The 72,089-nt window shown below is 43.6% G+C and overlaps 1 protein-coding gene across 1 annotated transcript; it reads left to right on the top strand.

Annotated features, from left to right (window-relative positions):
* Positions 1–16,440: 16,440 nt before the first annotated feature.
* Positions 16,441–62,682, top strand: LOC309550481 (zonadhesin-like; the record flags this gene model as incomplete). Its single annotated transcript, XM_082250851.1, has 10 exons — positions 16,441–16,499; positions 17,710–17,987; positions 22,091–22,689; positions 22,791–23,352; positions 35,150–35,349; positions 37,357–37,737; positions 37,862–38,148; positions 38,838–39,109; positions 39,221–39,259; positions 62,672–62,682. 10 exons carry the CDS (start codon positions 16,441–16,443, stop codon positions 62,680–62,682), a joined length of 2,688 nt encoding a protein of 895 aa, XP_082106977.1.
* Positions 62,683–72,089: the final 9,407 nt, after the last annotated feature.

Here is a 72,089-nt window from a genome sequence, read left to right as displayed (position 1 = left end):
GAGCCTGCAGGTTATCTTCCCTAGGGAGAAGCCCCCATTGGCGCAGGAGATCAAGCCCTTTTGCCATAGAATGGATCACATGTGATGAGTTGTTCATAGTAACCATTAATTTAGCCGGAAATCCCCATTTATAGAGGATTTTATGGTTCCTCAAAATTTTGGTGATAGGGACCAAGTTGTGGCGGGCCGCCAACATGGCTTGGGAAAGATCAGCATAGAGCGCAATCCCTCCATATGGGTCAGGAAGAGAAGCATTTTGCCTGGAGTACCTCATCAATTGATCTTTTACATGAAAGAAGTGAATCCTTGCTATCACATCTCTTGGCACCGATTCAGGAATGTGTGCTGGTTTGGGCAGTCTATGAGCCCTATCGATAATCACATCTGCCTTAGAGAGATCCGGGATAGTTTTAAGCATCAACTGCTGCAAATATGGGGTGAGATCCGCTGGTTTCACAGACTCAGAGACCCCCCTGAATTTTATATTGTTTCTACGGGACCTGTCTTCAATATCTGCCACCTTCAGTCTCAGCTGCCTCAGCTCTTCTTCCAGCTCAAAGTGCTCATCCACCAGCTCATTGTGGGCCCCAGTAAATTCATCCATCTTTGTTTCAACATAGTCCACCCTCTCCTCCATATCAGATAGTTTCCTGTTAGTAACTTTCATATATGATTCCATATCCTTTTGCAGGGCTCCCCTCAGTGTTTGTATTAGGTCTTTCATAGCACTGTCAGTAATGGGCTGCCCTGTGGTGCGGAATGCATCCAGCTTCAGGCCGCATTCATTTACATCCTCCTTCTCCCCCCCGGCTGCAGTGTCCATATCCTCCGCTGTATGTGTCCCTGTATATCTCATTTTCTGCTTAGCAGGGCTAGCAGTAGGGGAGGGGGTTCATAGAGGCCGAAAATCAGCCGACTCACCCTGGTCCTGGTCGTGTGGGGATGGATGAGCGCTTTCCTTTTGCCTCGTGGAGACCTGCTGCGGTGTCTCATGGCGGCGCCATCTTGCCTAGAGCGGCTCGGCGCTGGGGTGAAGAAGTCGGATAGTTTCCGTGGCTTCTCCCTCTCCTTTCTCTTCCCCGCCGATGCCATCTTATGCTCCGGGCGTTCGGGGTGCTGTGGGGTGATTTGTGGCCGAAAATCCATGCTGTGGATGCCGCTGTGGATAGCTCTGTGGGGGTCCCGAGGATCAGAGCAGAAGGCTCACACGTCCATCAGCTCCGGCTGCCGGCTCCGCCCCCCCAAAATAAGGTTTTAATAATGAAAAGATCAAAGTTGGTTCAAATAAAATATTTACAGAAAAAAGGTGATTCAACGAAATAGAGACACAATTCAGCAATTAGAAAAATAAGGTAGAATTGAGGAGGAAGAATACTTGCTCTCAATGTCCTGGGTGTTATCAGAGTTCATTTGATGAGCCAGGTGTGATTGGTTCTCAGACTTGATAGATGTTCCTTCTTTGATGTTACCATGAGAACTCTGGTTAGGGGTCTCCCTTTTTCTCTGGGATCAAAGGGTTGTTGACAGATGCCCCTGACCAATTAAAACGGAGTGGCAATGGGCTGTCCTGGGTTTAAGACTGTCATGGCTGACCTATAATGACTGAACAGCATGGCTGCTTGCTACAGCTTTTTGTATGTCCAGTGTGGAATATCATTACATCTCCACCCTCAGGTGGTTTCATGGGAGGGAACCACCATTTCCGTTTGACGCAACCGACTCCTGCGGGCTCAGCTTGTTGCGACAAACCATCAGCATTGCCATGGGTGCTGCCTTTCTTATGCTGGAAGGTGAAATCGTATTGCTGAAGAATTAAGCTCCACGGAAGTAGTTTGATATTCTTCCCAGCAACATGATTTAGCCAGCTCAAGGGATTGGGATCGGTGATCACAGTTAGGTGCCATCCATACAGGTACATTTGCAACTTTTGGAGAGCCCACATGAACGCAAGACACTCCTTTTCGATCATGGCATATGCTACTTCCCTGGGGAGCAGCTTCTGGCTCAGATAGAGGATGGGATGTTCCTCTCCGGCATCATCCACCTGGCTCAGGACTGCACCCAATCCCTAAGCAGAGGCATCAGTCTGCACTAGGAAATGGCGGGTGAATTCTGGAGCCTGTAGCACAGGGGTGCTGGCCAGTGCCTCTTTCAAGGCCTGAAATGCCCTCTCACACTCTGGTGTCCATGACACTACCTTGGGCAGTTTTGGTAATTCAGTCAGAGGTTTTGCCAGGCTACTGTAGTTACAGACAAATTTCCTATGGTAGCCAGCGGTCCCCAGGATGGCCTCAACCTTCCTACCTTCCTGGTCTCAGGTCTCATGGTGTCTCCTCCTACCTGGTGTTCCAAGTACTGGACATCAGTCATGCCTATCTGACACTTGCTGGGTTTCACAGTCAGATTAGCAGCTGTCAGTCGGTCAAGGACCTGTGACAAGTGCCCCAGGTGTTCTTCACAGGCAGGGCTGAACATGCCAATGTATTCCAGGTAGGCAACTGCAAAGAATTCAAGCCCCTCCAGTAAATCATTCATGACTCTCTGGAAGGTAGCTGGGGCATTCTTCATCCCAAACAGCATGACCGAAAATTCGAACAAGCCGAATGGGGTGATGAAGGCTGACTTTTCCCGAGCCTCGTGGGCTAGAGGAATTTGCCAGTATCCTCTGCTCAGATCCATGATTGTGATATAGCAGGCAGCCGCCAGCCTATCCAACAACTCGCCAATCCATGGCATGGGGTAGGCGTCTGCAGTGGTGATAGCATTCAGCTTCTGGTAGTCCACACAGAACCTGGTTGTCTGATCCTTTTTGGGGACCAGGACTACTGAGGATGCCCAGGCACTGTGGAACTTCTGAATCACCCCAGCTGCAGCATTTCCTCCACCTCCCTTTTTCATGTCGGCTAGTATCTTCAGAGAGACACAATAGGCCGACTGTTTAATGGGAGGATGTGCCCCTGTATCCACCTGGTGGACAGCGAGGTGTGTCTTCCCAGGTTTTCCCGTGAACCCGCTACCATATACTGCCAGCACTCTCTTCAGCCAAGGTACCTGAGTGGGGGTAAGGTTTGAGTTTATCAGGAGGCCCGAGTCTACCTCCCTGGTGTCAGCAAGCAGTCTAGAAGTGAATCAGCCTTCTCAGGCTCTGGCCTGCTACAGACCAGCAGGACATAGGCCATGTGCTCATGGAGAGCTTTAATCATGTTTACATGAAAGGCCTTCTGCCGTCTACTCCCTTCTCCCAACCTGACCAAGTAGGTGTCATCATTCAGACGCTGGGTGATGGTGTACGGGACTTCCCATGATGCTTGGAGTATGTTCTGCCGCAGGGGAAGCAGAACATACACCTGCTGACCAACGTTATATGTCCGCTCCCTAGCATTACGGTGATACCAACATGTCTGCCTGGTCTGGGCCTGTGTCACGTTTTCTCATACAATTCCCACCAGCGTCTCCATTTTGTCTCTGAATTTTAGGACGGGGTCAGCAATTTTGCCCTCCCAGGTCTCACAGATAAGGTCCAGGGGCCCTCTTACCCTCCGTCCATACGCAAAAAGCCTGTGAACTCCTGGGGCACCTCTCTGTAAGCAAACAGCAGATGAGGCAGATATGCCATGATATGTAGTGATGGACGAACATTGGCCGGGGCGGTTCGCGAACGTCAGCCGCAAATTTTCTCAAATGTCCGCAAACTGCAAGTTCGCGGTGGGTCCCATTGACTTTACTGGGAGGCGAACTTTAAAAACCTTTAGGTCATATTTGCAGCCACAAAAGACTTACTAGCTGTGCACAAATAGTCCCCCCACATGGACAATGTCATAGCAGAAGTATTGCAATTGGAAAAGTTGCCCTAAATTTTTTTATTTTTTTTTACAGCAAAAACATTTTTTTTTTTTTTTCATAAATCAGCCTGAACTGACAGCCGGTAAATACATGTCAAATACATAAAGAGTCCATTCACACATCTGTAAAATGGGTCCGCATCCATTCCACAATTAGGCGGAACGTTTACATACCCATTGATTTTCAATTCCAGTCTGAAAAATTAGGCATTCACAGGATAAAGAGGTAAGTGTCGGCCATTCCAGGCCCCAAAAATTAGCCCACATGCGTTTACCTGACAGCTAAGAACATTTCATTCTGTGGCTGAAGGTACATTAGGCATTCACAGGATACAGAAGTAAGTGTCGGCCATAAAAGGCCCCAAAAATTAGCCCACATGGGTTACATGACAGCTAAGAACGTTGTATTCTGTGGCTGAAGGTACACTAGGCATTCCTAGGATACAGAAGTAAGTGTCAGCCATAAAAGGCCCCAAAAATTAGCCCACATGGGTTTACCTGACAGCTAAGAACGTTGTATTCTGTGGCTGAAGGTACATTAGGCATTCAAAGGATAAATAAATAAGTGTCGGCCATAAAAGGCCCCAAAAATTGCCCACATGGGTTTACCTGTCAGCTAAGAACGTTGTTTTCTGTGGCTGAAGGTATTTTAGGCATTCCTATGATACAGAAGTAAGTGTCAGCCATAAAAGGCCCCAAAAATTAGCCCCAGCATGGGTTTACCTGACAGCTAAGAATGTTGTATTCTGTGGCTGAAGGTACATTTGGCATTCAGAGGATACAGAAGTAAGTGTCGGCCATAAAAGGCCCCAAAAATTAGCCCACATGGGTTTACCTCACAGCTAAGAACGTTGTATTCTGTGGCTGAAGGTACATTAGGCATTCACAGAATAAATAAATAAGTGTCGGCCATAAAAGGCCCCAAAAATTCGCCCACATGGGTTTACCTGACAGCTAAGAATGTTGTATACTGTGGCTGAAGGTACATTAGGCATTCACAGGACACAGAAGTAAGTGTCGGCCAGTATAAGCCCCAAAAATTAGCCCACATGGGTTTACCTGACAGCTAAGAACGTTGTATTCTGTGGCTGGAGGTACATTAGGCATCGACAGAAAAAATAATTGTCGGCCATGAAAGGCACCAAAAATTAGGCATTCAATGGACATAAAATGCCTTTTAATGCCGCTGTATTTACCGAAGACAAGGACCATGAATTGTTGTGGGTGGATGGCGGTCTGATATTTGTGGCCTGTCATGAGGAATTTCAATGAAACATGTTCTACTGGTCACATGTGTTGAATTCCTCAGAGATCCATGCCTCATTCATTTTTATAAATGTGAGGTAGTCAACACTGTCATGCGCTAGGCGAGTGCGCTTATCGGTCACGATCCCCCCTACTGCACTGAACAGGACACTGGACGGGGGGCAAGCCCACAGTTCCATTGCAAATAGTGCAAGCTTTGGCCAGAGGTCAAGCCTGCCCACTCAGTAGTCCAGGGGTTCATCACTCCTCAGAGCGTCCACATCGGCCGTTAACCCGATGTAGTCAGACACCTGTCCTGTCAGTCTAGGCGTTCCCTGATGCTGGATCTGGAGTACAGCTGTCGATGGTTCGACTGAAAGAAGGATCTCATATCTGAAGTGACCCAAACATCTTCAAACCACCCTCTTCTTGCAGGCGCTGTTGGATTGCTACTCGCAACTGTCTCTCTGTGACTGGAAATTCCTCTGCCAGCGCACGCAAAAGCAGAATGCAGCATTTTTCACAGCAAGGCCTGGAAGTGCTGCATTCTGACCGCCCTCTGTGATGGTGGTAACATTTCCGCCATTTTTTGTTTGTAACAGGGGTCTAAGTACGTTGCCACTCAGTACTGGTCCTTGCCCTTTATGCGTTTTATACGGGGGTCCCCCTTAAAACACTGGAGCATGAAGGCCCCCATTCACACTAAACTGGACGCGGTGTAGTGGCCTGGCTCTAGCTCATCATCCAGAATAATGTCGTTCTCGTTCTCCTCCCCTATCCACGGACAACACTAGGGATCGCAGACAGGTTTAAATCATGCTCTTCTTGCTCCTCCTCCTCCGCCCTGGCACCATCCTCTTCTGACTCCTCTTCAGACTCCTGTTGTTGACTTGTCTCAGATGGAGTAGCACCCCCTGGGAATTCATCCAACATTGCGACTTCCTCATCTTCCTGCTCCTGCTCCTCGACGGCTTGATCAATGACACAACGCAATGCATGCTCCAGAAATAAGGCTTATGGTACGATGTCACTGATGGTGCCCTGGCCGTGACTGACCAGTTTGATGATTTCATCAAATGGCCCCAGAAGTCTGCATGTGTCACGCATGAGCAGCCACTGGTGAGGTGAAAAAAACACAAGCTCCCCAGAACCTGTGTAAGAACAGAGTTCGTACAGGTAGTCATTAACTGCACGTTTCTGCTGGAGCAGCCTATCAAGCATATACAACGTTGAGTTCCATCGCATCGAGCACGGGCAGGTTGTGTCGCCACTGAATGTCAGCAAGGCGAGCTATGGCTGTGTAAGATCTTCTGAAATGGCCTGAGATTTTCCTGGCCTCCCGCAAGACGTCCTGGACCCCAGGGTATTTGGCAACAAATCGCTGCACGACCAAGTTCAGGACGCATGCCATGTGTGTTACTTTGCCCTGTTTCAGCGCGCTCAGCAGATTGGCACCATTGTCGCACACCACTTTACCAATTGTGAAATTAAGCGGTGTCAGCCACTGATCTGCTTGTGAATGCAAAGCTGAAAGGAGTGCAGGACCAGTGTGGCTCTTGGCTTCCAGGCACAACAGACGCAGCACAGTATAGCAACGTCTCACCTGGTATGTGGAATAGGTTCTGGGGATCTTGGGCGGTGCAGCGGAAGAGTTGGTAGCAGCGGAAAAGGAGGAGTCAGCCGAGGAGGAGAGGGAGGATGGAGTAGGAGGAGGAGAAGAAGAGGCAGGCCTGCATGCAATTGGTGGCGGGAAAACCAAATCTACAAGGGTGCCACAGGTTACATGCTTGACGGCCGTCAGAAGGTTCACCCAGTGGGCAGTAAAAGTTATATACCTTCCCTGCCCTTGTTTGCTAGACCATGTGTCTGTGGTCAGATGTATCTTGGCACCGACACTGTGTGCCAGAGATACATTCACTTGCCGCTGAACATGGCCATACAGCTCTGGAATGCCCTTCTGCGAGTAATATTTCCTGCCTGGGACCTTCCATTGTGGTGTTCCAATGGCCACAAATTTCCGAAAGGCCTCCAAGTCCACCAGTCGATATGGCAGTAGTTGGCGGGCCATCAGTTCCGACAAGCCAGCAGTCAAACGTTGGGCAAGAGGGTTATCTGGCGTCATCATTTTTTTACACTCCAACATTTGGGCCACGGAAGCCTGCCTTTTCCAGACCAACACGAGGACGGCATGATGGAAGGTGGAGTGGAGGACAATTGTGAGGAGAAAGGAGAAGGAGAAGAGGCTGGACGGTGAGAGCCTGTAGTGTGGCTTTGTGGGTTCTGATGGCGTTGCTCCCACTGGGCTCGGTGATGGGAGTTCAGGTGCCTTCTTAAGGCGGACGTCCCTAGGTACTGTAAGTGTTGGGCTTACCGTGACTTATGCATTGACTGCAAAGGCTGCAGATGGCAACACTGTTGTCAGCAGCGGACACATTAAAAAAAAGCCCACACTGCGGAGCCATGTGGCGGCATCCTGGGAGCGCCAGATGTGACTGTACATGGTTTATGGCTCGCTCCTGATACATTTGCAGTCTGCTTTGTCCCTCCTGTGCAATAGAGTGAAGAGGGTGCAGAAGAGGAAGGCTGAGTGAGCCACTCAACCAAGTCTGGTGCGTCCTTTGACTTAATCAAACGCACCTTCTGAAACTGTGCACTTTGGCTCAGGCCTACTGCTCCTGCCCTACCCCTACCACCCCTGCGTAAGGGCCTGCCTCTTCCCCTGCCTGTAATTTTTTAAATTACCCTGTGACAAAAGTCTCTAGAGAAGCGCAGTATATGTGGAATAAGGTATATAACACCCCGCTTCAATATGTGGTATTGGGGGCCACTGGTTTATCACACCAGTTCTACAAAAAATCGGCAAGTAACTGTTGTCACTGTGTGTAGCACAGTTACGCAGCAAAAGAGGCCAAAATTTTGCAGGACTAAAATACACTCTTAGAAAAGTATACTGTTAAATAACACCCCACTTCAATATGTGGTATTAGGGGCCACTGGTCTATCACACCAGTTGTACATAAAATTGGCCAGGGAGTTTGGCACTGTGTGTAGCAGAGTTAACGCAGCAAAAGAGGCAATATTGTTGCAGGACAGAAATACACTTATAAAAGTATATTCAAATAACACCCCACTTCAATATGTGGTATTGGGGGGCCACTGGTTTATCACATCAGTTGTACAAAAAATTAGCCAGTAAGTTTGGCACTGTGTGTAGCAGAGTTAATGCATGCAAAAGAGGCAATATTTTTGCAGGACACAAATACACTTATAAAAGTATACTCAGATAACACCCCACTTCAATATGTGGTATTGGGGGGGGGGGGGGCACTGGTCTATCACACCAGTTATAATACTTTAAAAGTGCTTTTGTCACAGTTTATAGTATTGCTGCAGAAACGCTCAACACACCAGTCACAATGATGCACAGTGCACAATACAAATCCACTATAATATGCTTTCTATATTAGAAAGTATATTATAAGTGGATTACACCCCTATACAGTGCACTGCACACCTATACCAAATAAAAAAAATAATTAAAAGGACTTTGTGGACCTTAACAGAGCGATTTGTGTCACTGACGATCTGTCCCAGGTGCACACAGCAAACCTCTCCCTACACTGACAAAGGAAACCGTACACCTATACCAAATACCAGCCCTTAAAAGGAATTTTGTGGATTTTAACAGAGTGATTTGTGCCACTGACAATCTGCCCCTGGTGCACACAGCAAACACATAACGTTTTTGGTGCAAAGCACCTGTTCCCTGCGCTCAGAGTGGTGTAGTCTCTAGTCCACCTTATTAGGGTCTTTCCACTGTTACTGGTGCTGTGGACACAACAACCCAGGAGGAATGCTAGGGCCTTGCTGCCCCTTACACAACCAGGGAAGTCTGGAAACACTGTAAACAACAACAAACACAGGGGCGCATAGGCCTAGTGCATTATCCTTTGGATGATTTATTTAAAAGTAGAAAGATTAAAAATACTCACAAACGAGTTCTTGTTTAAAAAGCATATCACATAAGGAACACGGTCCTCAGTAAAGGGATCCGAGGGTGAGTTGTCCCTTGAATTTGTGAAGGCTAACGCGTTTCGAGGCTTAGCCTCTTCCTCAGAGCCTAAAGAAGCATGTCTAGGCTCTTACTTAAATACCATACAAAGACATATGGAACAAGACACAGATTGGGGTCAGGCCCTCCTCCTGTGGGGCGTGTGCAAGAGGTGCCCGCCCACATCATTAGTGGGCAATGTTGAAGTCACATGCATTGTGGAGGGTGCCTCCCCCTAGAGATATTTTGGTCAGAGGGTACAAAACAATAAAACAATAAAATAATATGATAATGGTAGAACAGTATAGTGATGTTTAAAGTGGTAGTTCAACAAAAAATGGAAGAGGATGCAAAGGGTGCTACTAGTTTCTTTCGGAAATACAGATAGATACAATTATGAAACATGTGTAGCCATAAGGATTAATGATCTTAGGTGTTTGATGCAAATAAAAGCAGTCATGAGAATTGTGTGGCCATGGTAATTTATGATCTTAAGTTTTGTGATGCAAATAAGTGCAGTCATGAAACATATGCAGCCATGGAGATTCATGATCTCCCAATTTGGATGTAGATAATTTGGATGTCCTGGGCGGTTTGCAGGTCAGAGGGGGACCAAGTATAAGGGTGGATGAATGAGATGTCTGCATGCTGTTGATTGCTACATGGTGAAACTTACGCTAACCACCTCGGAAGCAGCTGTGCGTTCCACCTCCTCACCTGTAACGTTAAAAAACCATACCTCGTGAAAATTCCCTACCCTGGTCACTTCCGATGCACCTACGTCGCACCTATGTCATGGAACAGCTGAGCAGGTTACCATTGCGCATGCTCAGAGGTCCGGAGGATAGAGAATTCTCATGGGGTAGTGTGTTGTAACGTTACACCGCATCAGCTGTTGCCGCAGTAACATTAAAACATCTCGGCTGCAACATCAAATCATCTCCGCTCCGTGATTTATATTTTCATAGACCCGCCGCCCCTTTTTCATTTAGTAGCCGAGATCAAGGAAGTGACAGAGGTAGCAGCGGAGATGATTTCATGTTGCAGCCGAGATGTTTTAATGTTACCGCGGCAACAGCTGATGCGGTGTAACGTTACAACTCACTACCCCGTGAGAATTCCCTACCCTCCGAACCTCTGAGCATGCGCAATGGTAACCTGCTCAGCTGTTCCATGACATAGGTGTGACGTAGATGCACCAGAAATGACCAGGGAAGGGAATTTTCCTAGCTAGGCGGGGCCGAAGCTCGCTGGCTGTGTGTGAGGAACGCATCTCCTGTGTTCCAGCAGCTCATCCGTCCAGAGGAGTGCTAGGATCTGCCCGCCCAGGAGGGCGTGGCCACAGCCTGCTTGTACAAGTGAAAAATGTGAGCATACCAGAGCCTGCCTGCTGCTCACGTTTGTTTCCCTGATGGCAATTGATTAAAGTGTCATCTAGGGGGTCTCTGCCTAGCCTTATTTGAATCACCCTTCCTGATGTCAGCAGCAGATTGTGATGCCAGAGACATTCTGATGCTGGAGGCACAGTGTATAATAGAGATCGTAATGTGAAGGAGGGAGTCAGTTAATACCATTTGTTGCCTAATTTAATTAGGATAAAATTACAAAAAAATGCAATAAGATTTCAATAAGATTGCAATGCATTCGCTGGGCACCCCGTAGACTCACCACACCAGGAAGGAGGGCTGATAATACAGATATATGCACACATGTACAGTTAGCCAAGCTAGGTAAACCATACTGGACAATATTGCTGAGCTAGAATAGCTATGTATATGTACTTATACAAACGATGACGGTACAGAATGACTGTATAATGGATGGTCATGACAGGAGGATGTTTGTATGTCAGAGTGTGGGATATTAAGTGGTCCCGCAAAGAGGCAGGACAACACAGACGCACGCCAAACCACCCCCTGCACTTACACAAACGCTTAGGCATGCAGGCATAGATGTGCGCACACATATGTGTGTATTGGGAGATGGTCCTCTATATTAATGCTTTAGTACTATAGTAGAAATCACTAAGGGGTCTGTACCCAAAGGAAGTAGGGCTCAGCCTCATGCACATATGTGCAAGTGGGGAAGCCCTGAGGATTATCCTACGGGGGCTATCTGCAGGATCACACCCATCACCTCCTCTCTTATACTCCCTTACACTTCTAAATCTGGTAAGTTGCACTGAGCTCCCAATAGATGGACATCAAAAAAGGTGCTTACCCGAGCCCAGGGGCCAATGTACCTTGGTAGAAAATGGTAAAACAGATGGTGTGCCTGAATCTGAGACTCTACGAACTGGGGGTCTATGGGCTTGTTAAATGACCCCATGAACTTCCTGGTCCTCGTTCAGTCCTCCAGGTGCCAAAGACCCCAAGGTAAAGATCCAGTAGGTCTCCCTCCTGCACAGTTTTTGAAATCTGGCTCCATCATCCTGATGTTTACTTATTGCCTCGATTCCGAAAACCTTCAGTCCAGTGGGATCTCCATTCTGGCATTGTTTGAAATGTCTAGGGACTGAATAACTGGTGCGTTCCTTCTTATTGTCGTTTCTGCATAAGATGTTGTTCTTGTGTTCACCAAACCTCACTCTCAGAGGGAGTATGGTGCGACCCACATACAGCAGACCGCACGGACATAGTAGCCCATAGACTACATAGTTCGTTCCGCAGTTGATGAACTGTTTGATCGGGTGGGCACGGCCATCAAGACCCGACATTTCCCGCTTCCTGTGCCACATGAATGGACAGCAGCCACATTGTCTTACACCGCATTTGTAACATCCTGTTTGATCAAAGAGTGTACGCCAGGGATTATTGGTGAGGATATTTTTCTTTTCTTGTATCATCCGCACCCTGCTTGGTGCGATTCTTTCATAGTAGGTGAGGTTGAATAAAGACAATAGTAAATCCAGTTCAACCTGTGCAGGTGTGTGTGGCCGTAATCATCTCACATACCCCTGAATGTTCTGATCCTTGAAATGTACATCTAAGAGTCTTTTGAGAGCCACCATACTTCCCGCAGAAACCACCTCTTGTAGTAGAGAATTCCACAATCTTGTAGCCCTAACAGTAAAGAAGCCCCCACATTGCCTGAGGTCAAAACGCTTCTCCTCTAATCGCATTGTATGCCCTTGAGTCCTCATGCAATCCCTTTGACTGAATAGCTGTTTTTCTATGCCGAGATCACCATTGAGATATTTATAAATTGCTATCATGTCCCCTCTCAGGCGTCTCTTCTCCAGGGAGAATAAATCAAGCGATTGCAGACGCTCTTCATAATTAAGGTCCTCCAATCCCCTAATTAGTTTAGTTGCCCTTCTCTGGACTCTCTCCAGCTCCAACACATCCCTCCTGAGGACTGGCGACCAGAACTTGACAGAATACTCCAGATGTGGTCGGACCAGAGTTTTATAAAGTGGAAGGATTATAGTCTTATCTCTGGAATACATCCCTTTCTTTATGCATGCTAATATTCTGCTGGCTTTGGCAGCTGCCGCTTGACATTGCATTCTATTACCTAGTCTATCATCTACCAAGTCTCCCAGATCTTTCTCCATTTTTGATTCCCCCAAGGGTTCCCCCCCTAACGTGTATTGTGCTTTTATGTTTTTAGTCCCCAAGTGCAAAATCTTACACTTCTCCACATTAAACCTCATTTGCCATGTCGTTGCCCACTCTGTTATTTTGTCCAGGTCATTCTGTAGGATATCTGCTTCATGCTGTGCAGTTATTGCCCTGCCCAATTTTGTGTCATTTGCAAAAACTGATATCGAACTACTGATCCCGTCCTCAATGCTGTTTATGAATAAATTGAACAAGGTTGGTCCCAGAACTGAGCCTTGGGGGACCCCGCTTACCACCTCAGACCAGTCTGAGTATGTGCTGTTTATTACCACCCTTTGGACACGCCCTTTTAGCCAGTTCCGTATCCAAGAGCAAACCTTGCGGTCCATGCCTGCAGACCTTATTTTATAAATTAAGCGCTTGTGGGGAACTGTATCAAACAGCTTAGCGAAATCCAGGTACACCACATTCACTGGTTTGCCCCCATCTAGCTCACCTCCTCGTAGAATGTTAAGATATTGGTTTGACAAGAACGCCCATTTGTAAACCCGTGCTGATTACTGCTGATGATGTTGTTGTCTTTAGCAAACTCTACGATATAGTCACTTATCATCCCTTCCAGAATTTACATACTATTGATGTCAGACTGACAGGCCTATAATTTCCCGGGATATGCCTCTGCCCCTTTTTGAATATCGGAATCACGTTAGCTTTCCTCCAATCCCCTGGTACATTTCCTGTCATAATACTGTCAGCAAAGATCAGGAACAGTGGTCTAGATATAATCTTACTGAGTTCTTTGAGTACTCTCGGATGTACGCCATCCGGGCCTGGTGATTTATTTGTGTTAATTTTATCCAGCCTTTCCCTGATTTCACCCTCTGTTAGCCATAGCGGCAAGACCTGTGTGTTACTACTAACCATATAGTCATGGTCAGTGTACCCCTCCTTTTCCTGTGTAAAGACTGACGAGAAAAAAGCGTTCAGCACGGTTGCTTTTTCAGTGTCCTCTGTAACCATCCTCCGATCATCGTTAACTATGTGTGCAATATGCTCTGCCATAGATTTTTTGCTGTTGATATATTTAAAGAATTTCTTAGGGTTCTTTTTACTATCCTCTGCTATTTGTCTCAAAGTTGATTTTAGCCATTTTGATTTCGTATTTACTTTTCTTATTTGCCTCCTTGTATTGCTCGAAAGCCGATCCTGTGCCCTCTGATTTATATTTCTTGAAGGCCATTTTTTTCCCCTAATAAGTTTTTTAATGTTATGGTTTAGCCAGCCAGGTTTGGCTTTGTCTCTTCTAAACTTATTTCCCATAGGAATGCACTGCAAGATGCATTTGTTTAATATGTTCCTAAAGCATTCCCATTTTTCCTCCGTGGTCAGTGTTCCCAGGGTTTGGTCCCAGTTTACCCTTTCCATCAATGAGCACAATTTTGGAAAGTTTGCCCTTCTGAAGTTTAGGGTTCTTAAGTTCTCCACTTGCCTTGTTATATTGTTATTTACACTAAATGTGATCATCCAGGTTGTCCTGGACTCCTACCTCCGAGATTAGGTCTGGGTCATTAGTGATCAATAGATCCAGAACAGCATTTTCTCTAGTAGGAGAATCCACCAACTGTGACATATAGTTGTCCTGTAAGGTTTCCGTGAATAGACGGGCCTTCTGTGAGTGTGTAGTCCCCTCTTCCCAGTCAATGTCGGGATAATTGAAGTCCCCCAATATGATGAGTGATCCCAGTTTTGCCACTTTACCCAACAGTGATTTACTGTAAATTCCAGCTCTACCTCCTCCCTTTGTTAGGTTGGCCTATAGCAAACCCCCACAATTACTTTTCCCTTTTCTTCTTCCCTATGGAGTTCTACCCACACGGATTCTAACTCCATACTCATCCATTCCGTAATATCATTCCTCTCTATCACCCTTACATTGTTCTTGACATAGAGACATACCCCTCCCCCTCTTGTTCCTACCCTGTCCTTCCGGTACACCGAATACCCTTGGATATTGGCCAGCCAGTCATGTGACTTCCTAAATATCACCCCTGGCCTGTCAGGAAGGGTGTCTTTCAGTGCTGGGTCCTGTCTCAGAATCCTACAGTTTCGTTCTAGCACTCGTTGAATCTCAAACGCCTTGGTGCTATAAGTGGTGCTGAACCTCACTCCACCGTATTGCGTCTTTGTTGGACCTCCCTGTGGATCTTTCCTTCTTGAGTGGGAATTCTTGGAGTGTACATTTACATCACGAGTGCCGTCGTCCCTGTAGAAGCCAATATTTCATGAAGGCTTCTTCTATCCACTCCTCCTTATATCCCTTTTCTAGGAATTTCTTCTTGAGGAACTCTCCCTGTTCTTCGTAGTCGAATCTCTTTGTGCAGGTTCTATGCAGCCTGCAATATTGGCCATAGGGGATGTTTTTTATCCATCTTGTATGATGATTGCTACTGGCGTGCAGATAGGAGTTCCCTCCACTAGGTTTGAAGTGGGTTTTAGATGTTATACTCCCATCATCTTCGCCCCGAAGTTCTAGGTCCAGAAAGACCAGGTTGGTGTCGCTGGTGATGTGCCTGAAGGAGATCCCATAGGTATTTGTCTCACAGTGGCCCAGAAATCCCTCCAACTGCTCTGTTGATCCATCCGAGATCATGAAAATATCATCTATGTATCTAGCGTATACAATGAGGTTGGCCTTGTATGGGTTGTTGTTCCAAATCGCCTTTTCCTCCCACAGACCCATAAACAGGTTCGCATAGCTTGGGGCAAATCTTGCTCCCATTGCGGTCCCTCTTATTTGCCTGTAGAATTCGCCAGCGTAGGTGAAATAGTTGTGCGTTAAAGTAAATTCAATTGTTTGTATGAGAAAGGAAGTCTGCAAGGGATGGAGGTTGCTCCAACCAAGGTAGTAGGCTACTGCTTCCAGGCCATATTTGTGCTCGATAGATGTATAAAGTGATACCACATCCAGGGATACCCATTTGTATCCTTGGCCCCACTGTATCTCTGCCAGTATGTCTAGCATATGGCCTGAGTCTCTGACATAGGATGGTAATTCTGTCACAATATCTTGCAAGAAGTGGTCAATTTAGCAGCCTAAGTTGCTGTTAATGCTGTCAATCCCTGCAATGATGGGTCTGCCTGGAGGGTTACATGCGTCCTTGTGGATTTTTGCTATATGATAGAAGTGGGGAGTCCTCGGATGTGGTTTGAGTAGAAACTGGTACTCGTTTTTAGTAATGGTTTTGTTGTGGACTGCATCATCAAGGATCACCTTAAGGGAGTTCTTGTACTCTGGTAGTGGATCCCTGGGGATGGTCTCGTAAGTATTTGTATTGCCTAGCAGCCTTTTAGCTTCTCCAGTTAGGCCTATCTGTCTTGTATGACCAATCCTCCACCTTTATCCGCTTGCTTGATGACCACTTGATCGTTGTCTTTAATGCTTTTGATGGTCTTTGACATTTCCACATCCCTTGGGGATCTTCAGTGCCTTCCTGACCCAGCTGCCGCAGAATCCTGGGTTTGGCAGATAGTTCTAAATTCCTCTAGGACTACCTCATAGAAGGTTGGAATAAAGGTACCTTTAGCCCAATGAGGGAAAAATGTGTATTTGGGTTTAAAATCGGTATAGATCATGCTCCTGTTCCACTCCTCCAGGTTCACGAGCTCCGTTTCCAAACCATCACAACCTCCTCCCTGGAATAAATCTTCCAGTATGGCCAGAGCTTTTTCATCTTGTATCATGTCAACCCCTCGTGTTTCAGAGAAGCCCTCCGGGGTTTTGTCGGTATCACTCTTGAGGTCTTGATAATACCTATTCAATGTGAGGGCTCTGATGTATCTATTGAGATCAACAAAGATTTCTTCAATATGTGGTATTGGGGGGCCACTGGTCTATCACACCAGTTATAATACTTTAAAAGTGCTTTTGTCACAGTTTTTAGTATTGCTGCAGAAACGCTCAACACACCAGTCACAATCATGCACAGTGCACAATACAAATCCACTATAATATGCTTTCTATATTAGAAAGTATATTATAAGTGAATTACACCCCTATATAGTGCACTGCACACCTATACCAAATAAAAAAAAATAATTAAAAGGACTTTTGTGGACCTTAACAGAGCGATTTGTGTCACTGGCGATCTGTCCCTGGTGCACACAGCAAACCTCTCCCTACACTGACAAAAGAGACAGTACACCTATACCAAATACCAGCCCTTAAAATGACTTTTGTGGATCTTAACAGAGCGACTTGTGTCACTGACAATCTGTCCCTGGTGCACACAGCAGACCTCTCCCTACACTGAAAAAAAGCAGGATGTGAAATGGCCGCCAGGTCAGGACTATTTATAAGGTAGGGGGGTATGTCCATGTGCTGAAATGTTTCAATTGGCTGTCCCATTCCACCTGATGGCTGTGTCATGGATCAAAGTTCTCCCCAATGTAAACTAATATGGCCGCCGCGAAAAACGCCATATGTTCGCAAAATCGGCAGGCTGTGAACGAGCAAAGTTTGCCACAAACCGACCGCCGGGTGAACCGCAAGGCCATCCCTAATGATATGCATCATCTGTATTTTCTGACAGAGAGCTTGTACTAAGTATATAATGTTTGCCTGAACTGCTAGGGATGGCTAGGGGCCCAATAATATCCACTGCTACCCTCTTAAAAGGTTTGTCAATCACAGGCAAAGGTTGTAGGGGAGCCCTGTGTACATCTCCTACCTTGCCAACTCACTGGCAGGTAGCACAGGACCAACAGTAGTCAACTATGTCAGCAAGCATGGTAGGCCAATAACATTTATCAACCTCCCCCGGGTCTTAGTGATCCCCAAGGGCCCTGCTAGGGGAATCTTATGAGCCACTTTTAGCAACTGTCCCCTGAATTGACTGGGTACAACAAGCTGCCTCCTACCTATGTCAATCACATTCCCCTCTGCAGGCAAACCCTCTCTGTTCAGTTTTCCAGTGCGGAATATCATTACAGTAAGCTTTTTGTCTTTCAGCTGTTTGCCAGCCAGTAAAGTTGATCCTGTCTGCTCCAAAGAAGAAATTGATGTAATTCAAAGTCAAGACTCTTGTTACAAGATGATTCCCTTTGATAGTGTGTTCCAGCATTGTCAAATGATTGTGAATCCTATAGATTACTATTTTAACTGTTTCAATGACATGTGTGAGCTCGATCTAGACTCTGACATCCTTTGCAGTCATCTTCAGGCCTACACAGATGCCTGTCAAGCTGCAGGAGCAGTGGTGCTACCCTGGAGAAACTCAACCTTCTGTCGTAAGTGTGCAAAGTCTAAAGGGAATTAACGTTTTTAGAAGTTATAAGCTTGTGTGGGCTCCCTGTGTCACCAGTGAATTGCACGGACATTTGTGGGGCATTTTGTATTCAAAATAGACACTGCATGCAGGAATCTGTTTTTTTTTTCACTATCCCCCTTGTGATGGTCCTCCGGCCTACCCACTATTGACAGCTGACAAGTAGTGTTGGATGAATGGTTCAGCCTAAGCATAAATTTGGGCCGAAAATTGGCTGTTCGCTCCTTTAGTAAACACCCTAATTGTCTAGACATTTGACTGTTTATTTGGCCCACGGAGTGCCCCACAAACACTGCATGCTGCACAGTTTATTGGCAGCCCTAATTGGCTAAAGCAATGAAGGATTTGTCCAATCAGGGCACAGAACACTGTCAGAGCCATGATTGCAGAAAGTAACGATGACTGTGCCCAATCATGGCTCATTTCTCATAGACCCCCCCCCCCCCCACTATAAAAGGATCCTTCCCAGAGCAGCCATTTGCAGTGTGACATTGGAACGGAGATAGATAGAACAAGGCTCTGTTCATTGCTACTAGCAAGTTAGTGTGCTAATGTGGTTGATTTACTAAAGGCAAATCCACTGTGCACTAGAAGTGCGCTGCAAGTACAGTCACTGTATATCTGAGGGAAAAATCTGAAATGAGGGGAAGCTCTGCTAATTTCTATCATCCAATCATGTGCAAGCAAAATTGCTGTGTTTTATTTTCCTTGCATGCACTCCTAAGATCTACAGCGACTGCACTTTCAAGTGCACTTGCAGTGCACTTGAAGTGAACAGTGGATTTGCCTTTTATGAAATAAACCCCATTGTGATTCACAGTTAAGTGAAGTGTGAATATGGTGATAGTGCAGCATGAGTGTAGTGCGACCATTCATTTTTACTTTAGTGTCAGTTTATTGTGAATATAGTGATAGTGCAGTGTGAGTGTAGTTTGATCATTCATTTGTACTTTACTGTCAGTTTAGTCTTTCAGGGCACTTTTACTGCAGTATATTGAGGTGCGTTAGTGCACATTTACTTCAGAATAATGAACTGCTTTAGTGCACGTTTACTGCAGTATATTGAGGTGTGTTAGTGCACGATTACTGCAGTATATTAACATGCGTTAGTGCACTTTTACTGCAGTATATTGACGTGTATTAATGAACGTTTACTGCAGTATATTGAAGTGCATTAGTGCACGTTTACTGCTCTCCTGAATGATTTGAATGAGTCATACCAAAACCTAAATGACTTCCTCAGATTATTCCCTAGATGGAAGTTGATAAGAAATTAAGTGTAGTTTAACATCTGACAACACAGTCACAGAGCTCAACTGAATAAAGAAACTGTACACTCTATCAGAAACAATGTGACACAACAGACCATGTAAGTGAATGTTGCCATTTTTAAAAAGATTAACAGCCACTTGGATAACAGTCCATCAATTGCATTGAAGGTGCTATGTACAGTACATAACTACAGAGCAAATAGAAACCAGAGATGTTTAGAGACTGGCAGAGAAATTACACTTCTGTATAGAAGATAAATGAGACTTCAAGAATCTTCCACATTCTGAAGTTTACCTGCATCTCTGAACAGTTGCTGTCAGTGTGTCTTTTGTCTTTGGATTACTCGTTGGTCTCAAGGATTATTGCAATCCATTTTCAGGGAACAAGATTTAATTACTGTAAGTTGCATTGACTTTTCAGAAAGCAGTATTAGCATTTTTTGGAAATTCTAGGCCATGCAAGATGTTTATTTACTTTCAAACACAGAGACATCTGATCCAATAACTAAGAAACTGAGGAAATATCTTACCTACCTAATTCATTCTCTATTTGTTCTGTTTTTCCTGACCAGCGGACAAGATATTTTTTAGAGTGCTAGGCATCTTACAGGCAAGCACCAGAATTGGCCAGGCCTAGTAGGTTAAAGTGATTGTAAACTACCACCTTGTAAAACAACCCATTCATTTTAAAATAGAAATAAAAGACAAAAAAAATTTGTATAGATAAAAAAATACATTACAAATACCCTTTTTCCCTTTTTTATAAGTGATCACATCCACTCTCTTCTCAGCTGTATAAGAGCTGGGGGGAGGAGAAGCAGCAGCACACTGAGTTTCATAGTGAATGGCTGTGCAGTGGGGGCATGTCAGGACAAGTCTGATCATTGGAGGAGAGTACACTGAGTTCCCAGCATAGCTAGAAAACTGACCACTGTGGGCTCTCCTGCTTAGTGTGGTCAGTTTTTAATAGGAAAGCAGAGGGGCTGGCAGGAACACCAGGGATTTCACATATAGGAAGCAACACAAAGAGAACAGGGTACGTTCTCATACATGTACATGGTACAGAAGGCACATATGAGGAATATGTAGTGTTGGGGTTACAAATGCTTTAACACATTTCTCAAACAAATGTAAAGCTAGTTTCTCTAGTTCTGGTCAGCAAAAATAAAAAAGAACCCTTAAAACTTTATTACACTTCCTATTTTCCAATCACCTAATCCAATTGGCAAAAGTGTTAAATATCTACCTTCCAACAACTCCAGCCTTCATTAGGCTGCAGGCATAAGGGGTTACTGTGATAGCATGGGTTCTGTAAATCTCAACTTTTAACTGTGCTTATGTACCCCCACAACTCTAGATGTACTTGAGTTCTTGTATCATGGAGTTGTTAGTAGGTACTAAACAATTTGCTTAAGATAAATTACATAATATTGCAGAGAAGTTGTAAATTCCTGTAGGGTGATTTATCAATTCTATCTCACAGCAAGACAATGCTAAACTGAAGTAGAGAAACAGATTTTGTGACAGATTTACTACAATGTTAAAGCTTGATTCATACATTCTTCCACCTGCTGCTCTAAAGTTGCACTGCCACAGAATGAGATATGACCCTATCCACTTCTTATCTGATCAACTTTTAGAGTGAAATTATGTATCATCTTGTTAGTGATAAATCTGTCTCATAACTTTTCAAATCTGTTGCAGTTGGCTGCCCAGGATTATAGGAGAAGGGACTGCAAATACACAATAAACCTTTTGCATTGATTTTGCTAACCAAGAGGCAACCTAAATCGCATTCTCTGAGTGGTTAGAGTAAGGTTTACATGCAGTTACAGGCATTCACAGATTGTTGGTGGCAATTTAAGATCAAATTTTTGGATTGCAAATTATTACTGGACCCAATGACAAAATGTTTCTCTACTGCTGGGATTAATTGAACCTCTTCACACCTAAGAGTAAAATAAATCTTAATGCCTAAGCTTAATTTTGCAACTTTGACATGTGTTAGTAAAACCGTACATATCATCACATCATTACTTTGTATATCCAAGCAGATTATACCTTGTTTTTTTTCAGGACAAATTGGGCTTTTATTTGGTGGTAAATGGTAATGGATATCTCCTGATTTTTTTTAATTATCAAAGGAAGACTGGCCCAAAATAGTAAAAATAAAATCTTTTATTTTTAAATTTAGCTGTATATTTCTTGCTACTACCATAAAATAGCACCAAAAAAAAAACCCAAAACAAATTCTCTTGCTTCTGACGATTTCAGCAATACCACATTTGTGTATGTTAGTTGTAGTTTGCACCCGTAGTACAGCCCAGAAACAATAGAGCACATTTTTCTTTTTTGTTTTCATTCTACCCAAAACACACCGACACTAACTGACACTGATACTAAGTAAAAGAAAAAAATCCTGTGTAAAAATTCTTTTTTTTTTTATTTTTTATTTTTTTTTCTACACCCACTTTTTTTTTTCTATCTCTGCTAGGATAGAGAAAGATACAATGTATCTTTCTTGTCCACTCACAGAGACATAAAACACGGGGATGGGCTTCACAGTGACAGAGTGCGGCGCACAACCAGCACTGAGGGAGGTATGCAAATATGCGGCTCCACGGCAAAAAGCCCTGTGCAGTGGGACAGCATATTTGTGTTACGTTGGCACCAAGGGGTAACAAACTTTTAAAGGGGGCTTGTAACTTTGGTATCTGTTTCTATAGTGCTGATAACATACATATTTTACCCTGTGATAGTCTGATATAGCTTTTACAAATAATTTGTTTTACAGCTCTGAATTGCCCACTAAACAGTCATTATGAGCAATGTGGAACAGCTTGTCCAGCTACTTGTGTCAATCCAGCATCACCATCCAACTGCACTCTTCCCTGCACAGAAGGGTGTCTATGTGACCCAGGATATGTTCTCTATGATAAGACGTGTGTACCAAGTAGTCAGTGTGGATGTTGGGAAGATGGTAAACATTACCCGGTAGGCTCGGAGTTCTGGACGGATGATACCTGCTCCACTAAATGCAGATGTCCCTCTGCTGGTGGTAGTTTAGTGTGCAATTCTGCTTCATGTGCACCTGGCAAATACTGTGGTGTAATAAATGGAGTTATTGACTGCTATAATCTATTTGGCGATTGTGTAACTTGGGGAGATCCTCATTACTACACCTTTGATAAGGAAATTCATCACTTTATGGGAATATGCACATATACTCTTGCCAAGCTTTGCACCAATACCACATCTCTTCTATATTTTAACATTGAGGCAAAGAACGAACCTTGTAATGGGAATCCAACTGTATCAAATATTCAGAGAGTTATCGTGGATGTCTATGATCACAAAATAACCATTGTTAAAAATGAGCCCAGTCGAGTTTTGGTAAGTTTCATTGAATATTAATGTAATATCTTTCATGGTATTAAAACGGTGTTGCATTTTTATGGCTAATTCTAACATGCACATGTATTATTGTTTATCAGGTGGATGGTATTTGGACAAATCTTCCAGTTATCTTGGTCAATCAGTCTCTGACAGTGAAGCAAAGTGGTAGATATGTTAGTCTGGAGACTGAATTCTATCTTACAGTAGCTTATGACACTGACCATACAGTGGATGTAAGGATCCCAACAACATATTTTAATCAAACCTGTGGAATGTGTGGCAACTTTAATGGCATCCAACATGATGACTTTATGATGCCGGATGGACAGTTAGCTCAGAACTCAAATCAGCTGGGAGACAGCTGGAAGGTGGAATATGATGATCCATTATGTAGCACAATTGTTCCTACACCTCCACCACCATGTCCACCAGAGACAGAGGAACTCTATTCAAACAACCAATTCTGTGGTTTGTTAACAAGTAAAGATGGTCCTTTCAAGGTTTGTCACTCAGTAATCAATCCAGACTACTTCTTTGACGGCTGTGTATTTGATCTGTGCACTCTTGGTGCTGGCAGTTTATGTAAAGCACTGGAAGTTTATGGCGATACCTGTCAAAGAGCAGAAGTAACCCTTACTTGGAGAAACTCTACATTCTGCTGTAAGTAATGCTATTAATGTAAGTGCGTTAATGTATATTGAATTCTGTGGTTCCTGTATAAACATACTGATATAGTCTCACATGCTAATCTTATAGGACAGCAGCACATAACAGTAAACATTTATAAGGTATTGCTCGGCAGTCCATAACCATCATCAATCAGTTTAGATTATAATTTATTAGAGGTCAGTATTTTACCTAGAGTGTTTGTTCGCCAAAATGTTTTCTTCGTTTTGGACAGGATAGGGAAGGGTAAGAAACCTCTGTGAGATTTTAGCTGCTATAATTCGAGAGTTTTAACATTTCTGCTGACAATAGTTTACAAGACAAATAGGGGTGGGGATTCTCCAAAACCAACTCAGAAAGGAATAAAATTGCTTTTCCTTGGTAGAGTAGGGGGGTAGGCTGGAACCCCTGTCAGAGTTTTTATTTCTCAAGTGTCCCTATTGCCTATATTCACACTTTCTGTCTAGTTAATTTTTTGTCAACAGGACAGAAAGGAAGAGTAAATATAAATAACGGAGCCATGGTTAACATCCACAAAATTTAGTTCCTGAATTGTATAGATGTGTATAGCCCCACCAAAACATCTGCATAGTTGAGTCCCTTGTAGTTTTTTTGTCAGGCTTGCAAATGAGCAATATCTCCTCAGCAAGCATGCCAGATATGGGGCCAAAATGTATAGGCTCTGTGAGAGGGCCACAAGCTATACATACTGCTTTAGAATGTATGAGGGAAAAGATAGTCAAGTGGAGCCCCCTGAATGCCCAGACTACATGAGGAGCAGTGGTAAGATAGTGTGGGACTTGTTACCCTTGTTCCGTATGAAGCATGCCACTTTTTAAACATTTGTTCCCTCAAAAAATTGGCTGCTGTGGCACCATGCAACCAATCACAGGGGCTTCCCAATAGGCTCATTAACACCCCAAACCTGCTTGTGCAATGAAGAACTACTAGCAGTAAAATAGAAGGACAAATGTGATGTATCCATCCTGTCCATTATTCACCCAGAAATGAGGGTCCAAATTCACACAGCCTCTTGGTGTTGTTGAAAAGCCTCTCTGCATCCACACTTATAATTAGGGATGGGCTGAACACCCCTCTGTTTAGTTGGCAGCAGAACTCCTGAACAGGGGAAATGTTCTAACCCGAACAGGGAACCCCATTGAAGTCTATGGGAGCCGAACAGTAAAAATCAAAAGTGCCCATTTTATAGGCTTATATACAAGTAATTGGTCATTAAAGGGGTATGGGGGTCTGGATACTGCCCTGGAGGACATGTATCAATAAAAAAAAAACAAAAAAAAAACGATTGTTTATTCAGGAGCAGTGATTTTAATGATGCTAAAATTGCAACAATACAAAATGAAAAATTCCTTTAAATATAGTGCCTGGGGGGGGGGGGGGGGATGTGTCTGTAAGTTGGTGCATCTGTAGCATGCATAAAACATGCTACAGCAAAAATGACATTTCTGAAGAAAAAAAAAACTAGTTAAATCCTATTTAAAATGACTCTTGGTTACAATTGCCGACACCTGGCTATTGAAAAAATAAAGAAAAAAACAGCGTGGGGTCCCCCAGCAGTCCATATCCTGCCCTGCGGTCTGGTATGGATTTTAGAGGGAACCCCACGCCAAAATGAAAAAAAAAATGGTGTGGGGTCCCCCCCAAAAATCTATACCAGACCCTTATCCAGGCATGCAGCCTGGCAAGTCAGAAAAGGGGGGGGGGCAAGCAAGTGCTCTGCCCCCCCACCTAAAAGCCACTTGTCCCCATGTTGATGGGGGCAATGGCCTCTTCCAGACAACCTTGGGCTGTGGTTGGGATGTTAGCAAGGGGGCCCCCAGATCCCACCCCTATGTGAATGGGTATGGGGTACATGTTACTCCTACCCATTCACCAAAAGAGTGTACAAAAGTAATAACACGAGACAGTTTTTGATAAATCCTTTATTAAAAATAAAAAATAAAAAAATAGTGTCCCTCGATGTAAATCCATCGTTAATCACGTCGCCCGCTACCCAACATATAGAAAAAATAAAAAATGCTCTTGCCTCCTGGGGGCCATCTGGCTACAATATCTTGTGGCACCACCCCCTTCTGACATCACATGACCAGGAGGGGGGACCATACGACCATACGCCATTTTTTTTCTTTATTTTTTTACAGGCACTTTTTGTTTTTTTCAGCTGTCAGCGGGAAAACCTATTGACAGCTGATGACTCATGGTTGTTATGGATGCCGCAGTCGACTTCCTGGCCTCGATCCTTACCAACCAGCTTACACTGCACCCTGAGTGGGCAAAGCTTTGCCCACTCAGGGCGCAGAATGCACTGTGCAGCACTCAGTGTATAGCAGGGTATGCGTCGGATCGAACACCTAGCGAACACCCTGCAAATTCGAGTGTTTGGCGAACGGCCAGCAGGCAAATGTTTGACCCGAACTCATGCTTAGGCTGAACCGTTTGCCCATCCTTACCTATAATAAAACTATGGGAAGTGTAGACTTCAAGTACTAAATGATGAAGCCATACTTAGCCTGCCTCAGAGTTAGACAATGGTACAAACAAAAGTCGATATATTTACTTTTACTTCATATTTACAATTGGATCTATTCAATGTGTTTGCTATTTACAAAGCTACTGGAAGAACTAGATCCTACCTAAAATTTCAGTAAATTATCATCTCAGCTCTGTGGCGCAAAGCCCACATCCAGATGCAGTTAGCTTACAGCATGGCACACAATTCTGCACAAGAAGGATCTCTAAAGATGTTAGGTAGTCAGGAAACTGTCTATCACATTTTGAGAGATCCTAAGAGCCGGTTCACACTGGGGCGACTTGTCAGGCAACTTGGTCGCCTGACAAGTCGCCTGCCATAGATTAGCACAGGACCCGTTCTAATAGGAGCGACACAAGTCGCTCCGACTTAGAAAAAGGGTCCTGTACTACTTTGGGGCGACCTGGAGGGACCTGCATTGACTTCAATGATATGAAGTCCGTGCATGTCGCTCCGAGGTCTCGGTGCGCGCTGTGCACCGCGACTTCACAGGTCGCCCCGGCAAGTCGGGTCACTTGTATGTGAACCGGCTCTAAAATCAAAGAAAAGGTTATTGTTTTCAAAAATTAAGTTACAAAAAAAAGTAAACGAAAAAAGTTTATATTGAGGTAATGTTATATCATTACTGTGTGTTATTGTTAATTGTCTTTTGCTTTGCAGGAATACCAATCAGATGCAACACTGATATGTGTATTCTGACAGTAGCAAGGTGCTCTCAAAAAACATACAGGTGCATCTCAAAAATGTTTAATATCAGACAGTTAATTTATTTCAGTAATTCAATTCAAATGTGAAATGCATATGTTTTACATTGAATAATTACATACAGAGTGATATATTTCAAGTATTTCTTTCTTTTAATTTTGATGAATATGGCTTACAGATAGTGAAAACCCAAAATTCGGTATCTCGGAAAATTTGAATATTACATCAGACCAATAATAAAAAGGATTTGAAAACAGAAATGTTGGCTTAAGCCCCGTACACACGAGTCAAAATTCGGCTGGGAATTTTCGGCTTGTTAGTATGATGCTTCCGACAACCAACTCCAACTTCTCGGCCGAAAAAATCCGTTCAGAATCGTTCTCCCGCGTGCCCCCTGGGGCGCGCACACGGGAGTGTCCGTGCACGCCGGGTCCCGGGGACCCGACGCATCATGGATCGTGGTAAAGGGCCAATGAGAGCGGTCCTTTACCATGTGATCGTTCCGTCCAATGACGGAGCGATCACGTCACAACAAACCGGCGCATGTCCGGTTCATTTCTCTCCTCTCCTCGGACGCTGTACACAGCAATTGGTACAGCGTGCGAGGAGAGGAGAGAAACTGCAGCTGCACGCCTCCTCTGCCTCAACTGTGCCCCATTAGTGCCCCACCAGTGCCTCATTCGTGCCCTATCAGTGCCTCAGCCGTGCCCCATCCATACATCATCCGTGCCTCATCCATGCATTATCCGTGCCTCATCCGTGTCACATCCGTGCCCACCCATGCCACCTCAGTGCTCATCAATGCCACATCCATGCCCACCCATGCCACCTCTGTGCTCATCCATGCCTCATCCGTGCTCATCCATGCCTCACCCGTGCCTCATCTGTGCGCCATCTGTGCCTGCCCATGCGTTCTGAGTGCTCATCCATGCCATATCCATGCTCATCCATCCCACATCTGTGCCCGCTCATGCCACCTCAGTGCTCATCCATGCCACATCCATGCTCATCCATACCACATCCGTGCTCAGCCATGCCACATCCATGCTCATCCATCCCACATCTGTGCTCATCCATGCCACGTTAGTGCTCATTCATACCACATCCATGCCACCTCAGTGCTCACCCGTGCCACGTCAGTGGTCATCCGTGCCACATCAATGCCACGTCAGTGCTCATCCATGCCATGTCAGTGCTCACCCATGTCACATCAGTGCACATCCATACCACATCAGTGCACATCCGTGCCACATCAAAGCCACGTCAGTGCTCATCTGTGCCACATCCATGCCACGTCAGTGCTCATCTGTGCCACATCCATGCCACTTCAGTGCTCATCCGTGTCACGTCAGTGCTCATCCATGCCATGTCAGTGCTCATCCATGCCACATCAGTGCTCATCCGTGCCACATCAATGCCACATCAGTGCTCATCCATGCCACATCAATGCCACGTCAGTGCTCATCCATGCCACATCCATGCCACGTCAGTGCTCATCTGTGCCACACCCATGCCACTTCAGTGCTCATCCGTGCCACATCAATGCCACATCAGTGCTCATCCATGCCACGTCAGTGCTCATCCGTGCCACATCCATGCCATGTAAGTGCTCATCCGTGCCACATCAATGCCACGTCAGTGCTCATCCGTGCCACATCCATGCCACATCAGTGCTCATCCGTGCCACATCAATGCCACATCCATGCCATGTCACTGCTCATCTGTGTCACACCCATGCCATGTCAGGGTGCTCATCTGTGCCTCATCCATGCCACGTCAGTACTCATCCATGCCACATCAATGCCACGTCAGGGCTAATCCATGCCACATCGGTGCTCATCAGTGCCACATCCATCCCACGTCAGTGCTCATCCGTGCCACATCAGTGCTCATCAGTGCCACATCCATGCCACGTCAGTGCTCATCAGTGCCGCATCCATGCCACATCAGTGCTCATCAGTGCCACATCCATTCCACGTCAGTGCTCATCAGTGCCACATCCATGCCATGTCAGCTCTCATCCGGGCCACATCCATGACACATCAGTGCCACTATAATGCTTATCAGTGCCCTACAATGTCTCACAAAATTGTAATGGGAAGTCAGGAAATGACGGTGCTCCCTGCATGTTGGGCCTCTGTATGTGATCAGGCTGTGGAAAAGTGTCACATATGTGGTATTGTCATGCTCAGGAGGAGTGGCAGAATGTATTTTGGGGTGTCATTTTTGCTATGTACATGCTATGTGTTAGAAATGTCTAATAAATGGACAACTTTGTGTAAAAAAAAAATGCGTTTTGGTTTTCTTTCCACATTTTCCAAAAACTTGTGGAAAAAAATGACGTGTTCAAAAGACTCATTATGCCTCCTAGATCATGTGTTGGGGTGTTTTCTTTCCAAAATGGGGTCATTTTGTGGGTAATTCCATTGTGCTGGTGCTCCAGGACTTTCAAAAATGTGATAGGTCGTCAGAAAAGTATATGTGCAATTTTTGCTTCTAGAACACCTGACTGTGGTCCTTGGATGTTGGGCCTCTGTATGTGGTCAGGCTGTGGAAAAGTGTCACACATGTGGTATCTCCATACTCAGGAGGTGTAGCAGAATGGATTTTGGGGTGTAGTTGCAAGTATGCCTATACAGTGTGTAAGAAATAACTTCGTAATATGACCATTTTGTGAAAAATAACTAAAAAAAATAAAAAAATCTTAATTTTGCAAAGAATTGTGGGAAAAAATTACAACTTAAAAAAACTCACCATGCCTCTTTCCAAAAAGGGGTAATTTGGGGGGTATTTGTACTGTCCTGAATTGTTAGGGTCTCAAGAAATGAGATAGGCCGTCAGTACTTTAGGTGTGATCAATTTTCAATGATTGGCACCTTAGCTTGTAGACTCTGTAACCTTCACAAAGACCAAAAAATGTATACTTATTTGGGTTATTTTTACTAAAGATATGTAGCAGTATAAATTTTAGTCAAAATTTATGAAGAAAAATTACTAAATTTGCAAAATTTAAAACCAAAACGAAGAAAAATGCATTTTTTTTACAAAATTTTCGGTATTTTTCATTTATAGCACAAAAAATAAAAAACCCAATTATGATTAAATACCACCAAAAGAAAGCTCTGTTTGTGTAAAAAAAAAAAGGATGAACATTTCATATGGGGACAGTGTTGCATAACTGATTAATTGTCATTCAAAAATTGAGAGCACTGAAAGCTGAAAATTGGTCTGGTTAGGAAGGGGGTTTAATTGCCCAGTGGGTAAGTGGATAAGAAAGGGGTGGGGACACCCATCACTTAATTTATTCACTGCACCAGCACCATAATACACTGCGCTGGTGCAGTGAATAAATTACTGACATCACGTCAGAAGGGGCGGTGCCATCGCCATGTGCCCCCGCCCCTTTTTTATAAAAGAACTGTCACAGCTCTAGCACCTTAATCGCCTAGAGGCATATGAAGTGGTGGGAGCGTTTCGGAGGACACTATTTTTTTTTTTTAATAAAGGACTGGCATTTGTCTTTATTTTTATTTGTACACATTTTGGCAAATGGGTAGGGGTATGATGTACCCAATATCCATTCACATTAGAGGGGGGGGCGGGATCTGGGGGCCCCCTTATTAAAGGGGGTTTCCAGATTCCGATAAGCCTCCCCCCGCAGACCCCCACAACCACAGCCTACGGCTGTCGAGAAGAGACCCCTGTCCCCATCAACATGGGGGCAAGGTGCTTTGGGGTGGGGGGAAAAGCCCCCTGCCCCAAAGCACACACCCCTTCATGCTGAGGGCATGTAGCCTGGTATGGTTCAGGAGGGAGGGCGCTAGCTCATCCCCACCCCCATCCTGTCCAGCCAGGCTGTGTGCTCGGATAAGGGTATGGTATGGATTTTAGGGGGAACCCTACGCACATTAAGGGGACCCCCCAGACACGATATTTAAAGGAATTTTTCATTTTTCTTGTTTCACTTTAAGCATTATTAAAATCACTGATTCTGTAAAAACGATTGTTTTAAAAAAACATTTTTTGCATTGATTAATGTCGCCCAGGGTGGTACCCAGGTCACCTTACACTTTTTTGGGCCAATAACTTGCGTTTAAGTTTTTAAAATTAGTATTTTTGATTTTTCATGTTCGTGTCCCATAGACTTTAATGGATTTTGCATGTTCACTAGAACATTTTCCCTGTTCGAGATGTTCTGGTGAGAACCGATCAGGGTGGACTGTTCGGCTCATCACTAATCAGCAGGACTTGGCACCAGCCCACTCTGCCAAAAAGGCCAATACCTGGTTTAATGATTATCGTATCACTGTGCTTGATTGGCCAGAAAACTCGCCTGACCTAAACTCCATAGAGAATCTGTGGGGCATTGTCGAGCGGAAGATGAGAGACACCAGACCCAACAATGCAAACAAGCTGAAGGCTGCTATCAAAGAAACCTGGGCTTCCATAACACTTCAGCAGTGCCACAGGCTGGTCGCCTCCATGCCACGCTGCATTGATGCAGTAATTCATTGCGAAAGGAGCCCCGGCCAAGTATTGAGTGCAATCTATATTGTACATGGACATACTTTTCAGTAAGCCAACATTTCTGTATTAAAAATATATTTTTTTTTATTGGTCTTATGTAATATTCTAATTTTCTGAGATACTGAATCTTGTGTTTTCACTAGCTGTAAGCCACAATCATCAAAATAAAAAAAAAGAAATGCTTAAAATATATCATTCTGTATGTAACCCATCTATATAAAAAATTAGTTTCACTTTTTGAATTGAATTACTGAAATAAAATAACTTTTTGATAACATTCACATTTTATGAAATGCACCTGTATGTTAGTGCCTTCAGCGCTGCAGGGGGAGATTTCTCCATCTGCAGTTAAAAAAATAATTTATATGCCCAGCATTAGGAGCATGGGGTAGACGGTAGCTCCTATGCTTCGGCATATACATTTTTCACTTTTTTTCTGGCAGAGATGACTTCATCCACATTAATCAATGTGAATGGAGGAATCTGTTGGGGATTTTTAATTTTTTTTACCAGAATACATTTTGGCCAGAATACATTTAGATTTTATTGCATATGTTTTATAACATAAAGAATAAAATATTGAGTTTTTTTTCAACATTTTCAATCTTTTTTTCATTTAAATAATAAAAGATAAAAAAAACAATGGTGAACAAATACCAACAAAAGAAAGCTCTATTTGTGTGAAAATAATATAAGTTTAATTTGCGTACAGTTTTGCATGACCAAGGAATAGCTGGTTAACCACTTGTGGACTGCCCGCCATAGATATACTGGGGCAGGGAAGCAGCACTGGGCCGGATCACGTACCTAGTATGTGATCCGTACGCAACTGGCTGCAGCACCAACCAATCAGTGGGTGGCAGTAGGTAAACAAACACAGAGCTCTCTTCTGACAGCAGCGATGTGCTGTTTTTTTTTCCTGCAAAACAGGAAGTAAAAAACAGCACATTGCTTAGTAAAAACACCACAAACCCCAAAACATATGTTGGTCACACATTTACCCCCCCTTGATTGCTCTAGATATTAACCCCTCCCCTGCCAGTGTTATTAGTATAGTGAAAGTGCATATTTTTAGCACTAATCACTGTATTGGTGTCACTGGTTCCCAAAAAAGTGTCAAAAGTGTTAGGTGTCTGATTTGTCTGCCACAATATCGCAGTCCCACTAAAAGTCACTGATCGCCACCATTACTAGTAGAAAATAAAACATAAAAAAAAAAGTTCTATACATATTACCCATAGTTTGTAAATGCTATAACCTTTGCGCAATCCAATAATATACGCTTATTGCGATTTTTTTTACCAAAAATATGCAGCAGAATACATTTTGGCCTAAATTGATGTAGACATTTGATTTATTTTTGTGTTTACAGTGCAAAAAATAAACACCGCAGTTGTGATCAAATACCACCAAAAGAAAGCTCTATTCGTGTGAAAAGAAGGTCATACATTTTATTTGGGTACAGTGTCGTATGACCGTTCAATTGTCATTTAAAGTACCGTATTTGCCGGCATAGACGACCGGGTGAATAAGACGACCCCCTAATTTTAAAAATAAAACATAGGTTTTGGGCTATACTCGCCGTATATAACTACCCCCCTTCCGGGGCAGCCTAAAAATCAATGTATGTACCGTAGCGGAGTATAAAATGTGAGGACTACTTTACATGGCCCAAAACTAACATCCCTAATAATCTCTCAACCCGCTGGATGTGCGATAACAATGTATATACCGTAGCGGAGTATAAAATGTGAGGACTACTCTACATGGTCCAAAACTAACATCCCTAATAATCTCTCAACCTGCTGGATGTGCGCTAACAATGTATATACCGTAGTGGATTTTAAAATGTGAGGACTGCTTTACATGGCCCAAAACTAACATCCCTAATAATCTCTCAACCCGCTGGATGTGCGGTAACAATGTATATACCGTAGCAGAGTATAAAATGTGAGTACTACATTACATGGTCCAAAACTAATGTCTCTAATAATCTCTCAACCCGCTGGATGTGCGGTAACAATGTATATACCGTAGCAGAGTATAATATGTGAGTACTACATTACATGGTCCAAAACTAATGTCCCTAATAATCTCTCAACCCACTGGATGTGTGGTAATAATGTATGTACCGTAGCGGAGCAAAAAATGTGAGGACTATCATACTTTACACTGCCCAAAATGAACATCCCTATGAATCTCTCAATGCACTGGACGTGCAGTAATACTGTATGTACCGTAGCTTCGGCTACATACAGTATACCACGCTGAGCCAATCACGGTGAGCAATGTATTCTAATATTGAATACAAAGCCTGCTCGGATTGGTGGAGTCAGAGAGGCAGGCTGATGATGTCACTCTCTCGAAGCTGGCTTTGTATTTATTAACCACTTCTGGACTGGAAGGGTTTACCCTCCTAATGACGAGGCCATTTTTTGCGCTATAAACAAAAAAAAAAAAAAAAAGAGCGACAATTCTGGAAAAAAAAAAACAATAATTTTCACTTTCTGCTATATAACATTCCCCCCCCCCCCAAAAAAAAAAGTGTAAAAATCTAAATATTTTAACATATTAGGCCAATTTTCTGCTACATATTATTGGTTAAAAAAATCACAATAGGCGTATTTTGATTTGGTTAGTTATCGCCTCTACTAACTACGGGAAAGATTTATGTAATTTTTATTGTTTTTTTTTTTTTAATAGTAATGGCAGCGATCTGTGATTTTTTGCAGGACTGCGACATTGGGGCAGACAGATCGGATCCCTAACTAACATTTTTGACACTTTTGGGGGGACCAGTGACATTACTACAGTAATCAGTGCTAAAAATATGCACTGTTACTGTAATAATTACACTGGTAGGGAAGGGGTAATGCTGTGGGTGATCAAGGGGTTAAATGTGAGCCTTGGGGAGTGATTCTAACTGTATGGGGTGGGGCTTGTGAAATAATCACAGAGACCTGTGATCCTACATAGAAGGATCACAGGCACTCTGTGATCATTCCAGAGAGAAGAACGGTCAGCCGTGTTTACAACAGCTGACCATCCTTCTCTCTCTCAGCGGGGGGCGATCGTGGGTGGCCGGCGGCAATCAGAGCCACCTGCCCCGTGCCTCGGAGTCACCACTGACGAGTGGGGACTAGCTGCAGGCGCGCGACCGACGTAGACCTACGTTGGTACACGCATGAGGGCCAGCCTGCCGCAGTAATCGGCGGCGGGCTGGCCGGAAGTAGTTAATAGAATACATCACTCACCGTGATTGGCTCAGCGCGATATACTGTATGTAGCTGAAGCTACGGTACATACAGTATTACCGCTCATCCAGCGCATTGAGAGATTAATAGGGATGTTAATTTTGGGCTATGTAAAGTACGATAGTCCTCACATTTTTTACTCTGCTACGGTACATACATTATTACTGGACATCCAGCTGGTTGAGAGATTAATAGGGACGTTCATTTTGGGCCATGTAAAGTAGTCCTCACATTTTATACTCTGCATATAGGATGATCCCCTATTTTGGGGGAAGTTTTTAAGGTTAAAAAAGTTGTTTTATATGCTGGCGTATACGGTAATGCAGTGCCATATTGTGAAAAAATAGCCTGGTCATAAAGGAGGATAAAGTTTCTGGAGCTGAAGTGGTTAAAGTAGCGCAGTGCTGAAAAGCAAAAAATGGTGTGGTCATCACTAAGTCAGTGATCAAGTGGTTATTATTGACAACAGATTCATGCTAGTAGGCAATACAAAATAAAATATTGTTTGCAAAGAAAAATAATTTATGGGTATATATATATATATTTTTTTTTTTTTTCGAATGCAAATAGTAAATATGGTATAGATGTGGTGCTTTTCACTTTGAATGCCATGCCAATGCCCACAAATTATTTGCCAATTGCTATTGCTACTTGCAAGTACTTCTGGCCTTCAATGGCTTTAATTATTTTCCTTTGATTAGAGATAATGTTTCCTTTACCATGTTTATTAACTGTTACCTGTCCTTGTATTTAGCCATCCCATGTCCTGCCAACAGTCACTACAATCCTTGTACTAGTGCTTGCCCAGCCACATGCCAGGATCAGAGTGCTCCGAGTGACTGCAATAAGCCTTGTACTGATGCTTGTGAATGTGATAATGGCTTTGTGCTCAGTGGACACACTTGTGTTCCTGCCAGTGAATGTGGATGTTTTTATGATGGCAAATACTATCAGGTAGGATGTTTTATGATCCTTTGAAACATTTGATTGGATTTTCAAAATAGTATATAGGAAACCAGTAGAGTAGAAGTATACAATGTACAATGAAAAAAGAATAATCAGGGAAACCCTACAAGTATAGAGTAGCATCCCCTTACCCCTGAAAGGTGGATGAGGACCCCCAGATGGCTTGGTGGGCTAACATTTCAAAGCTCAGTGTGGAATATTTGACTCTTTGCTGGGTAGAAATAGGTTACTTTAGAACATCTAAAAGAGTTTATTAGCCATTTTTTTTCTGGTGCAATTCTTATTTTTAATTTTTCGCATTGATGTTAAAATCTGCATTTTTGTCTATAAAATTATTTAAAGCCCGCAGAACATTAAATGTTTTCTCAATGCAGAGTCCCATTAGAATAAAACTATTTGTGTAACTGTTTATTAATCCTATATTTTCAAGAAAGAAAACATTAAAAAAATGTTAGTGCACTCAATTTATTCTTTTTTTTTTTACACAAATTAAAATATGAGATAGTGTCAAGTAAACAGATGCCAAATATGTCAAACAGTGTGAAATTCTTATAGGTAATACCCCCACTATAGCAGTGCGATTTAACACTTTTAATGCCAAAGCCATTTTTTGCACACATGTTAAAAAGTAATTTTAGGCCTAAAGATTAGTTAACCCCCCCCCCCCCCAAATATTAAATACTGTCTGAAAGAAAAGAGCCTGAAGCATTAAATGGAGGTAGTTTAAATGTTTTATGTCACGTGATATTAATGCAAGTAAAGTCAATTTTAGCACACAGAAGAGCAATTTTTTACCCAACTTTTTTTTTGTAAAATATAAATAGTTTGAGTTGAGTATATAGATACATAACATGTCAAGCCTCAAATGCGTGTGTGCCTGTGAAAAGGTACCTAACTACGGTACCCAAGAATTGTCCATAGGAGACTCTTTAAAAGCCGCCAACATATGTGTTTACCTGCGTAAACCATACCTATATTGGTGAACGTGGGTCAGGGGGAGCACACATTTTTTTTAGTTAGTTTTTAAGTGCTTGTGTGTCATTTACATTTTTTACACTTTTTTCACAAAGCATTATTGTTATTACATAGGGGACTAATAGCCTCTTCAGTGATAGCATATTTATATGGCGCTTTTCCACTGCATGGAACCGTAACGGTTCGGCACGCTTTTGTGCTTTTCCACTGCTGGTACCGCATGGTATAGGGTCGGAACGGTTCGGTAGGGTACGGTATAGGTTTGCTTTTCCACTGCATGGAATCGAACGGTACGGCTCTGAAAAAACAGTACCTACTCGATTGTGGTTCCAACAGGTACCAAACTGGTACCCTATCCCACAATCCTTTGCATGCAGTCACTACTAGCCACTGATTGGTCAGAGAATCCCACCCACCCCGTTGTTATCCCACCCACCTACTTTAGTGGAAAAGCAAACCTATACCGTACCGTACCGAACCGTTCCGACACTATACCATGCGGTACCAGCAGTGGAAAAGCAAACCGGGCCAAGCAGAGCCGAGTAGAGCCGAGCTGGTACTAGCCGGTACTTGCAGTGGAAAAGTGCCAATAGTGATAGGTTTTTTTATTGAGGCATTGGGGGTCTATTAGACCCCAATCTCTCCCCTGTCCTCCACTGAGGCTAACAGATTACAAATTGTGCTCCATTAGCTTAATCCCCGGCCACAGCAGCTGGGTATTGTGACAGCCAAAAACAGAAGTTACACAACATACATTGCTTTTGGGTTCTTACTAGATCAGCAAATGGAAATTCACTGATCTTCCTCCTCTCTATCTAGAGACACCCTCCGTGCAGTTCCTGGGACTACAGATAGAACAGTGGTGCTCAGAATACATGGGGGGATGGGGGGGGGGGGTCCTTGCCATTTACCATTGTTCTTATTACACTATTAGTAGACAAGAAAAGCATATTTGGTGTACTATTCTATTTCTGCCAAATCTGCTTATGTATTATACATTGCTTTATTTTCATTTTACAGAAATATGATATATTCTGGAATGGGGACTGTGACCGTCACTGTACATGTCACGGTAACAATCATGTGAACTGCACAGCTCAGACCTGTGATCCTGAAGAAGTGTGCAAAGTACAAAATGGAGTTAAGGCTTGTTTCCCAGCTGATACCTCCATCTGCCATATCTATGGTGATCCACACTATATAACATTTGATGGAAAGTCATACCATTTCCAAGGAGCCTGTAATTATACAGCTGTGGAGACCTGTGGAAACACAAGTGTGTATTTCTCAATCACTACAAGAAATGAACACAGAGGAAGCTTAAACTGGACTGCTATAAATTCAGTTGTGGTCAGCTTCATTGACCTTAATATCATTCTAGGCAAAAATAAAGTGGTAGAGGTAAGATTTATAATTGAACTTCAACAAAAGCAAAGTGACCAAGTTGGCATACAAATAAATACTTGTATTTTTTTCTGGTTGTCATTTGCCACTCCTAGTTTATCACATTTTTCTCTGTGTTTAGATTAATGGCCTAATTTTTTCACTGCCTGGGACCCCAGCACCTGGCATCTCAATATACCTACTTGGTTTCTTTGTTGTTCTGCAAACTGATTTTGGTCTTGAAGCTAAGTTTAATGGTGACCATGAACTCTTTGTTAAAGTAAATGAGAACTTTAAAGGAAAACTGTGTGGACTCTGTGGCACGTATAATGGTAACCAACAAGATGACTTCCTGACACCTGAAGGTTTACTTGCACCCACATCCAATGACTTTGGAAACAGCTGGCGTGTTCCTGATGACAATTGGGTGTAAGTACAAATAAAAAAATGACCTTGGTGTTCATCCTAGATCTAGACTCATTTAGCAAAGTCTAAAGACTAGGAATATTGGAAGATATTTACATAATGTTACTACGTAGGAAAATGGAAATTCCTTTGTGTAATGCTAGCTCTGGGGTATTTTTTTTCTTCAATTCGGATCTTTTGCTGAAATCTAAGGTTGGTGTGCTCAGACATTTGTGTCACCTTGTGTTAAGTTGTAAACTCTATGTGAACTATGGTTCTATACTTCACCATTGTAAAACAGTGACAAAATGACAGACTAAATGTCTGTGTATTCCATGATTATATAAAGTCCACTAAGATGGCTTGCTCCTATACTAAGATTGAAGTGCAACAGGATCATTTGAAGACATTATAGTACTTTATAGGTATGAAGTTTAAATACAACTGCTCTTTCCAAATAACAAATTGTAATGAAGAAGACATTACTTCAAATAGATACCAAGTTATTTTTTTACAGATGGTAAATCCAGTGTCAGTAGGTGTTGTCAAGGTAAATGTGTAACTCTTAGCAGCCAACCCAGTTTATAATTTTATGAAGCATTTTATATTATAGAAAAATAAATAGTTATGAGAACCAAATGCTGGTGATATCATTTTTGTAGGAATATAATTATATGAGAAACATCAAATAATTTAATGATTTGCCTCTTTAGATGTGAAGATGACATTGTTGATCCTTCACCATGTGATCCTGCTGAAGAGAATAATTATGAAGACAAATGTAAACTAATATTATCAAACAATGGACCTTTCAAGAACTGTCACCCCCACATTGTTCCTCAGATATACTTTGAGAACTGTGTTTATGACCTGTGTGTGACTGGAGGAAATCAATTTAAGTTCTGCAATGCTTTAGAGGCCTATGCTGCCATTTGTGGAAATTTTGGTATCAGTGTCGGTGACTGGAGAGAGAACACCACCTGCGGTAGGTGAAAATGATCTGTTACGTTGTAAATGATTTTATAAAGTAAATATATTCAAAACACATGAGACTCATTTAGTGATTTTTATTTTTTTTTTAATTTTTGATGAACAGGAATTACGACAAATACACCTATCATTCCAACGGTGCCAGGTAAATTATTTGCAAATTTATTTTAAAAGATTTCTATGGCATATAGTAAAAAAAAAGCAATTTAGCATGTCCAGTTAAATACATCGAAACCTCACTGTGCGTGTAGACATTACTTAGTCATTGGTATTCACAAAGAGTGGTGTAACTACTCTTTAGAATTCTGTCACTCATCCCCCAAAACAAATGTCAATGTGGGTTAGAGATTTGTGTACCTGTCAAGTAACAAAGACACAAATTTCTGCTATTTGGACAATGATATTATCAGCATCCCGACCCCTTTGTTCACTTCCAGCAGTCAGCTGGGGAATCTCCCAGGTGGTAGTTGAATGGGGCAGCTGCCAGCTTCATAGCAACCACAGTGTGGGAAGTTGTCATATTTGTTATAACTTCCCAGCACAAAATAACCCGCAGTGGAGTCTTCCTGTATTCCAGCTCAGAATTGGTCTTGATTACTGTCAGTTTGCTTATCACTGTACTGACAGATTCTGAAAGTGACAATTAAAAAAGAACCTGAATTTGGTACACATATTAGAAAGCTTTGCTCAGATGGATTCATGGAATGATTAGACAATGGATTTAAATGGCACACTCCCATAAAATACTGGTAAGGTCTTACTAACAGTCTCAAGTCCCATATTTGAATGTGTTTGTGCCAAAAACTTTCACTGAGGTGCATGAGCTGTGTGCTCCATAATGAAATAAGCAGCAATTCTAAAGTAAATTATCACAACCATAAAGTAAAAGACAAATTGTATTGATTTATTATAAAGTACAGCAATACCACCAGACAATCCATACCAACATCATAATAAATTTTGACCATAAATATACTGTATGTTTGTTTTATGCTCATTGCAAGGTAGTCGGGTACTCCAAATATAGAGAAACCATTCACATTCTATTTCTGCCTCTAAAAATTGTCACTGCTAAAACCACAGACTACTCGAAAAAATAAGGCACTATAGCAATTGTCACGAGGTGTCCACGGTTTTTAAAAAACTTTCACTTGCTAGTAGAAGTAATATAGTCATAGCAGATAAATGTATTTGTGTATGTATACATATAATAACATTTTTCTGTACATAATGGTCACTTAAGATTAAAAAAAAAAAATTGAATTTCTGATTTATACAAGCATAAACTGTCTATTAGCTGCCATATTCCTTCGAAGTTGAGATGTAATTGGCTGCTATAGATTTTTCTGTTTTTTCTAGCAGACAGCTTTTAATACAGATGAGACATCTGATTGGCCCACAGAAAGTCACACAAAACAACAGTTAGCCTTTTCATTAAGGGCCAGTTTACACCAGATGCATGGACAGTAGGTTATATGGATTCTAATGGGATAGTTCACACCAGTGCAGGACATTTCAGGGCAGAAAAACAAAATTAGAATATGCTGCATTTATTCTGCACTGAACTGTATTGGAACACGGCAAAACGTATCAAAAATGCACCTGAATGCACTAGAACGCACCTAAACGCATAAAAAATGTACTTAAAAGCACATGTTATGTGGGACTTTGATAAGATAAGTGTTTTCTTTTTAAACTTCACCTCTCCTCCCAGGTCATTCTTGCTGCCTAAAAACTCTCCTCCCAATACCATTCACACCTGAGTGTAGCATGTACATGCGCATCACGTATAGGGCAGCCTATGCACATGAATAGGCTGTCCTATGCACAAAAAACACCCCAAAGTAGCTCAAGAATCTTTCGGTTATGAAGCATTGCGTGTTTTTTCAGTGCATGTTTTTTCAGTGCGATTATAGTGTGTTTTGTTGCACCACAAATGACTGCAAACTGTGATTGGGGTGTCATTAAAGGCTGCTTTTACATCTGCACATTTCCAAACATGCAGAAAATGCGCACTTTGCTGCACGTTTTAGAAATGTGCTGCAAAAACACATCTACCTTGCATTGCTATTATGGAGATGCAAGCCCAATGAGGGTTTACAGCGCTTTTCTAAAACGCACAGAAAAGCTACCCTTTTCTGTGCGGGTTGCTGCATGTTCGGAAACAAGCAGATGCAAACGCAGCCTAAATGGTCTTAGTCAGAAAGGCATGCTCTTGAATAAAAGTACTTTATTTGCTACATACAGTGATGATCAAAGGTTTGGGCACCCCAGGTAAACATTTGTATTAATGTGCATAAAGAAGCCAAGGAAAGATGGAAAAATCTCCAAAAGGCATCAAATTACAGATTAGACATTCTTATAATATGTCAACAAAAGTTAGATTTTATTTCCATCATTGACACTTTCAAAATTACAGAAAACGAAAAAATGGTGTCTGCAAAAGTTTGGGCACTCTGCAGAATTTATAGCATGCACTGCCCCCTTTGCAAGGCTGAGATCTGCCAGTGTCATGGATTGTTCTCAATCATCCTCTGGGAAGACCAGGTGATGTCAATCTCAAAGGTTTTAAATGCCCAGACTCATCTGACCTTGCCCCAACAATCAGCACCATGAGATCTTCTAAGCAGTTGTCTAGAAAACCCGAACTGAAAATAGTTAACGCTCACAAAGCTGGAGAAGTTAGCTTGACCTTGCCACAAATGGCATTGCGCAGTGCACACCTGATTTTGTCACCCACTTGGTTGTGCAGGGAAGGGATGGCTTGCCTGGAAAAGTAGTGGCGGCTGGGCACGACGTACTGCGGGACAGCCACCACCATAAGGCTTTTAAAACTCTGCATCTCCACCAGACGAAAGGACAGCATTTCAAAGGCCAGGAATTTTGAAATGCTGGCATTCAGGGCCAGGGATCGTGGGTGGGTAGGGGGATACTTCCTCTTCCGCTCCAGTGCTTGGGAGATAGAAAGCTGAATGCTTCCATGGGACATTTTGGAGATGGTTGTTGGTGACCCAGGTGGTGGTGTAGCTGGCAGATCCTCTGTTTGCAGGGTGGCAAATGCCACTGTCACTACAGAGGTGGATGAAGAGACCGAGACTGCAGCAGAAGAGGAAGCAGGAGGAGCCAGAGACCCTTCTTGGTTTTTGAGGTGTCTACTCCACTGCAGCTCGTGCTTTGCACTTAGATGCCTGGTTGTGCTCAGGTTGAGAAGGTTTATGCCTCGCTTCAGGCTCTGATTGCACAGCGTGCAAACCACTCGTGTCCAGCACATTGTCTGAAGAGCTGCCACGCTAGGGAACTCCTGTGAGCTGGCTTTGGTGTGCTCGGTCCCTTGCTGCGTTGGGCAGTAGCAGGCGTAGTGTCTAGGGCATGGCCGCTCCGCTTTTGCACCCTGCTCCCTCTTCTGCTGTGCTGGTGGCTCTGCGCGACCACCGCCTCTTCCTCCAAACTACTCAGGTCACCTACATGACGTTCATTCCATGAGGGGTCGAGGACCTCATCATCTTCCACATCATCTTCCACGCAGTCTTCACCCCTGCAACCCTTGTCGGTCTCCACAATTCGGAATTCCGCAGCAGTTGGCACCTGTGTTTCATCATCATCCGAGACGTGCTGCGATGGTCCTCCCATGTACTCATATTGAGACATAAGTGGTTGGGCATCAATGCACTCAATCTCTTCCACTTCTGGGGCAGGGCTAGGTGGATGGCCCTGAGAAACCATGCTAACAGACTCATCAAAAAGAAGAAGAGACTGCGGCATGACTTGGGGCTCAGACTGCTTGGCTGATTTTCAAGGGGGTGAGGTGAAAGATTGATGGCCATCGGCTGCAGGTGGCAACTCTGACCTTTCAGCAGAAGACTGGGTGGGAGACAATGTGAAGGAACTGGAGGCACTGTCAGCAACCCAATCTACTATCGCCTGTACTTGTTCTGGCCTCCAAATTTGTGGAGGTGCATTAGGCCCTGCCAAATACTGATGTAAGGTTCTGTCGCCTACTCGCAGCTGAGAAAGGTGTTTCACTTGTGCGTGTAGCTGCCACAGATGAACCACGTCCTCTCCTTGCAACAGGAGCTCCACCAGCAGCACCACCACTCAGCACTAACATGGTGGAGCAGTATGTGTGCACACGCCTAGACGTACTGAATGAGGGGTCTGCCCCCTTCAACTCCTGGGTCTCCAAATTGGGCACATGGCCTGAGCTTGCCCTTTACGCCTTGGAGGTGCTGGCCTACTCTGCAGCCAGTATATTATCTGAACGTGTATTTAGCATGGCTGGGGGCTTTATCACAGACAAGTGCAGCCGCCTGTCCAGAGCCAATGTGGACAAGCTCACGTTCATTAAAATGAACTAGGCATGGATCCCACAGGACTTGTCCATACCTTGTGCAAAATAGACATGTATACCGGCCTTACCCAGCCATTGTTGTATTTGATCTTTCTAACTCTTTTAGGGTGTACCCTAATTTAAAAATAAATAAAATTAAAACAAAAACCAGTGTTGGCTACCTCGTCCTCCTCCACCGCCGCTTCCACCTACACCACCACATCCACCGCCACCTCAACCTCCTACTCCATATGGGCCTCGTCCTCCTCCTCCACTGCTGCTGCCGCTTCCACCTACACCGCCATATCCTCCGCCACCTAAACCTCCTACTCCATATGGTTCTCATCCTCCTTCTACATCATTCAAGATGATTATTTTTTATTTTTCTGTTTTTTATGTTATTTTATGTTATTTCCCTATCCACATTTGTTTGCAGAGCACTTGCCATGCTCTTAAAATTATTTTGCCCCCACGCCAACAAGTGCCCTTTATGCTCCCTAACAAGACCGACATTGAAACACAGGCTGTGGGACTGTTCTTTCATTTCCGTATTCTGGGATCAGGTCCTTTCGTTCATAAGTGGGATCACGCTCCTTCATCTCCCCAAGGATCCTTTACTCTTAATTTTTGGTTATTGGGACAAACAATTACAAGTGTGGTCGAGCTGCTCCTCCCCATTTTCACATACTTGGACTCTGACGTGCCTTCTGATGGCAAGAAGAGCTATTCTTGTCAACTGGATATCTCAGACGCCTCCTTCTATCTCCCAAATCAAACGGGACCTTCACCAGACCCTTCGTTGTGATCAGCTTAACACTGACTTTAACCACAAAAATGCCTCAAATCGCTACTTTACGAAATGGCAAGACTTCCTCGACTCTCTCCCCAAGGATTGCAAATGGGACACGCTTCATGATACCTTCATCTATACTGACATTCACTAAATCTCTGGTAACATTAACGTTAAGTCCGGGACCTTTCCCCCTTCCCCCCACCTCCCCCAGCTCCCCTCCTCCTTCAGACTTTCCGCCAGATATAGGGCCAAATATCTTAAGATTCATCCCGAGAGACTTGGAGTTTTTCTGACACGTCCTATGAACCTTCAATACCCCCCCCCCTCCATCCTTCTTATGTTTTCCCCGAACACGGTATTGTGGTTTGTTTGTTGTTCTGTTTTCTCTGTTTATTACAAAATAAAAATTTGTTTAAAAAAAAAAAAAGATGATTTTGCTGCCATTTGCAGCCCTCTAGCCCTTTCCATGTTTGTTTTAGAGGCATTTTAGTGCTCAAAAGTTCGGGTCTCCATTGACTTCAATGGGGTTCGGGATCGGGACAAAGTTCGGGTTAAGTCCGGGTCACGAATAGTGTTGAGCGAACACGGACTGTATTATTCGTGTTCGTACCGAATAATTGGATTTTTTGTACCCGAACACGGACACGGACACTTTACTGTATGTTCGGGTAAAAATCCGTGTTCGGTCGTTTTATTTCCGGGTTTTGCATGCTTTGGCGCTCTTTTCATGGCGGGCTTTCAACAGCCAATCAACAATCGTTTAACTGGTGTGCCTTAAGCCATCCCAGCCATGCCTGCAAATGTCTCAGTAGCTGTGATTGGCCGTCTGAAGCATGTGACCAAGTCTTTATAAGTTCGAGGCAGCCGCAGCGGCGTCATTATGCTGCTTAGATTCAGGGACAGAGCACACATCAACGTGCTGGCTGCTGATTAGGGAAAGATAGGCAGGAAAAAACCATTTGTGTCCGGATAGAATTGAGGGACAGGTCGGAGTGTTTAGGCAGGGCGAGTTGTAGGCATTTTAGGGATAGAGTCTGCTGAATTATATAGGGTCAGTGTCTTCTACAAACTACAATCGATATTGCTGTGTGGGGGGTGGGGTGAATCTGCACTCAATCCTGATCTACGATCTCTTCTCAATCCTGTTAGGGACAGAGTCTGCTGAATTTTAGGGAAACTGTGTTCTACAAACTACAATCGATATTGCTGTGTGGGGGGTGGGGTGAATCTGCACTCAATCCTGATCTACGATCTCTTCTCAATCCTGTTAGGGACAGAGTCTGCTGAATTTTAGGGAAACTGTGTTCTACAAACTACAATCGATATTGCTGTGTGGGGGGTGGGGTGAATCTGCACTCAATCCTGATCTACGATCTCTTCTCAATCCTGTTAGGGACAGAGTCTGCTGAATTTTAGGGAAACTGTGTTCTACAAACTACAATCGATATTGCTGTGTGGTGTGGGATTGGAGATAGGCAGGTGTCAGTGATCCACATCCATTTTTCTGTGTGTGAGCTGCAGTGAACACAATCTTTTTGGGCTGCAGTGAACACAATCTTTTTGGGCTGCAGTGAACACAATCTTTTTGGGCTGCAGTGAACACAATCTTTTTGGGCTGCAGTGAACACAATCTTTTTGGGCTGCAGTGAACACAATCTTTTTGGGGTGCAGTGAACAAAATCTTTTTGGGGTGCAGTGAACACAATCCTTTTTGGTGTGCAGTGAACACAATCTTTGTGGGGTGCAGTGAACAAAATCCTTTGTGGGGTGCAGTGAACACAATCTTTTTGGGGTGCAGTGAACAAAATCCTTTTTGGGGTGCAGTGAACAACATCCTTTTTGGGGTGCAGTGAACACAATCTTTTTGGGGTGCAGTGAACAAAATCCTTTGTGGGGTGCAGTGAACACAATCTTTTTGGGGTGCAGTGAACACAATCTTTTTGGGGTGGAGTGAACAACATCCTTTTTGGGGTGCAGTGAACAAAATCCTTTTTGGGGTGCAGTGAACAAAATCATTTTTGGGGTGCAGTGAACACAATCTTTTTGGGGTGCAGTGAACACAATCTTTGTGGGGTGCAGTGAACACAATCTTTTTGGGGTGGAGTGAACAACATCCTTTTTGGGGTGCAGTGAACAAAATCCTTTTTGGGGTGCAGTGAACAACATCCTTTTTGGGGTGCAGTGAACACAATCTTTTTGGGGTGCAGTGAACACAATCTTTGTGGGGTACAGTGAACAGAATCTTTGTGGGGTGCAGTGAACACAATCTTTGGGGGGTACAGTGAACACAATCTTTGTGAGGTGCAGTGAACACAATCTTTGTGGGGTGCAGTGAACACAATCATTGTGGGGTGCAGTGAACTCAATCTTTGTGGGGTACAGTGAACACAATCTCATACTGAAGGTTTGAGGGTGCTGCCTGTTCCATACTCCCCCTACTCCTCATCTAGCCTTTTAGGGGTACAAACAATAGTAATTGGGGCCTAGTGTGGTTGTGTACGTGTGATATACATACACTTTTTTGGGATCATATTTTCTATTCCGCTATTTAATCAAAAACCTTTGGGGATCAGTTAAATTGGGGGATAGTCTGTGTTGGTACGTGTGAGAGAGATCCACCTTTCCAAGTTGTTGGGGTTCATCTCATACTTCTGAAGGTTTGAGGGTGCTGCCTGTTCCATACTCCCCCCTACTCCTAGCCTTTTAGGGGTACAAACAATAGTAATTGGGGCCTAGTGTGGTTGTGTACGTGTGATATACATACACTTTTTTGGGATCATATTTTCTATTCCGCTATTTAATCAAAAACCTCTGGGGATCAGTTAAATTGGGGGATAGTCTGTGTTGGTACGTGTGAGAGAGATCCACCTTTCCAAGTTGTTGGGGTTCATCTCATACTTCTGAAGGTTTGAGGGTGCTGCCTGTTCCATACTCCCCCTACTCCTAGCCTTTTAGGGGTACAAACAATAGTAATTGGGGCCTAGTGTGGTTGTGTACGTGTGATATACATACACTTTTTTGGGATCATATTTTCTATTCCGCTATTTAATCAAAAACCTCTGGGGATCAGTTAAATTGGGGGATAGTCTGTGTTGGTACGTGTGAGAGAGATCCACCTTTCCAAGTTGTTGGGGTTCATCTCATACTTCTGAAGGTTTGAGGGTGCTGCCTGTTCCATACTCCCCCCTACTCCTAGCCTTTTAGGGGTACAAACAATAGTAATTGGGGCCTAGTGTGGTTGTGTACGTGTGATATACATACACTTTTTTGGGATCATATTTTCTATTCCGCTATTTAATCAAAAACCTCTGGGGATCAGTTAAATTGGGGGATAGTCTGTGTTGGTACGTGTGAGAGAGATCCACCTTTCCAAGTTGTTGGGGTTCATCTCATACTTCTGAAGGTTTGAGGGTGCTGCCTGTTCCATACTCCCCCCTACTCCTAGCCTTTTAGGGGTACAAACAATAGTAATTGGGGCCTAGTGTGGTTGTGTACGTGTGATATACATACACTTTTTTGGGATCATATTTTCTATTCCGCTATTTAATCAAAAACCTCTGGGGATCAGTTAAATTGGGGGATAGTCTGTGTTGGTACGTGTGAGAGAGATCCACCTTTCCAAGTTGTTGGGGTTCATCTCATACTTCTGAAGGTTTGAGGGTGCTGCCTGTTCCATACTCCCCCTACTCCTAGCCTTTTAGGGGTACAAACAATAGTAATTGGGGCCTAGTGTGGTTGTGTACGTGTGATATACATACACTTTTTTGGGATCATATTTTCTATTCCGCTATTTAATCAAAAACCTCTGGGGATCAGTTAAATTGGGGGATAGTCTGTGTTGGTACGTGTGAGAGAGATCCACCTTTCCAAGTTGTTGGGGTTCATCTCATACTTCTGAAGGTTTGAGGGTGCTGCCTGTTCCATACTCCCCCTACTCCTAGCCTTTTAGGGGTACAAACAATAGTAATTGGGGCCTAGTGTGGTTGTGTACGTGTGATATACATACACTTTTTTGGGATCATATTTTCTATTCCGCTATTTAATCAAAAACCTCTGGGGATCAGTTAAATTGGGGGATAGTCTGTGTTGGTACGTGTGAGAGAGATCCACCTTTCCAAGTTGTTGGGGTTCATCTCATACTTCTGAAGGTTTGAGGGTGCTGCCTGTTCCATACTCCCCCTACTCCTAGCCTTTTAGGGGAACAAACAATAGTAATTGGGGCCTAGTGTGGTTGTGTACGTGTGATATACATACACTTTTTTGGGATCATATTTTCTATTCCGCTATTTAATCAAAAACCTTTGGGGATCAGTTAAATTGGGGGATAGTCTGTGTTGGTACGTGTGAGAGAGATCCACCTTTCCAAGTTGTTGGGGTTCATCTCATACTTCTGAAGGTTTGAGGGTGCTGCCTGTTCCATACTCCCCCTACTCCTAGCCTTTTAGGGGTACAAACAATAGTAATTGGGGCCTAGTGTGGTTGTGTACGTGTGATATACATACACTTTTTTGGGATCATATTTTCTATTCCGCTATTTAATCAAAAACCTTTGGGGATCAGTTAAATTGGGGGATAGTCTGTGTTGGTACGTGTGAGAGAGATCCACCTTTCCAAGTTGTTGGGGTTCATCTCATACTTCTGAAGGTTTGAGGGTGCTGCCTGTTCCATACTCCCCCTACTCCTAGCCTTTTAGGGGTACAAACAATAGTAATTGGGGCCTAGTGTGGTTGTGTACGTGTGATATACATACACTTTTTTGGGATCATATTTTCTATTCCGCTATTTAATCAAAAACCTCTGGGGATCAGTTAAATTGGGGGATAGTCTGTGTTGGTACGTGTGAGAGAGATCCACCTTTCCAAGTTGTTGGGGTTCATCTCATACTTCTGAAGGTTTGAGGGTGCTGCCTGTTCCATACTCCCCCTACTCCTAGCCTTTTAGGGGTACAAACAATAGTAATTGGGGCCTAGTGTGGTTGTGTACGTGTGATATACATACACTTTTTTGGGATCATATTTTCTATTCCGCTATTTAATCAAAAACCTCTGGGGATCAGTTAAATTGGGGGATAGTCTGTGTTGGTACGTGTGAGAGAGATCCACCTTTCCAAGTTGTTGGGGTTCATCTCATACTTCTGAAGGTTTGAGGGTGCTGCCTGTTCCATACTCCCCCCTACTCCTAGCCTTTTAGGGGTACAAACAATAGTAATTGGGGCCTAGTGTGGTTGTGTACGTGTGATATACATACACTTTTTTGGGATCATATTTTCTATTCCGCTATTTAATCAAAAACCTCTGGGGATCAGTTAAATTGGGGGATAGTCTGTGTTGGTACGTGTGAGAGAGATCCACCTTTCCAAGTTGTTGGGGTTCATCTCATACTTCTGAAGGTTTGAGGGTGCTGCCTGTTCCATACTCCCCCCTACTCCTAGCCTTTTAGGGGTACAAACAATAGTAATTGGGGCCTAGTGTGGTTGTGTACGTGTGATATACATACACTTTTTTGGGATCATATTTTCTATTCCGCTATTTAATCAAAAACCTCTGGGGATCAGTTAAATTGGGGGATAGTCTGTGTTGGTACGTGTGAGAGAGATCCACCTTTCCAAGTTGTTGGGGTTCATCTCATACTTCTGAAGGTTTGAGGGTGCTGCCTGTTCCATACTCCCCCTACTCCTAGCCTTTTAGGGGTACAAACAATAGTAATTGGGGCCTAGTGTGGTTGTGTACGTGTGATATACATACACTTTTTTGGGATCATATTTTCTATTCCGCTATTTAATCAAAAACCTCTGGGGATCAGTTAAATTGGGGGATAGTCTGTGTTGGTACGTGTGAGAGAGATCCACCTTTCCAAGTTGTTGGGGTTCATCTCATACTTCTGAAGGTTTGAGGGTGCTGCCTGTTCCATACTCCCCCCTACTCCTAGCCTTTTAGGGGTACAAACAATAGTAATTGGGGCCTAGTGTGGTTGTGTACGTGTGATATACATACACTTTTTTGGGATCATATTTTCTATTCCGCTATTTAATCAAAAACCTCTGGGGATCAGTTAAATTGGGGGATAGTCTGTGTTGGTACGTGTGAGAGAGATCCACCTTTCCAAGTTGTTGGGGTTCATCTCATACTTCTGAAGGTTTGAGGGTGCTGCCTGTTCCATACTCCCCCCTACTCCTAGCCTTTTAGGGGTACAAACAATAGTAATTGGGGCCTAGTGTGGTTGTGTACGTGTGATATACATACACTTTTTTGGGATCATATTTTCTATTCCGCTATTTAATCAAAAACCTCTGGGGATCAGTTAAATTGGGGGATAGTCTGTGTTGGTACGTGTGAGAGAGATCCACCTTTCCAAGTTGTTGGGGTTCATCTCATACTTCTGAAGGTTTGAGGGTGCTGCCTGTTCCATACTCCCCCTACTCCTAGCCTTTTAGGGGTACAAACAATAGTAATTGGGGCCTAGTGTGGTTGTGTACGTGTGATATACATACACTTTTTTGGGATCATATTTTCTATTCCGCTATTTAATCAAAAACCTCTGGGGATCAGTTAAATTGGGGGATAGTCTGTGTCGGTACGTGTGAGAGAGATCCACCTTTCCAAGTTGTTGGGGTTCATCTCATACTTCTGAAGGTTTGAGGGTGCTGCCTGTTCCATACCCCCCCTACTCCTCATCTAGCCTTTTAGGGGTACAAACAATAGTAATTGGGGCCTAGTGTGGTTGTGTACGTGCGAGATACATACACTTTTTTTGATCATATTTCCTATTCCGCTATTCAATAAAAACCTTTGGGGATCAATTAAATTGCGGGATAGTCTGTGTCGGTACGTGTGAGATCCACCTTTCCAAGTTTTTGGGGTTCATCTCATACTTCTGAAGCTTTGAGGGTGCTGCCTGTTCCATACTCCTCCTCCTCCTCATCCATCCTTTTAGGTGTACAAACAATAGTAATTGGGGCCTAGTGTGCTTCTGTACGTGTGAGATACATACACATTTTTTGATCATATTTCCTATTCCGCTATTCAATAAAAACCTTTGGGGATCAATTAAATTGCGGAATAGTCTGTGTCGGTACGTGTGAGATCCACCTTTCCAAGTTTTTGGGGTTCATCTCATACTTCTGAAGCTTTGAGGGTGCTGCCTGTTCCATACTCCTCCTCCTCCTCATCCATCCTTTTAGGTGTACAAACAATAGTAATTGGGGCCTAGTGTGTTTCTGTACGTGCGAGATACATACACTTTTTTTGATCATATTTCCTATTCCGCTATTCAATAAAAACCTTTGGGGATCAATTAAATTGCGGGATAGTCTGTGTCGGTACGTGTGAGATCCACCTTTCCAAGTTTTTGGGGTTCATCTCATACTTCTGAAGCTTTGAGGGTGCTGCCTGTTCCATACTCCTCCTCCTCCTCATCCATCCTTTTAGGTGTACAAACAATAGTAATTGGGGCCTAGTGTGCTTCTGTACGTGTGAGATACATACACATTTTTTGATCATATTTCCTATTCCGCTATTCAATAAAAACCTTTGGGGATCAATTAAATTGCGGGATAGTCTGTGTCGGTACGTGTGAGATCCACCTTTCCAAGTTTTTGGGGTTCATCTCATACTTCTGAAGCTTTGAGGGTGCTGCCTGTTCCATACTCCTCCTCCTCCTCATCCATCCTTTTAGGTGTACAAACAATAGTAATTGGGGCCTAGTGTGCTTCTGTACCTGTGAGATACATACACATTTTTTGATCATATTTCCTATTCCGCTATTCAATAAAAACCTTTGGGGATCAATTAAATTGCGGGATAGTCTGTGTCGGTACGTGTGAGATCCACCTTTCCAAGTTTTTGGGGTTCATCTCATACTTCTTAAGCTTTGAGGGTGCTGCCTGTTCCATACTCCTCCTCCTCCTCATCCATCCTTTTAGGTGTACAAACAATAGTAATTGGGGCCTAGTGTGCTTCTGTACGTGTGAGATACATACACATTTTTTGATCATATTTCCTATTCCGCTATTCAATAAAAACCTTTGGGGATCAATTAAATTGCGGAATAGTCTGTGTCGGTACGTGTGAGATCCACCTTTCCAAGTTTTTGGGGTTCATCTCATACTTCTGAAGCTTTGAGGGTGCTGCCTGTTCCATACTCCTCCTCCTCCTCATCCATCCTTTTAGGTGTACAAACAATAGTAATTGGGGCCTAGTGTGTTTCTGTACGTGTGAGATACATACACTTTTTTTGATCATATTTCCTATTCCGCTATTCAATAAAAACCTTTGGGGATCAATTGAATTGCGGGATAGTCTGTGTCGGTACGTGTGAGAGAGATCCACCTTTCCAAGTTGTTGGGGTTCATCTCATACTTCTGAAGGTTTGAGGGTGCTGCCTGTTCCATACCCCCCCTACTCCTCATCTAGCCTTTTAGGGGTACAAACAATAGTAATTGGGGCCTAGTGTGGTTGTGTACGTGCGAGATACATACACTTTTTTTGATCATATTTCCTATTCCGCTATTCAATAAAAACCTTTGAGGATCAATTGAATTGCGGGATAGTCTGTGTCGGTACGTGTGAGAGAGATCCACCTTTCCAAGTTGTTGGGGTTCATCTCATACTTCTGAAGGTTTGAGGGTGCTGCCTGTTCCATACTCCCCCTACTCCTCATCTAGCCTTTTAGGGGTACAAACAATAGTAATTGGGGCCTAGTGTGGTTGTGTACGTGTGATATACATACACTTTTTTTGGATCATATTTTCTATTCCGCTATTCAATAAAAACCTTTCTAGGGCAAGATCTTAAATTACAGAAATATGAGGAGACCGTCAAATAAGGGCCGTGGCCTGGGTCGTGGTGCTGCTGGTAGAGCTCCTGTTGCAAGGAGAGGACATGGTCGATCTGTGCCAGCTACACGCACAAGTGAAACACCTTCCTCAAGTGTGAGTAGGCGACAGAACCTGCATCAGTATTTGGTAGGGCATCAAACGCCCCTAGAAGTGATGAGGCCAGAACAAGTTGAGGCGATAGTAGATTGGTTTGCTGCTGACAGTGCCTCCAGTTCCTTCACATTGTCTCCCACCCAGTCTACTGCAGAAAGGTCACAGTTGGCACCTGCAGCCAATGTCCAACCGTCTTTCACCTCACCCCCTTGCAAATCAGGCCAGCAGTCTGAGCCCCAAGCCATACAGCAGTCTCTTATTCTTTTTGAGGACTCTGTCAGCAGGGTTTCCCAGGGCCATCCACCTAGCCCTGCCCCAGAAGTGGAAGAGATTGAGTGCAGCGATGCCCAACCACTTATTCCTCAAGATGAGTACATGCAAGGATCATCGCAGCACGTCTCCGATGATGACGAAACGCAGGTGCCAACTGCTGCGGCGTTCAGCATTGTGGAGACCGACAAGGAGGGCAGGGGTGAAGACTGGGTGGAAGATGATGTGGAGGACGATGAGGTCCTCGACCCCACATGGAATGAACGTCATGCAGGTGAACTGAGTAGTTTGGAGGAAGAGGCGGTGGTCGCACAGAGCCACCAGCACAGCAGAAGAGGGAGCAGGGTGCAGAAGCGGAGCGGCCGTGCCCTAGACACTACGCCCGCTACTGCCCAACGCAGCAAGGGAACGAGCGCACCAAAGTCAGCTCAAAGGAGTTCTCTAGCGTGGAAGTTCTTTAGAAAATGTGCTGATGACAGGACACGAGTGGTTTGCACCCTGTGCAATCAGAGCTTGAAGCGAGGCATGAACCTTCTCAACCTGAGCACAACCTGCATGATCAGGCATCTAAGTGCAAAGCACGAGCTGCAGTGGAGTACACACCTTCAAAACCAAGAAACGTCTCTGGCTCATCCTGCTTCCTCTTCTGCTGCAGTCTCGGCCGCTCCAGCCACATCTGTAGTGATACCGGCACCTGCCACCCCGCAAACAGACGATCTGTCAGCAACACCACCACCTGGGTCACCAACAACCATCTCCACAATGTCCCGTGGAAGCGTTCAGCTTTCCATCTCCCAAACACTTGAGAGGAAGAGGAAGTACCCCCCTACCCACCCGCGATCCCTGGCCCTGAATGCCAGCATTTCAAAATTATTGGCCTTTGAAATGCTGTCATTCCGTCTGGTGGAGACGCACAGTTTTAAAAACCTTATGTCGGTGGCTGTCCCACAGTACGTCGTGCCCAGCCGCCACTACTTTTCCAGGCAAGCCATCCCTTCCCTGCACAACCAAGTGGGGGAAAAAATCAGGTGTGCACTGCGCAACGCCATCTGTGCCAAGGTCCACCTAACTACGGATACGTGGACCAGTAAGCACGGTCAGGGGCGTTATATCTCCCTAACGGCACACTGGGTAAATGCAGTGGCGGATGGGCCTGAGGCGGATAGCAATTTGGCGCATGTCCTTCCACCACCGAGGATTGCAGGGCGCTTCAGTTTGCCTCCTGTTCCTAACTCCTCCTACTCCGCTTCCTCATCCTCTACCGCCTCCTCATCCGGACAGCGTAACACCTTCACCACCAACTTCAGCACGGCCAGGGGTAAACGACAGCAGGCAGTTTTACAACTTGCCTGTTTGGGGGACAAACCACACACCGCGCAGGAGTTGTGGAGGAGCATGGAACAGCAGACAAATGAGTGGTTGCTGCCAGCGAGCCTCAAGCCCGGCCTGGTGGTGTGCGATAACGGGCGAAATCTCATAGCAGCTCTGGGCCTAGCCGGTTTGACGCACATCCCTTGCCTGGCGCATGTGCTGAATTTGGTGGTGCAGAGGTTCCTTAAAAACTACCCCGATATGTCAGAGCTGCTGCAGAAAGTGCGGGCCGTTTGTGCGCACTTTCGGCGTTCTCACCCTGCTGCTGCTCGCCTGGCAGCGCTGCAGCGTAACTTCGGCCTTCCCGCTCACCGCCTCATATGTGACGTGCCCACAAGGTGGAACTCCACCTTGCACATGCTGGAAAGACTGTGCGAGCAGCAGCAGGCCATAGTGGAGTTTCAGCTGCAGCACGCACGCGTGAGTCGCTCTGCGGAACAGCACCACTTCACCACCAATAACTGGGCCTCCATGCGAGACCTGTGTGCCTTGTTGCGCTGTTTTGAGTACTCCACCAACATGGCCAGTGGCAATGACGCCGTTCTCAGCTTAACTATCCCACTTCTATGCCTCCTTGAAAAAACAATTCGGGCGATGATGGAAGAGGATGTGGCACAGGATGAGGAGGAGGAGGAGGATGAAGAGGTAACATTTCCAAGGCTTTCAGGGCAGTCATTCGCAAGGGGCTCCGAGGGTGGGTTCCTGCACACGCAAACGCCAGGGACGCAATTGTCCAGCAGGGGCACAGTTCTGGAGGATGAGGAGGATGAGGAGGAGGAGGAGCTGGAGGAGGAGATGGAACCATGTTCACAGCAGGGTGGCACCCAGGCCAGCTCATGGCCATCACTGGTGCGTGGCTGGGGGGATACAGAGGACACGGACCATACACCTCCCACAGAGGACAGCCTTTCGTCGCCTCTGGGCAGCCTGGCACACATGAGCGATTACATGCTGCAGTGTCTCCACAACGACCGCCGAGTTGCCCACATTCTAACTTGTGCTGATTACTGGGTGGCCACGCTGCTGGATCCCCGTTACAAGGACAACGTACCGTCCTTAATTCACTCACTGGAGCGCGATCGCAAGATGCGCGAGTACAAGCGCACGCTGGTAGACGCCATGCTGCTGGCATTCCCATCTGACAGCGGGGCCACAGTGGAAGCACAAGGCAGAGGAGGAGGAGGAGGAGGTCGCCAACGCAACCAGGGCACCGCCAGCACCTCAGAAGGCAGGGTTAGCATGGCCGAAATGTGGAAAAGCTTTGTCAGCACGCCACAACAAACAGCAGCACCAGCAGCTCAGATGGAACGTCTTAGCAGGAGGCAGCATTTTACCAACATGGTGGAGCAGTATGTGTGCACACGCCTACATGTAGTGAATGACGGGTCTGCCCCCTTCAACTTCTGGGTCTCCAAATTGGGCACATGGCCTGAGCTTGCCCTTTACGCCTTGGAGGTGCTGGCGTGCCCTGCAGCCAGTGTATTATCTGAACGGGTATTTAGCACGGCTGGGGGCGTTATAACAGACAAGCGCAGCCGCCTGTCCAGAGACAATGTGGACAAGCTCACGTTCATTAAAATGAACCAGGCATGGATCCCACGGGACTTTTCCGTACCTTATGCAGAATAGCAATGGATACCGACCTTACCCACCCATTGTTCCATTTTTGCTCTTTCTCACTCTTTTGGGGTGTACCCTCATTTAAAATTTGTGAAAAGAAGCAGTGTTGGCTACCTCGTCCTCCTCCTCAGGGCCAGATTAATGTAGGGTCTATTGGAGCTGCAGCTCCAGGCCCCTACCTTTTATATAGGCCCCGGGTTGGCCATATTCACTGTTACCGCTCTTCTGTCACTTGTAAACACAGAAGTCTGGCTTCTATGCTCGCTTCCCCAGGCAGCACCCTCAGAACCTCCCCACACAGCGTGAAGGCCGGACAAGGAGGGACAGTTGGCGATGCATGGATGTGTTTATGGGCTTCAGAGACAGCATCCCATGTTGAATTAGGCATGCATGGCTGCACCCTTCCTCCTCTGGGTGCATGGCAAGGCACGGCCCTAAGGCCCTTCAAAATCCTCAGCACCAAGCCCATGATGCTGTTAATCCGGCCCTGGTCCTCCTCCACCGCCGCTTCCACCTACACCGCCCATAGGTGTGCGCAGCCTATTGCATTAAGGTGTGCACCCCAAAGTTGAAATACACATGCATGTGTTTGCCAGCAGGGAGAGTAATGTATCGGGGCCATGTACCTGTAGGCAAGGAGAAATAGAGCAGAGCAGGTCCCAGGGAGATCTTTCCCATCTCCTCACTGGCAATGCTATGTGCCCTAGGTGATTAGGGTGTGCCCAGGCACACCCAGCACACCCTGTGCGCACGCCTATGTCACCGCCACATCCACCACCACCTCAACCTCCCTCCTACTCCATATGGGCCTCGTCCTTCAGAGATGAAGAAGAACATTGTTTTATTTTTCTGTTTTTTTTTGTTGTTTTAAGTTATTTCCCTATCCACATTTGTTTGCAGAGCACTTGCCATGCTCTTAATTACGTTTTGCTGCCATTTGCAGCACTCTAGCCCTTTCCTTTGGTGTTTTAGAGCCATTTTAGTGCCTTAAAGTTCGGGTCCCCATTGACTTCAATGGGGTTCGGTGTCCGGGAAAAGTTCGGTAAAAGTCCGGGACACGGACCCGGACTTTTTTTTAAAGTTCGGCCGAACCCGTCGAACACGGACATCTAGGTGTCCGCTCAACCCTAGTCACGAACCCGGACTTTTTTTTCAAGTTTGGTCGAACCCACCGAACCCGAACATCCAGATGTTCGCTCAACTCTAGTTTTGAGGTCCACAGACCTCAAGATTACACAGGCATTGCTTCAAGTCCAGTCAAAATCACGGCAAAATTGCGTGACTTTTAGGTCACACAAGTGTGAAAGGGGCCTAAATGAAATTTGCTCCTATCCCAAAAGCTGCCAGAACTGCCAATAAATAGTGTCAAGTTACTCTTTGTTTCATTAGGGAAACTCATCTACTAAAGAGAGGAAATCAAGTTTGAAAAGTTTCTGTTAATATGACTTGTTCCGACACCACTTGACCTTTTGTTTGCAATAACATTATTGGTATTATTTTGAAACTTGGATGAATGTATCCGAACAAAATCTGCCTTGATCAACAAGAGAGTGAGCCAGTCAGATGCATTCCAACAATTGCTCCTGGCTTCCCTCCTCTGTCTCTTCCTCTGGCTTCAAGTGCAGCAGGGCTTCAAAGGGACCAAAATTTGTCCCCCAGCCACTCTTACCCTCCCATGGCCCCACCTCACCGATCCGCCGCTGGCCAGCCGCCCCTCTTTCCCCTCCCGCCACCTGCAGCTGCTGCTCTGGCACTCGGGGGGGGGCTGTCAGGATGGAGAGCAGGAGGTGAGGTTGTGGGTTGGGGGCTTAGTAAACATGTGTTTATGATCCCCCTCGCTTTCTTACAATGGACATTTTTAGCGATCACTACCGATCGCTCCTGTGTCCATTGATAACTAAGCATAGTAAACCGTGTTTATTATGTGTCAATTTATGAATGAATATGAGTCTCTATACACACTTCTTATTTATTTGTGTAATGTGCAGCTTAGGCTGCAGAGAAAAGGATTGTCTGCAGTCCCTTTCTCTGTTTCAAAAAACTGACATCAAGGGTCTGATATCCCACCAAAGCCTATAATGTCAAACCAGACCTCTGATATCTCATCAAAGCCCCCCCCCCCACACACACACACACACACTACAAAATATTGAAAAAAAAAAGGCCATATTTACGTGTACAGTGATGCACAGGTGTTCTGTGCTTCCCTATGCAGGCAGTCCCATTAAAGTCATTTGGGATGTAGCAAATGCACAAACATAGCTGTTGACATTCATCTGGGTCCGGCTTTGGTAATATTTGATATTTATTATTAACTCAATGCAGTTTTATATTTTTATTTAGTAGGAATTTAGGGGTCTTTTACAAACTCTGAAAGCTGTACGTGAAAAATGAAAACCTCCAAATTTTTAGAGTAAATAGTTTTTTTTTTTACAGTTTGGCTTACCTTCAGTTTTTCCCATTTTACAATAAGTCACAATTTAAAGCAGAACTCTAGGTAAAAATGTTTCTAGAATATGTAGTCTGTCTTCTGATTGCCTCTGTCGTTTTTGAGAAACAGCCTGTGCATTTTTTAAATAATGGGGTGGATTCTTTGTGGTTTTCTGTTTGCAAGACCACAGGCTGCTATGGCTTGCATTCCACTGGTTTTGTCACGTCCCCCTTTATTTTTGTACAGCCAACATTTCCTGCTTGCTGCATTGTGTGGACCAGAAAGTCTGAGATACCTGGTCTGAGGTACCCACAGAGGGAGTGCGCCTCTCCTCCCATCACAAGCCAAATTGGAGCTGACAAGTTCCCTCAAAGCATTTAACCCCATACATCCTGGGCAATCACACAGGCAGGCAGGGGGTACAGATCTCTCTAGTGACATTAAGAAGGCAACGATACAGCCCAGACTTCAAAGATCACTATTAACTGTGCCGATCATCAGAAACACACAGGGGAGAGATAAAGGGTTTTATGGTCTTTCTGTATAAGCAGAGGAGGGGGGGAGGAGGAACTGTACAGACTTAACCCCATAGCTGCTCGGAAGTGAGCTGAGCCTGTGGCTAACAGTTAACCCCTCAATTGCCAGACAGTTAAAGTAATCAGTGGGTGCTTTAGGTAGTACAAGGTAAATTTGTCTGGGCTGTCACAGTGCCTTCTTAATGTCACTAGTGAGATCTGTACCCCTGCCTGCCTGCCTGTGTGATTGGCCAGCATGTATGGAGTTAAATGCTTTGAGGGAACATGTCAGCTCCACCTTGGCTTGTCACTGCGTTTTATTTATCTAGTCCTGCTATGTGTCAGTGAGCAGCGATGCTGGAGAATATAGAGGCATGATTTAATGTACAAGTGGGTGAGCACAGACTCAATGTACCCACCTACATACACTATAGTTCACCTGCCATGATGGGAACTGTAGTTTATGGAGTGAAGAGTAGGAGGGCAGAATGTGACATCTCTGCATTAACACCTCCTCCTCTGCTCGGCTTTAAGTGGCTGTAAACTTTGTTACAGAACTTGTACCTACAGGTAAGTCTATAATAAGGTTTTCCTATGGGTACTGTGAAAATATCATAAACTTGCACAATTTAGGAGATATTCAGAGTGCATGTAGCCGATGACCTAATTGGCGCATGCGCTCTGAAGGTCCAAGTTATCGCGCTGGACCTCATTGCGGCTCCTGCCATTTACAGCGTCAGAGCCCACAAACCTGGAAGAAACACCAGGGATGATGTCAGCCATCTCAGCGGTGAGCTGGCACCGCTGGAAAAGCTTCATTCTAAGGTAAGTATCTCATAATGACCTAGTATGCGATACATGCTAGGTCATTATGCCTTTGTCTTACAGCTTTTTTATTTTATTTTCGTCTGGGGGTTTACAACCTCTTTAAGGTGTTTTCTTTTGAATTAAAGTGATGTCATCAGGAATTTTCTACTTGCATTTTCTCCTAAACATTGAGTGTGTTAACTAATGACCTAAATGTTTAGTGTTTTATATAAATAGTGAACAAATTGATTATTTTTGTAGTATCCTGGAGTTCTGCTTTAAAATGTAATAATATTTGTTATTTATTTACTTAAAACAGTTTAACTTTTGTATTAGTAGGAATTTAGCAGGAATTTTGTAAATGTTGCCATGTATGTATCCACTAATAATGATTTTAGTGTATTTTGAATTAGAATAGTGATTTGATGAACATTTTCTCATTTTTTTGCGGGACCTAAAAAAAGTTAGTAGTGCATTTCATTATATGTAGCTAGTAGCACATATTTATTATCTAATTATTTAATACAGTTTTAATATTTATATTTAGTAGGAATTTAGCAGGGATTTTGTAAACTTTTGCAAATATCACATGGCCTTAAAAAAATATATTCTGCTTGTCCTATGCTTTCAGAAAATGTATGGTTTGAGTTTCAGTACAGGGCCTGCGAAAAGGTTAAAGCTACACCGGGTTTCCAGTATATGTATACCACTGACTGTTCTAACAACTGTCTTTCTTCTGACGGCTGATGTTGCTGGAAAACCAGCATTCAATCAGTGTTTGTTGCCAATGGCTACAAGCGCTGATCTGTGTATTCTGGCGGGGGGGGGGATCCCCGGGGGGGGGGGGGGAGTCCCCGTTGCCAGAATTCAGTAACTCAGCAGAAGAGACCCCTGCATAACAGATTGTTGTGTTGATGTGTGGATCTGTGAGGTTTTTTTTTGTTCAACATGCTGGTCGAACTAAAAAATTAAACAGCTTTACATCTTTGCTTTAAGTTACTCTTTGCTTCATTTGGCCCCAATGCCCCAATCTAATTTGAATTTCATTATTTGAATAGTTTTTGTTGATACAGTGTGACTTGTTTCAACATTACTATTGTTTTGAACATTTCTGCTGTTAATTACCTTTTTTTTTATTAGACCAAACTACTGCTGCAACCACTAAAATGCCACTTTCTTCAAACACACCAGGTATATTGTGGTTGTTTTATTTGTTTTGTGAACATCATATTTAGAGTCTTTCAACTTCAGTCAGTTCAGATTCATATACATGAAATAATACTTTGATATGACAACATATGCACAAAGCATGGGCTGGATACATATGTATAAGTGCCATTTTACATATGTTTGCTTGAAGAAAACGTGTTTGTTTTTGTATTTAGTTGATTTAAAAGCAAGGTTTACCATGATGCATTTTGCCTTTTGGTTACACCCATAATCACAACAACTAAAACATCAAAGCCATCAGGTAAATACCTGCAATTTTATTAGTCAGCATTTCACAGTAACAGTGTCTGGGATTGCTCACAATAAATAGTAACTTAAAAATATACTTGATTTAACTCCACCCTCTAATACCGAGAATTTGTATCAGTCAGTAGTGAGATACATCTGAATGTGTACATACTTAATCACCAGAGAATTTTCATTTGAATTCAGAAGTAGGCTAAGGCCCCTTTGGCACGTGCAGATCATTGATTTCATCAGTTCGCTCATGTTTTTTTAAAGAACAAACATAAAGCTATAATCAGTTTTTCATCCATTTTTTATCCGTTTTTTACAAATCAGTTTTTTTGCATCCGCCAGCTAGAGTCCTTGAGCCATGTTTTCATGCAAAAAATAGACCATTTGTCCATTTACAACTACATTTTTTTCAATCAATTTTTTTAATGGAAGAAAAATAGGGCTTTGATCCATTCAAAAAAATGATTTTGACAGGAGCCAATATAAAGGGATGTAAATGGATAATCGTCTGTTTACATCTGTTTTTCATAGAGATGCATTGATGTTAATTTTTCATCTGTCAATGAATGGATGAAAAACAGACAAATGATCCGCACATGTGAAAGAGGCCTTAAGAGTCTTCTGAGAAATCATGTCAGGGTTTTTACAATCCCTTGTGAACAATGATAAGATGTACAGCAAAAAATATGTCTATGATCCACTACTTATCTGTTTATTTACTCATACTTATACGCATATCATTTGGTTAAAATATATTCTAGGTGTCTGATCCAGAAAAAAAAAATAGAGATAAAAAAATATGGGCACATTTCTAATGTTCATTTATAGCATGCATATTCTGGGTCTGTGACTCAAAATCTTTAAGGCTAAACACATCCAGGCAACTAATTTATTTAAAATGAGGCTGGCAATGATAGACACATACTTTTCTCATGCCAGAGTATCTTTAAATATACACTGACAAGTGTTTCTCAATTATTTTTTCATATGCAGAACATTTGCCATGCAATGCTTATTACTCTTACAGATATACCTTGACCTACCAAGTATAACACAACATTTCAATTTTTTGTTTAGGTTCTACTACAACTCCTTCCAAAGTTTCAAATTCTCTTTCAAGTACTTTCTTTGAAACATTCACCACAACCTCTACTACCACCACAGCAGTTACCTTAACCTTTACTACAACCGCAACGGATACTCCATTGTCCACTACAACAACTACAGCTAGTCTAACCTCTACTATGACTACTACACCCAATCCAACCTCTTTTGTTAATAGTTTTTTCTCTTCTTCCTCTACCACAACCACTCTGTCATCTACCACCACTACCCCAGCCTCTTCTCTTTCAAGTACTTTCTTTGAAACTTTTACCACAACCTCTACTACCACCACAACAGCTACTCCAACCTTTACTACTATAACCACAATGGATACTCCATTGTTCACTACAACCACTACAGCTAGTCTAACCTCTACTATGACTACTACACCCAATCCAACCTCTTTTGCTAATAGTCTTTTCTCTTCTTCCTCTACCACAGCCACTCTCTCATCTACCACCACTACCCCAGCCTCTTCTCTTTCAAGTACTTTCTTTGAAACATTTACCACAGCCTCTACTACCACCACAACAGCTACTCCAACCTTTACTACTATAACCACAATGGATACTCCATTGTTCACTACAACCACTACAGCTAGTCTAACCTCTACTATGACTACTACACCCAATCCAACCTCTTTTGCTAATAGTCTTTTCTCTTCTTCCTCTACCACAACCACTTTCTCATCTACCACCACTACCCCAGCCTCTTCTCTTTCAAGTACTTTCTTTGAAACATTTACCACAACCTCTACTACCACCACAACAGCTACTCCAACCTTTACTACTATAACCACAATGGATACTCCATTGTTCACTACAACCACTACAGCTAGTCTAACCTCTACTATGACTACTACACCCAATCCAACCTCTTTTGCTAATAGTCTTTTCTCTTCTTCCTCTACCACAACCACTCTCTCATCTACCACCACTACCCCAGCCTCTTCTCTTCCAAGTACTTTCTTTGAAACATTTACCACAACCTCTACTACCACCACAACAGCTACTTCAACCTTTACTACAACCACAACAGATACTCCATTGTCCACTACAATCACTAAGGCTAGTCTAACCTCTACTATGACTACTACACCCAATCCAACCTCTTTTTCTAATAGTCTTTTCTCTTCTTCCTCTGCCACAACCACTCTGTCATCTACCACCACTACCCCAGCCTCTTCTCTTTCAAGCACTTTCTTTGAAACATTTACCACAACCTCTACTACCACCACAACAGCTACTCCAGCCTTTACTACTATAACCACAATGGATACTCCATTGTTCACTACAACTGCTACAGCTAGTCTAACCTCTACTATGACTACTACACCCAATCCAACCTCTTTTTCTAATAGTCTTTTCTCTTCTTCCTCTACCACAACCACTCTGTCATCTACCACCACTACCCCAGCCTCTTCTCTTTCAAGTACTTTCTTTGAAACTTTTACCACAACCTCTACTACCACCACAACAGCTACTCCAACCTTTACTACTATAACCACAATGGATACTCCATTGTTCACTACAACCACTACAGCTAGTCTAACATCTACTATGACTACTACACCCAATCCAACCTCTTTTGCTAATAGTCTTTTCTCTTCTTTCTCTACCACAACCACTCTGTCATCTACCACCACTACCCCAGCCTCTTCTCTTTCAAGTACTTTCTTTGAAACTTTTACAACAACCTCTACTACCACCACAACAGCTACTCCAACCTTTACTACTATAACCACAATGAATACTCCATTGTTCACTACAAACACTACAGCTAGTCTAACCTCTACTATGACTACTACATTCAATCCAACCTCTTTTGCTAATAGTCTTTTCCCTTCTTTCTCTACCACAACCACTCTGTCATCTACCACCACTACCCCAGCCTCTTCTCTTTCAAGTACTTTCTTTGAAACTTTTACCACAACCTCTACTACCACCACAACAGCTACTCCAACCTTTACTACTATAACCACAATGGATACTCCATTGTTCACTACAACCACTACAGCTAGTCTAACATCTACTATGACTACTACACCCAATCCAACCTCTTTTGCTAATAGTCTTTTCTCTTCTTTCTCTACCACAACCACTCTGTCATCTACCACCACTACCCCAGCCTCTTCTCTTTCAAGTACTTTCTTTGAAACTTTTACAACAACCTCTACTACCACCACAACAGCTACTCCAACCTTTACTACTATAACCACAATGGATACTCCATTGTTCACTACAAACACTACAGCTAGTCTAACCTCTACTATGACTACTACACCCAATCCAACCTCTTTTGCTAATAGTCTTTTCCCTTCTTCCTCTACCACAACCACTCTGTCATCTACCACCACTACCCCAGCCTCTTCTCTTTCAAGTACTTTCTTTGAAACATTTACCACAACCTCTACTACCACCACAATACCTACTCCAAGCTTTACTACAACCAAAATGGATACTCCATTGTCCACTACAACCACTACAGCTAGTCTAACCTCTACTATGACTACTACACCCAATCCAACCTCTTTTGCTAATAGTCTTTTCCCTTCTTCCTCTACCACAACCACTCTGTCATCTCCCACCACTACCCCAGCCTCTTCTCTTTCAAGTACTTTCTTTGAAACATTTACCACAACCTCTACTACCACCACAATACCTACTCCAAGCTTTACTACAACCAAAATGGATACTCCATTGTCCACTACAACCACTACAGCTAGTCTAACCTCTATTATGACTACTACACCCAATCCGACCTCTTTTGCTAATAGTCTTCTCTTTTCTTCCTCTGCCACAACCACTCTGTCATTTACCACCACTACCCCATCCTCTCCTATTTCAAGTACTTTATTTGAAATATTCACCACAACCTCCACTACCACCACAACAGCTACTCCAACCTTTACTACAACCACAATGGATACTCCATTGTCCACTACAATCACTAAGGCTAGTTTAACCTCTACTATGACTACTACACCCAATCCAACCTCTTTTGCTAATAGTCTTCTCTCTTCTTCCTCTCCAACAACCACTCTCTCATCAACCACCACCACCCCAGCCTCTTCATCCCCTGACGTCACAACCACACGTTATCTTACCTCAAGCACCACTGTATCCAAAACAACATCAATCCTCTCCACTACAAAATCAACAGCATTTTCCACAGCATCAAGTTCTCATACACCTTCAGCAGGTAAATGTCTTACTACATCTTTGATTTATCTGTTGTAGATTTCTCCAACTGAGGTATTTATGTACCTAATATTCTTAGGAAAGTTCATATGAAAAATCTCAGAACATTCAAATGCATTTGAAATTGTAATAATGGACTTTAGTAAAGAAACAACACATGCACTGTTAGAAATTAATTTATGTGAGAAAAATGTCTATCGAGTTCACTGTAGTCGAAAACAAAAGTCAATTTGACCCACTAATGATTAAATAAATTATTGAATTTTCTTGGAACATTATTTTTGAAATTCTACCCATCTATGACCAGCTTTAAGCGTGGTACACATACCAACCTATAGCACTACTTCCAACTGGCCAGGTCAGATCAGAGCTATTAACTTCAAAAGGGCCCCCCCCCCTTTCCCCTGCCATTGCCACCACTTCTCTGTCTCTAGCATCTCCACCTCTCACTGCTCCTCTTCTAAAATCCCCCACTTTTCCTTCCTTTTTCACTGCATTCACCTGCCCCCCACCCAGCACCAAATTCCCACTGCACCAATCCATCCCCCCCTCCCGCAAACCCAATCCCCTTCAGCTGCCCTGCAGCCACCGGCTTGCCTACTCTGCCTTTGCCACCAGCTTCAGGTGTTGCAGGGCTTACAAGGCACCAAAATATGTCCCCCCACCACTAAAACCCAACTGATGGCCGTGCCTCACTGATTACCCACTGGTGGCTGGCATTCCCTCCTTCTCCTCCCACTGTCTGGAGCTTCTTTTTTTGGCACTCGGGGAAGCTGTTGGAATGGAGAGCGTGAGGGGTGAGGTTGAGCATGGGGGAGCTTGGTATACGTATGTACCAGCCCTCTCCCTTTCTTACAATGGACATAGTCAGCGATCACTATGGATTGCTCCTGTGCCCATTATTAAGTGAACATAGTAAACCTTGTTTACTATGTGTCAGTTTATGAACTAGTAGGAGCCCCTATACAGACTTGTTATCCATTCATGCAATGTGCTGCTTAGGCTGCAGACAAAGGGACTCTCTGACGTCCCTTTCTCTGTCTCAAAAAGAGACAACAGGGGTCTGATATCCCCCCAAAGCCTCCGATGTCAAATGTCAAACCAGACCTCTGATAGCTCTCAAAAGCTCCTATCCCCCCCCCCCCCCCACACACACACACACAAAAAGTACAAAATATAAAAAAAAAGGTCATGTTTACCTGTACAGGGATGCACAGGTGTTCTATGCATCCCTGAGTAGGCAGTCCCATTGATGTCATTTAGGATGTAGCAACTGCACAAACACAGCTGTTGCTCCCAATTTGATATTCATGTGGGTCCGGCTTTGTTAATATTTGTTATTTATTAACTCAATACAGTTTTTTTGTTTAGTTGGAATTTAGGGGTCTTTTACAAACTCTGAAAGCTGTACGTTAAAAATGAAAACTTCCAGATCTTTAGAGTAAATTGTTTTCATTTACAATTTTGCTTACCTTCAGTTTTCACCATTTCACAAAAAGGCACAATTTAAAATGTAAAAATACGTATTATTTATTTACATAATATAGTTTTAACTTTTATAGTTAGTGGGAATTTAGCAGGAATTTTGTAAATGTTGCCATGTATGTATCCACTGATATTATTTTAGTTAATTTTTAGCGTAAATGTTGTTTTGATAAAACATTTTCGCAAATATCACAGGGCCTAAAAAAATCTATTCTGCTGATCCTATGCTTTCTGAAAATGTATGATTTGAGGGTTTTTTTCCCACACTAAAAGCTGTAGGGTAAAATAAAAAAAACAATAGAAACATTTCAAAATCGGCCTAGCCACCTGAGTTTAAAAGTGGAGTACAGGGCCTGGCAGTGAAAAAGTTAATGCTCTACCGGGCTTCTGTATATGTATACCACTGTCTGTTCTAGCATTGAATCAGCATTTGCAGCCAATGGCTGCAAGCGCTGATCTGTGTATTTGGCAGGGGGAGTCCCTGCTTCTTTGCTTAAAGTTACTCTTTGCTTCATTGGGAAACATCAATTTAATTTGAATTTCATCAATTGAATAGTTTTTGTTGATATACTGTAGTATGACTTGTTTCAACGTTACTATTGTTTTGATAATTTCCGCTGTTAATTAATTTTTGTTTTTAATAGATCAATCTACTGCTGCAACCACTAAAATTCCACTTTCTTCAAATACACCAGGTGAATAGTGGATGTTTTTTTTTTTTTTTTTTTTGTGAACACCACATTTAGAGTCTATTAAGTATACAGTATATTCATATTCATGATATAATATTTTGATATAAAAACATCTGCACAATCATGGATAGGATACATATGTATAAGTGCCATTTTACATATGTTTGCTTGAAGAAAACATGTCTGTGTAGTTTAGTAGATTTAAAAGAAAGGTTTACCATGATGCATGTTGCCTTTTGGGTACACCCATTATCACAACAACTACAACATCAAAGCCATCAGATAAATATGTGTAATTTTAATAGTCAGCATTTCACAGTAAAGGCGTCTAGGATTGCTCACAATAAAAAGTAATTTGAAAACATGTACATGATTTAACTCTAAATAGTATTTTAAGAAGTTTCACCACCCTCTAAAACTGCTAAAACTGAGAAATTGTATCAGTCAGTAGTGAGATACATCTGAATGCGTACATACTTAATCACATGAGAATTTTCATTTAAATTCAGAAGTAGGCTAAGGCCCCTCAACTCTTTTTTCAAATGAAGAACATTTGCCATGCCATTTGCCATGCAATGCTTATTACTTAGTTTGACCTATCAAATATAACACAACATTTTAATTTTCTGTTTAGGTTCTACTACAACTCCTTCCAAAGTTTCAAATTCTCTTTCAAGTACTTTCTTTGAAACATTCACCACAACCTCCACTACCACCACAACAGCTACTCCAACCTTTACTACTATAACAACAATGGATACTCCATTGTTCACTACAAACACTACAGCTAGTCTAACCTCTACTATGACTACTACACCCAATCCAACCTCGTTTGCTAATAGTCTTTTCCCTTCTTCCTCTACCACAACCACTCTGTCATCTACCACCACTACCCCAGCCTCTTCTCTTTCAAGTACTTTCTTTGAAACATTTACCACAACCTCTACTACCACCACAACACCTACTCCAAACTTTACTACAACCAAAATGGATACTCCATTGTCCACTACAACGACTACAGCTAGTCTAACCTCTACTATGACTACTACACCCAATCCGACCTCTTTTGCTAATAGTCTTCTCTTTTCTTCCTCTGCCACAACCACTCTGTCATTTACCACCACTACCCCATCCTCTCCTATTTCAAGTACTTTATTTGAAACATTCACCACAACCTCCACTACCACCACAACAGCTACTCCAACCTTTACTACAACCACAATGGATACTCCATTGTCCACTACAATCACTAAGGCTAGTCTAACCTCTACTATGACTACTACACCCAATCCAACCTCTTTTGCTAATAGTCTTCTCTCTTCTTCCTCTCCAACAACCACTCTCTCATCAACCACCACAACCCCAGCCTCTTCATCCCCTGACGTTACAACCACACGTTATCTTACCTCAAGCACCACTGTATCCAAAATAACATCCATCCTCTCCACTACAAAATCAACAGCATTTTCCACAGCATCAAGTTCTTATACACCTTCAGCAGGTAAATGTCTTACTACATCTTTGATTTATCTGTTGTAGATTTCTCCAACTGAGGTATTTATGTACTTATTATTCTTAGGAAAGTTCATATGAAAAATCTCAGAACATTCGAATGCTGTTTAAAACATTTAGTTTGCTCTTAAAATTTGAAATTGGAATAATGGACTTTAGTAAAGAAACAACACATGCACTGTTAGAAATTCATTTATGTGAGAAAAATGTCTATCCAGTTCACTGTAGTCGAAAACAAAAGTCAATTTGACCCACTAATGATTAAATAAATTATTGAATTTTCTTGGAACATTATTTTTGAAATTCTACCCATCTATGACCAGCTTTAAGCGTGGTACACATACCAACCTATAGCACTACTTCCAACTGGCCAGGTCAGATCAGAGCTATTAACTTCAAAAGTGCCCCCCCCCCCTTCCCCTGCCATTGCCACCACTTCTCTGTCTCTAGCATCTCCACCTCTCACTGCTCCTCTTCTAAAATCCCCCACTTTTCCTTCCTTTTTCACTGCATTCACCTGCCCCCCACCCAGCACCAAATTCCCACTGCACCAATCCATCCCCCCCTCCCGCAAACCCAATCCCCTTCAGCTGCCCTGCAGCCACCGGCTTGCCTACTCTGCCTTTGACACCAGCTTCAGGTGTTGCAGGGCTTACAAGGCACCAAAATATGTCCCCCCACCACTCAAACCCAACTGATGGCCGTGCCTCACTGATTACCCGCTGGTGGCTGGCATTCCCTCCTTCTCCTCCCACTGTCTGGAGCTTCTTTTTTTGGCACTCGGGGAAGCTGTTGGAATGGAGAGCGTGGGGGGTGAGGTTGAGCATGGTGGAGCTTGGTATACGTATGTACCAGCCCTCTCCCTTTCTTACAATGGACATAGTCAGCGATCACTATGGATTGCTCCTGTGTAGTGTTGAGCGAACACGGACTGTATTATTCGTGTTCGTACCGAATAATTGGATTTTTTTTACCCGTGTTCGGTCGTTTTATTTCCGGGTTTTGCATGCTTTGGCGCTCTTTTCATGGCGGGCTTTCAACAGCCAATCAACAATCGTTTAACTGGTGTGCCTTAAGCCATCCCAGCCATGCCTGCAAATGTCTTAGTAGCTGTGATTGGCCGTCTGAAGCATGTGACCAAGTCTTTATAAGTTCGAGGCAGCCGCCGCAGCAGCGTCATTCTGCTGCTTAGCTAAGGGACAGAGCACACATCAATGTGCTGGCTGCTGATTAGGGAAAGATAGGCAGGAAAAAACCATTTGTGTCCGGATAGAATTGAGGGACAGGTCGGAGTGTTTAGGCAGGGCGAGTTGTAGGCATTTTAGGGATAGAGTCTGCTGAATTATAGGGTCAGTGTCTTCTACAAACTACAATCGATATTGCTGTGTGGGGGGTGGGGTGAATCTGCACTCAATCCTGATCTACGATCTCTTCTCAATCCTGTTAGGGACAGAGTCTGCTGAATTTTAGGGAAACTGTGTTCTACAAACTACAATCGATATTGCTGTGTGGTGTGGGATTGGAGATAGGCAGGTGTCAGTGATCCACATCCATTTTTCTGTGTGTGAGCTGCAGTGAACACAATCTTTTTGGGCTGCAGTGAACACAATCTTTTTGGGCTGCAGTGAACACAATCTTTTTGGGCTGCAGTGAACACAATCTTTTTGGGGTGCAGTGAACAAAATCTTTTTGGGGTGCAGTGAACACAATCCTTTTTGGTGTGCAGTGAACACAATCTTTGTGGGGTGCAGTGAACAAAATCCTTTGTGGGGTGCAGTGAACACAATCTTTTTGGGGTGCAGTGAACAAAATCCTTTTTGGGGTGCAGTGAACAACATCCTTTTTGGGGTGCAGTGAACACAATCTTTTTGGGGTGCAGTGAACAAAATCCTTTGTGGGGTGCAGTGAACACAATCTTTTTGGGGTGCAGTGAACACAATCTTTTTGGGGTGGAGTGAACAACATCCTTTTTGGGGTGCAGTGAACAAAATCCTTTTTGGGGTGCAGTGAACAAAATCATTTTTGGGGTGCAGTGAACACAATCTTTTTGGGGTGCAGTGAACACAATCTTTGTGGGGTGCAGTGAACACAATCTTTTTGGGGTGGAGTGAACAACATCCTTTTTGGGGTGCAGTGAACAACATCCTTTTTGGGGTGCAGTGAACACAATCTTTTTGGGGTGCAGTGAACACAATCTTTGTGGGGTACAGTGAACAGAATCTTTGTGGGGTGCAGTGAACACAATCTTTGGGGGGTACAGTGAACACAATCTTTTTTGGGGTGCAGTGAACACAATCTTTGTGGGGTGCAGTGAACACAATCTTTTTGGGGTGGAGTGAACAAAATCATTTTTGGGGTGCAGTGAACAACATCCTTTTTGGGGTGCAGTGATCAAAATCCTTTTTGGGGTGCAGTGAACACAATCTTTTTGGGGTGCAGTGAACAAAATCCT

This window comes from Pelophylax lessonae, assembly GCF_965119305.1.
Source record: "Pelophylax lessonae genome assembly, chromosome: 3".
NCBI lineage: Eukaryota > Metazoa > Chordata > Amphibia > Anura > Ranidae > Pelophylax > Pelophylax lessonae.
The sequence above is the reverse complement of the archived record's forward strand: the minus strand, read 5'-3'. Positions and strand labels throughout refer to the sequence as shown.